At 30.6% G+C, this 72,089-nt stretch overlaps 6 protein-coding genes across 10 annotated transcripts; all 6 read right to left on the bottom strand.

Moving 5' to 3' along the window:
• Positions 1 to 327: 327 nt before the first annotated feature.
• On the bottom strand, positions 328 to 2,808 carry LOC123195663 (zinc finger BED domain-containing protein RICESLEEPER 1-like). Its single transcript, XM_044609481.1, has 2 exons — positions 2,725 to 2,808; positions 328 to 2,106 (listed from the first exon to the last, which is right to left on the bottom strand). Exons 1-2 carry the CDS (start codon positions 2,806 to 2,808, stop codon positions 328 to 330), a joined length of 1,863 nt encoding a protein of 620 aa, XP_044465416.1.
• Positions 2,809 to 25,341: 22,533 nt separating this feature from the next.
• On the bottom strand, positions 25,342 to 29,098 carry LOC123195457 (protein TRIGALACTOSYLDIACYLGLYCEROL 2, chloroplastic-like). 3 transcript variants are annotated; one of them, XM_044609153.1, is made up of 8 exons: positions 28,981 to 29,098; positions 27,973 to 28,515; positions 27,503 to 27,832; positions 27,332 to 27,392; positions 27,134 to 27,260; positions 26,660 to 26,750; positions 26,305 to 26,537; positions 25,342 to 25,675 (listed from the first exon to the last, which is right to left on the bottom strand). In XM_044609153.1, exons 2-7 carry the CDS (start codon positions 28,483 to 28,485, stop codon positions 26,445 to 26,447), a joined length of 1,215 nt encoding a protein of 404 aa, XP_044465088.1. In that variant the 5' UTR covers positions 28,486 to 28,515; positions 28,981 to 29,098; the 3' UTR covers positions 25,342 to 25,675; positions 26,305 to 26,444. The 3 variants fall into 3 exon arrangements, with proteins under 3 accessions (XP_044465088.1, XP_044465090.1, XP_044465089.1); XM_044609155.1 differs by lacking the exon at positions 27,332 to 27,392 and having other exon boundaries at positions 27,134 to 27,249; XM_044609154.1 differs by lacking the exon at positions 25,342 to 25,675 and having other exon boundaries at positions 26,212 to 26,537.
• A 593-nt stretch (positions 29,099 to 29,691) lies between these two features.
• Positions 29,692 to 31,642, bottom strand: LOC123195705 (60S ribosomal protein L38). Its single transcript, XM_044609512.1, has 3 exons — positions 31,542 to 31,642; positions 30,127 to 30,310; positions 29,692 to 30,003 (listed from the first exon to the last, which is right to left on the bottom strand). Exons 1-3 carry the CDS (start codon positions 31,542 to 31,544, stop codon positions 29,981 to 29,983), a joined length of 210 nt encoding a protein of 69 aa, XP_044465447.1. The 5' UTR covers positions 31,545 to 31,642; the 3' UTR covers positions 29,692 to 29,980.
• Positions 31,643 to 36,309: 4,667 nt separating this feature from the next.
• Positions 36,310 to 38,140, bottom strand: LOC123196045 (protein SHORT-ROOT-like). The gene has a single exon (XM_044609929.1). The coding sequence runs from the start codon at positions 37,997 to 37,999 to the stop codon at positions 36,587 to 36,589; it is 1,413 nt and encodes a 470-aa protein (XP_044465864.1). The 5' UTR covers positions 38,000 to 38,140; the 3' UTR covers positions 36,310 to 36,586.
• Positions 38,141 to 45,181: 7,041 nt separating this feature from the next.
• LOC123195594 lies at positions 45,182 to 50,158 on the bottom strand. Of its 2 annotated transcripts, XR_006497497.1 has the most exons (9): positions 49,950 to 50,158; positions 49,454 to 49,605; positions 49,289 to 49,349; positions 48,914 to 48,962; positions 48,683 to 48,737; positions 48,521 to 48,608; positions 46,599 to 46,815; positions 46,160 to 46,278; positions 45,182 to 45,583 (listed from the first exon to the last, which is right to left on the bottom strand). XR_006497497.1 is itself a non-coding variant. In XM_044609392.1 (8 exons), the coding sequence occupies exons 1-8, from the start codon at positions 50,116 to 50,118 to the stop codon at positions 45,530 to 45,532; spliced, it is 747 nt and encodes a 248-aa protein (XP_044465327.1). In that variant the 5' UTR covers positions 50,119 to 50,156; the 3' UTR covers positions 45,182 to 45,529. The 2 variants fall into 2 exon arrangements, 1 of the variants encoding a protein (XP_044465327.1); XM_044609392.1 differs by lacking the exon at positions 46,599 to 46,815 and having other exon boundaries at positions 49,950 to 50,156.
• Positions 50,159 to 52,641: 2,483 nt separating this feature from the next.
• Positions 52,642 to 59,158, bottom strand: LOC123195884. Of its 2 annotated transcripts, none has more exons than XM_044609747.1 (11): positions 58,874 to 59,158; positions 58,179 to 58,305; positions 57,304 to 57,446; positions 56,367 to 56,572; positions 55,762 to 56,046; positions 54,496 to 54,554; positions 54,361 to 54,397; positions 54,197 to 54,268; positions 53,969 to 54,119; positions 53,537 to 53,668; positions 52,642 to 53,406 (listed from the first exon to the last, which is right to left on the bottom strand). In XM_044609747.1, exons 2-11 carry the CDS (start codon positions 58,294 to 58,296, stop codon positions 52,990 to 52,992), a joined length of 1,620 nt encoding a protein of 539 aa, XP_044465682.1. In that variant the 5' UTR covers positions 58,297 to 58,305; positions 58,874 to 59,158; the 3' UTR covers positions 52,642 to 52,989. The 2 variants fall into 2 exon arrangements, with proteins under 2 accessions (XP_044465682.1, XP_044465683.1); XM_044609748.1 differs by lacking the exon at positions 58,874 to 59,158 and adding an exon at positions 58,529 to 58,837.
• Between the last annotated feature and the right edge of the window lie 12,931 nt (positions 59,159 to 72,089).

Here is a 72,089-nt window from a genome sequence, read left to right on the forward strand (position 1 = left end):
GACAGCATATAAATGGTACTATATAACATAGATCATTGTATTATAAATGGCACTTTTAACCATAGAAAGGATAGACCTTTCAAAACTTATTTATTAAAGTTAGAAGTTTGATATTCAACAAGAGAAATGGAAGATAAGTTTTTAGGGTTAATGTTGCTTGCTGACATAATGAGGATCATAATAGACGTTGGGGCTTGCGCTGGTTTTTCTATCAAGCTTTTAAGATATAGTTCAAGGTAATACTATATTAATACCTCGTAATAAAAACAAAAATGTTAACAGCCCAGTATTACTTAAAATGTTACCAAACTTATTTATGTCAACAACTTAGTCATGTTGAGGGCTTTTCAGCCAGCTTTTTGTACATACCAGGGCCTTTTTCAAGGCAACATCTAGGCCATCGCAGTGAAAAATATTATAAAGTTCGGAACCTAAATGACAAGAATCTGAAGTAAAACCAGGAGTAGAAATAGGCATCGCCAAATAATCTCGTGCCATTCTAGCAAGTGTTGGATACTTTTGAGACTTTGTGCGCCACCAAGCTAGTATGTCAAACTCTTCAACAGAAGGAATTTTAGGGTCCATTAAATATAAATCAAGTTCTGAATTTGAAGATCTACAAGGCCTCCCCAAGGTGTCCAGCATTCTCGGAACTTTTGCATATTCATTATAAACATTATTAACTTCATTGATGATTTCCCGGAGACGTGTGTTTGCATCCTCACCATATATTTCCTTGTACCAACCTACTACCATTTCCATCTTGAATCGTGGATCAAGAACCACTGCAATTACTAGAGCCAAGTTACATTGACTCCAATACTTGTCAAAATATTTCTCTCTAATAGATGAAGCTATTTCACGAACATAAGAATTGTCACTTTCTTCCCATTGAAGTAATTTCATATATACGTCACAAACCTTGGGGAAATATACATTTGCAGTAGTATATTTGCTTCTAGACAAATTATCAGCAGCATCTTTTAACACATGCGCGCACTCATATGCCACAGTTGTTTTATACCATCTCTCATCTGTCAAATTTATTACCCTGAAATTATGATCTATCGTCTCAAGCTCACAAAATGCTTCTTTATACCCCAATGCACTCCCGAGCACCTCTAATTCATCAAAAATCCATTTTTTAGGAAGGCCATGAGAACTCACCTTCCTGCCCATGGACTTTGCTTTGATTAACGCAATTCGGAACCTATTTTCATTTGATGGCGACTCACGAACATAGCTGAAAGACTTCTTTATTTCACTAAACAATTCCGCCATCCAACTCGGTCCATTTTTAACAGTCCGCTTAAGATTATCCACCAGCCAATGAATGGGTAATAAATTCTCGTTGAAAGGAAGTAAAGCTCGTTTACTGATCCAGGAGTTTGTAGAAAAAAGATGCAAATCTTCTCCACTAATACCTGTGACTATAGAGCATATATTCTTGTCAACGTTCAGATCTAAAAGTAGACCTTTAACAATGTCTGAAAAATCCCATTCATACCTTTCGAATGCGAAGTCAATAATCCTGTTCTTCAATACCCAATTATCATCAATGAAGTAGAGCACCACCAAAATGTACTCCATATCATACCACTCAAATTTCAAATGGAAATGACAAGACAGTTTATTGAAATATCCCCGAAGCTTTTCTTTCTCCTCTCTGTAAACATGGAGTATGTCAGCCTTTATGGACTTCAATGATGAAAACCCATATTTAACGATGATTCGTGCAGCATCCGAATTATTCAATTCTTCATCAATCACAGATTTTTCTTTGACGACAGTTGGAGCAATCAAATCATGTGTTTCAACAGATGCACCTTCACCTGGATTTCTATTACGACGATGGCATCTTTCTAAATGATTTTTCAAATGTGTAGTTCCTTTCTTGCTTGAACCATGAAACTTCCTCTCACAATGTTTGCATGTAGCCCATTCTATTCCATCTTCTTTATATTTTGTGAATTCCTTCCAAACCTTTGAATTCAACTTTCTTCGTCTAATAGATGGCAAGTTCTCCACGTCTGCATTCACTGTCTCATTTTCATGATTTGAAATAGGTTCAGAACCAACATTTTCTTCTCTAATTTGGGTGGATTCCTGTCAGGACCATAAATAACAGGTTATTATATTCTAACTCTAGTTGAGTTTTTAGTACCGACCTTCCACATAAAAAGATTGGTTTGAGAATAATGAAAGAGATTGCTTCTTCTTTAAGGAATCAATACATCAACAAAAATCTCACTGTGCAAATAAACTATCTTCTCTCTGTTTTGTATTTTGGAGATCGAATCTGATCTGAATCTGTTCTACCATTCATCCTACTGCTCAGATATCTGAAACAAGTTAATCTGTGAGACTTTGAATGCTTAATGTGCCTCTTTTTGAGATCTCCTCAATCTCAAGATTAAATCCCAGCGAGAAAATTGACTTGGGATTCATTAAGTATCACAGCACATAGAGTTTTATTTTAGAAAATAATACAAAACATTAAGAACTTATGCATTTACATCTTTTTTATGTAGCAAAGAAATAAATCCCAGCAAGAAAATTGTCTTAGGATTAATTACTAATTACAGCACATAGAATTTTGTTTCAGAAAATAACACAAAAACATAAAGAACTTATGAATTTACATTACTTTCTATGGAGCAAAGGAGTAAATATTCATTTGATTAAATTCAAGACTCAGAAAACAGTAGATAGATAGAGACTCACCTGTTCAGGATTTGGAAGTGTTTCAATTTCATCACCATTGCTTGTTTGGAAATAAATTGTTGATGTTCCACCAGGCCAAGACATAATCAAATTAAGTAAAAGTAAACTTACTTGATTATGCAATTAGATTGACATGAATCCTGAAAACGAGTTTCAGTATAATGAAATTTGGCTTCTTGATCCTCTACAAATGATGGTGAAGAAAGTCAAAAAGAAGAATTAGCCGATACAAATTTCTATTCTCAACTTGTCTTTTTAAATTTGAGCAGAAGCGGAATTTTAAATTTACAGCTCATTGTCAAGTCTCGGCTTCACGCGGTTGACCTAGGGATTTTCAATATTTTCACGGCCAGAGGATTTATTCCCACGTAAAGTAGGCTATATTTTCAAGTTTTCGTACTTTAATTTTGAAAGTTTGATTTGTTCATCTATAGATAGTTAAAGTTAATAAAACTTTAGCTTCTTAAAATTTTATTTTATCTCCCCTCAAATTTTAAAAATTAATAATTTCTTTTTCTAAACCAAATTTAAAAAAATCACATTTTTCTCCCTAAGATTCAGTTTCAATATCTGACCATTCTCTCTAGTTTTATCATCTTTCTAGACAAAGACGAGATCGATGTCAAATAACATTATAAGGCCTTGAAGGGGTTGGGATCTTATTAAGGCAAACCGTCAAAAGAAAGGGAACCGTTGAAAGAGAAAGACGACTGACGATAGCACCGAAAAGAGTGATTGGATCTTTAAACTAAACCCTAGGGGGAAATGTGATTTTTTTTTAACTTGATTTAGGAGAAAAAATATTAGTTTTTTAAATTTTAAAAGGGAAATAAGACAAAATTTTAGTTTATTTTTAATATTATATATAAAATGACGATTTTAGTCTTAAAATTAATAGACTTAATAACCTATGAGTAGGTAAATGAAATTTTTAAAGTTAAGAGATGGAAACTTGATAATACAATATACTTTGGGTGGGAATAAGTCCTTTGGCGTATTTTCACAATCGAGTCACCTTATTTTTTTACTGTAACTTACCTTACTTATTCAATTCTTAAGACAAAAATGTCATTGTGTTTTAATTAAAATAACCACTCACACCACAATTTGTCAACACCATCACCACCGCCCTCCATCACTCACATGACCACTACCTTTCCACCGCCTGTCATCATCCAACATTACCTGCCTAGTTTCATCCTTCGTTGCAAGTGGTTGTCATGTGAGTTGCGGTGTCACCCTCTTTGAGTGTCGTGAGTAGTCATTAAGATGATGATAATATTATGAAGGCCTAAATATCTAATTTTTTTTTTTTAATTATTAGAGGCAAATACCCCTATATATTTTGGAAAATATTTATAGCCTCAATAATTGGACAATGATTTTACACCACTAATTTCTTGTATAATGCTAAGTTCTTTGGTGGTGCAAATGTCACTTCAAAAACTATTAAAGAACATATTGAAATTTCAAAAATTTTAAAAATGCCCCCTAATTTTTTTGAATTTCTAAATCACTAAAAAATTTCACAAATACCTTTAACATTTTCAAAACTAATAATTAACCCCACAACGCATGCAATTTTACTTAATTGACACTCTTACATGGCCATTGACAGTATCGATCCTTATGTTGTGCATATGTGGAAAAGAGTAGGTCAATTCATCATATTATATATTTTTAAATTTTTTTTTTTCATGGGCTAGACCTTAAGGCCTCTAGCATGGCCCACTAGGACATAGGTCAAGGCTTTTTAGAGAAGGTCAAATCCAGTCGAGCAACAGGCCAAACCCTAAGGCCCTAGGCATAACTTGTAAAAATGTAAGTTGTGTCTTTTTGGCAACACTCACAGGTATAGCCTTTTTACTTTGTTTGCATCCATTTATGCTTATTTGATTAAGAGTATGTAAAAATTGCAATGCATGGTCATATAGGGTTGCCACGCGCCTATGTGTATGATGGCAAGGGGTAAAATAGTCTTTTCTTGAATGATTCGTGAATTTTGGCTAAGTTTGGAGGTATGCACACCCCGTGCATAGTGGTGTTGATGTCCGAGTATAGTTAGTACATTGAAATTTTTGGATAAGGAGCATTTTTGCTGTGATTTTAAAAACTGCTACTATGGTGTAACTATATACACAACTGTGTATGAATAGTGCACATTGTGTATTGCTAATTTTAGTGAAAATAAGAATAAATCAAACGCATTTGGACTCACATTCTCACTATATCTCTAGAAAATTGAGACCTGTGAGAGTGAGTCAAGAGAAGATTTAGCCAAGAGAAGCCATTGGAGGTCCATTGGGAGAAGTACTTGCCAATGAAGACCTTAATAACGCCAAAAGAGAGGTAAGTAGCATGGCATTGCCCTATTTGTCTAATCAGTTCAATTATCAAGTACGAATTGATTCAGTGTATCGTGCTTATAGTTGTAATGAATTTTAAATTGGGTGTGTGATATTGATATCGATTTGCTATTATGAAGATTGCAGATGAAATTTGATTGAGTTGATATTTGTTGGGATTTTGAATTATTAGTGATTTAGAGTGTTGAATATTGTATGCCATGAGACCTGCAGAATAAGAAGAATATATTGATAATGATGATCAGATTGACTTGCATATGAGTGGAAGAATATATTTGTCTTGAATGATTAGGAAACTTGGTGCATATACTTATTGTAATGTTTTTAGTTGTTAATGTAACTTTTGTTCAAATAGTAGATAGGATGTTGACGAAAATTGATGGTTGATTGAATAGAATTGTTTGAGATGCTTGAAAATATATTTTTGTTAGCTAGATTATGCAACTTCAAGTAAATCAGAAAACTAGAAATTCTGTGACACAATCGCTCTACACATGGCTGTGTGGAATTAGGAAAGAAATTCCTTGCGTGCGCTAAGTGCATGGACATGTGTTAGGGGCAAGCGCACCTCCGTGGATGAAGGACACACTCCATGTATAATTGGGAAAAAATGAAATCTTAGTAGGAATAGGGAGTAGTCGTATTTGATTAGTGTAATAACTATTTTAACCCTAGGAGAGATAATTATGAGAAAAAATAAAAAGAAAGACCTTTCCAAAAGCTATTAGTAACAGATATCATTATAGGTATGTCTGATTATATAGACAATGACATAGACCCCGAATGAATCCTAATTTTTTACCCCTAATATATATAATTTTGTTAACGTTAGATAGGAGTAATCAAAAATGATGCTAATTGTGAAATTAGGCACAAAGTAAAAAAATATTGAAATTATATACATCAGAGGTAACAAATTAAGGTAAAGTATTATTTAACTTGGTGGTTTTCTTTTTGGGATATTGAAATTTTTACTACTATTTTAATCTACGTATACAAAAATGTCACATATCCTAAAGTTTAAATAAATATAGCACAACAGTAATTTATTTAATATGATATATTATAATATGATTATAATATAATTATAATTATATTATATTTTTAATTATAATTTTATAATATATTATAATATTATAATATTATAACATATTATATTATTATATTATTATATTATTATTATAATATTATTATTATATTATATTATTAAAATAATATTATAATATTATATTATTATTATGGGATATTAATTAAAATAGGTAAAAAATTTTCCGCTTATATCTTTTTAGGCAAACGCACATTAGTTTTATTTTTATAAGCAAATTTTTTTGTAACTCCAAAAATACCCTCCCAACCCTGTATACGCAGGCGCTGGAAGGAAAACTTGAGTGCGTGAGTGCGTGCGGTGCATGAGCAGTGCACGCACCCTGATTAATATATATAAACAAAGTGTGAGGGTGCGCGCACCCTTTCTTTTAAATATATATATATATATATATATATATATATATATATATATATATATATATATATATATATTAAATAATATAAAAAAATATAATAAATAAATATATATTAAATATTATAATATTTAATATAATATATATAATAATAATAATAATAATTTTTTAATATATATTATATTATTATATATTATATATAATATTATAATATAATAAATATATATAATAATATTATATTATATATATATATATATATATATATAATATGTATAGTGCACTGTGCATGCACTGTGCACTGTGTATTGTGCGTGCACTGTGCGCACCGCACGCACCCACGCACTCACGTACTCTGCGCGCACTCCGCACGCACCCACGCACTCCGCACGCATCGACGTACTCAAACCTTCCTTCCAGTGCCTACGTATACAGGGCTAAAGGGTATTTTTGGAGTTACAAAAAAATTTGCTTATAAAAGTAAAACTACTGTGTGTTTGCCTAAAAAGGTATAAGCGAAAATTTTTTTGTCTATTTTAATTAATATCCCATTAAACATTGTAAGGGCATTTTGATATTTCTTTATTTCATAACTTTCTCTAAAATACCAAAATTACCCTTTCCATCGTCTATATAAACCCTCCTCACTCATTTTTATTACACACACTTCTCATATCACTCTCACTCTCATTTTTATTCAAGATCAATTAATAGGGTTTCGTTCGGAAGGAAGAAGTTCGTATTTTTGAATTCGATTCGAAAAAAGACTATTCATCAAAAAAAGGTATTTATACCAATCTTAGCCTAAAAACTTAATTTTATTTGTTAATTCTAGTTTATCTATCATAATATAGGGGTTAAATGCAATGTTAGACAAATATGGGGGGTTAAATGTAATTTTAGATAAATATGAGGTTTTTTTTTATATTATACATTATATAAAGGATTTATATAACATGTTAAGAATAGATAAGTATTGTTTTGATACAAGACAACATACAAGGGTGTTAAATAAAGAAAGAGATAATTGAGGGGTCAAATGAGATATTATTAAAATTGGGAGGCATTTTGATACTAAACATTGTAGGAGCATTATAAATGAAATTTTAGGTTTTTTCGAATTTTACTATTTTAGGATATATCGACTCGTATTTTCTAGATTTCTGAAGAATTTTTCAACTGTTGTCATTCTAGGGTATTTCAACTTTTAGAATTCGAATTTCAGTTCCATTTTTTCGAATTTCACAGTTTTATGATATATCGACTCGTGTTTTCCAGATTTTCGAAGAAGTTTTCGATTGTTGCCATTTTAGGGTATTTCAACTTTTAGAATTCGAATTTTAGTTCCGTTTTTTTGAATTTCACCGTTTTATGATATATCAACTCGTGTTTTCCAGATTTTCGAAGAATTTTTCGATTGTTACCATTCTAGGGTATTTCAATTTTTAGAATTCGAATTTCAGTTCCGTTTTTTCGAATTTCACCGTTTTATGATATATCGACTTGTATTTTCCAGATTTCTAAAGAATTTTTTTATTGTTGTCATTCTAGGGTATTTCAACTTTTAGAATTTGAATTTCAGTTTCGTTTTTTCGAATTTTACCGTTTTATGATATATCGACTCGTGTTTTCCAGATTTTCAAAGAATTTTCAGTTGTTGCCATTCTAGGGTATTTCAACTTTTAGAATTCGAATTTTAATTTTGTTTTATTAATTTCACCGTTTTAGGATATATCGATTCGTATTTTCTAGATTTTCGATGAATTTTTCAATTGTTACCATTCTAGGGTATTTCAACTTTTAGAATTAGAATTTCAGTTCTATTTTTTCAAAAATCACCGTTTTATGATATATCGACTCATATTTTCCATATTTCTGAAGAAATTTTTTATTATTGACATTTTAAAGTAGGCCATACAACTATTTCCCACCCAAGGTATGTTGCAATCTCAAGTTTTCACCTTTTAACTATAGAAACACCAAACACCCACCTATGGTCGGTTAAATTTAGTGAAACCATAACCCCTGAAAATTTAATCTCATTTCCCCCCCTAAAAGTTTAAAAACTAACATTTTTTCACTAAGCTAAGTTTGAAAAGATCACATTTCCCCCACTAGGGTTTATTAACAAACCCTTTCACTTTCTCCGACGCCATCGCCGACCGTCTTCCCCTCCCAATGGTTTCTCTTCCACCGACGACCCCCCTCAACTCCACCCCAACCCGTCCGACGTAGAGAGACATCGTCTGGGAGGAGAAATCATCTTCCCAGATGACGAATACGGGATAGATCGATCTCATTTTCATCATCTGGGAAGACGATCGTCTTCCCAGATGAAGACGACTCGTCTTCCCAAAGGATGACTAGTCGTCTCGTCTTCGTCTGGGAAGACAATCGTCTTCCCAGACAACGACGATGACTGGGAAAAAGAAGAACTTCATCTTTTCTGACGAAGTTCTTCGTCTTCCACGACTTCTCCGACATCGATCAGGTGTCCAAATGGGAGGAAAAAGATCACCAAAAGGAGAGGATACTTCAGGAGGGAGAGGTCGTTGGCAATGGAGCCAGAGATGTCACCGGAGATTTCAAAATGAAACCCTAGGGTGAACTGCGATTTTTTAAAACTTAGGTTGGGGAAAAATTTTAGTTTTTAAAGTTTAGGGGGGCAAAATTAGATTCTATTTTAGTTTATTTTTAATATTATAGAGAAAATGATGATTTTACCCTTACCACCATTAGGGTTTCTTTAAATTTAACCGGTCATGGATGGGTGTTTGGTGTTTCCATTATTAAAGGGTGGAAACTTAAGATTGCAGCATACCTTGGGTGGAAAATAGTCGTTTGGCCTTTTAAAATATTTCAAAATATAGAATTTGAATATCTATTTAAAAGTATAGATATTATAAAAATGTTTTAAATGGAATGTTAAGAACAGATAGATGCATTTTGATATAAGATAACATACGAGAGTGTTATTGCAATTGTTAAATAATTATAGGGGGTTAAAAAAATATTAGAAAAATATTATGAGTTTTTTTTATATTAATAATTGTACGACTGTTTTACATAGTTATTACAGATTTTTTTATTATAAATGAATAATTATTTTCAAAAATTTGTCATTGCAGGATTGATAATTAAAATGGATGGTTATGCATCGGTTCGTTTTCAAGGAGAATAGATTCAAGGTGGCAACAACATAATAAAATATGTTGGAGGAGCCAAACAATTGATTAAAATCCCTTATGGAACAACATTCGAGGGATTTATTGAGCTTTTGAAGGAGTCTTGCGATATTGATTCAATGAAAAACTACCTTCAACTATCAATAAAACCAAGAAAAATTGAGTTTGACTACCCCGTACAGATCCAAAATGATGAAGATGTCCAAGGTCTTATTGATATGTCCTAGTACTTATAGGAATGTATTTCTGTTTTTGTTACATGTACCCCAATTGAAGGGCAAAAGGAAGAAGATGAAGATGAAGATGAAGATGAAAATGAAGAAGAAAGTAGTGGGATCAAAAAAGAATACGATTTGGAAAATTTGATTGATTTGAATAATGACCCGTTGTACATTGCAAACTCATAGGCTCATGGAGAAAAAGATAGAGTTCCCGACTAAGGTGACTTTGATGGAAATGATATGCCCGATATTTCTTCGGAAGATATAGAGCCTGAGTATATGGCATCAGTTATCGAGGGTATGGATAGTTTACAGCTTGAAAATCCTATTTCAAGTGATGGAAATTATTCTGGGCCATTTTTTGACAATGCCCCCACTGATCCATTTAGGTGGCTTCCTGATTTTCCTCCACACCCATCAACATCATCAGGTGATTCTAGATCGATCTGAGAGGAGAATGATGTAAAGGTTGGTGATATTTTCCATAATAAAGTTCAATTGAAAGACGTTGTGAAACAATTTGCCTTACTTAAAGGATTTCAATTCGGTGTAAAAAAGTCTGACAAGAAACGGTGGGAAATTAAGTGCAAGGGTGAAAATTGTGAGTGGTATATACATGCAACCAAGTCCACAGTCGATGAAGTGTGGGGGATCAACTTTATGAATCCTACCCACACATGTTCAGTTAATGAAATCATGTCATATCACAGACAAGTTGGGGCCCGAGCTTTAGGTCAATTAATGAGATTAAAGTTTATGATAATTGATCGCACTTATCGGCCTAAAGAAATAATTGTAGACATCGCCGACCGATATAAAATTGATATTTCATACTCACAGGCTTGGCAAGCAAGAAACTGGGCTATAAATTCATTGAGGGGCTCACCGGAGTTATCATTTATGTTTTTACCAGATTATTGCTACAATCTATAACGTACTACTCTGGGCACCGTTACTACTATTGAAACGGATGATGACCATCGATTTAAAAATTTTTTCATGGTATTAGGATGTTTTGTTCGTGCATTCAGAGAATATCTCCGTCCAGTTATTTGCATTGACGTTGTATTCCTTAAAGATCGATATATGGGGCATTTATTCATTATTGTGGCTCTTAATGGTAATAACCAGATATATCCCATTGGTTTTGGTGTCGGTAAAAAAGAAGATCATAACACGTGGTGTTGGTTTCTCTGGAGGATTAAAGAATGTATCCATGACCTATCTGAGTTGGCAATAATCTCATATCGATATCATGTTATATACTCCGCAATGGTTGAAGTCTTTCCAGATGTCCACCATGGATGTTGTTGTCATCATCTTCTGTGTAACATACGGGAAAAGTATAAATGAGACTCAAATGTATAGTGTTTAAACAAGTAATTAAAATTTTAACAGTTTATCCTTTTCATACATTTTAATTATAATCAGTTCTCATAATTTTTTCCATCTTACAGGTTACGGGGGCATATTGGAAAGCTGCAAAATCATACACAGAATCAAAATTTGGGGCGATGATGTAATCTCTTAACTCAATGAACCCTCAAGCTGGAGTTTATCTATGTGATATCAGATTTGAGTGTTTGAGTAGAGCGTACTTTCTAGGGCATCGTTACAACATCATGACCACTAACATTGTTGAGTCATTTAATGCCCTTGTCAAACACGCACGAGGCCTACCCATCACAATGCTCCTGGAGTTCATTCGTGGTATCATGCAACGATGGTTTTATGAGAGAAGAAACCATACAAGTAAGTATCAAATCGTTATTAATTAAATGTTTTTTCTCGTGTACTTTTTCCCCTTAGTTTTGGATATTACCAAATGTGTTGTTAATATTTTTTCAAATTACAGATGAATGTCCTAACTTCGTCACCCCTTGGGTAAAAAAGAAGATCAACAGTTGTCTATCAAAGTCTACACGTTTGGAGGTTCGGTTGATTACACAGACTCGGTATCAGGTTGTCAGTTTTGATGGATTCATGGGTATTGTAGACTTCGGTGAAATGTCTTGTACATGTAGAAAAGTTTTAGCGTTCACGTATTCCGTGCAAGTATGTCATCGTCATTACACGACATATGAGGCTCACGAATGTCAATGCATGGGTTCATCCATTCTTTTGGACCGATATCTACCGTGCAACATATCAGGAACCTGTCAATCCTCTTAGAAATCAATCTAATTGGTTGTACTCACTAGAAGGAATGGTTATTCTGCCCCCTCTCCTTGATAGTCGTCATTCGAGTCATCCCTCCAACAGAAATTGACGTCCTTCACAGGGAGAAAATGTGACACCGAAGATTTGTAGTCGTTGCCATGAACCAGGATACGTACGAACCCAATGTAAAAGCCCAGCACCCGTGTCGACCTCTGCCCCATAGCATTCATCTAAAAAAGGCAAAAGGAAAAGATCTTGACATTCAGTAGAATCAGTTTTGTTAGTTATATGATTCATCATTGTTGTACTTCAGTTGCATGTAACCGATATATTTTTATTATTGTTTCAAATGTGTAATTGTATTGATATGTGATATAATAACTTTAGTACAAATTATTTCTTCATTTTATATTTGTTAGAATGAGTTGTTTGAGTATTTCTTTATTTCATCTAACGTTTGATAGTAAAGAAATAAAAAACAATAAAAAGGAAAATCAAATAAAGTACATTATACACATTCGCACATAAAGTACATCACCCCTTCACCCTCACTCTCACTCACATTACATACATTTTTTATATCACTTAAATACTTACTTTCACTCTCATTTTTATTTAATATTAATTACTACAAGTTCATTTGGAAAGAAGAAATTCGTATTTCTAAATTCGAATCAAAAAAATCAATTCGTGAAAACTATATTGAAAATAACATGTTATGAATAAATACATATATTGAAATACCTTAGAATGTCAATAATCAAAAAATTACTCGAAAATCTAAAAAACATATCTAAATTTATAAAACTACACGTTTAAATAGCTTATGAACGAGAAAACCAAAAAATCGATCAAAAATTTCGTAATTACTTTGTAAAACATGTCTAAAAAAGCACATCATAATTACAAATATTAAATTTGAAAATGTCATATGAAAAAAGTTTAGTCCGGTCACAAACAAACTTAAAATCATAAAAACCGAAAATCCTAAATTTGATAAAATAATAAAACTGTATAGTACACATTGAAACAGTTTTATTTTGGCCTCCAAATTCGGTGCAACCAGCAAAGCTAGTTGTCGTTATAGAGCTCAAAACGAGCTTCGCGTTGATATATTACAGGCCCTACAACTCTTCCCGGGTCAAAAGTTATAGTCATTCAAAGTCTGTCTCATATAAACCCTATAGTTTTAAAAATTCAAGGTTGCCCATTGTTCAGTGTAAAATTTCACATGGACCCCCGTTGATCTCCCCCTGTTCCCCCTCCCCTTAAAATTTTGAAAAGGTTAAATTTTCCCCCCATCCCACGGCAAATTTCAAAACATCCACAGTGGAATGAGGACTCTCACACAACTCCCTAATATTTTGAAAACACTAATTAAGCCCCCTACCCCACTGTCAATAGTGGGAGAAATCGTCTGACAGTGGGAAACACTGTTCCCACTGTCAAACTACCGAACATTTCAGAAGGGATTTCCGACCAAACTTCGTCATTTCGGCCTCCAATTTTAACACAAATCAAATCTACATACACTATAACACAAAACCCCTCAACCAATTCAACTAAATCAACCAAAAATCAAAACATTTTAAGCATTGTTCAAAATCGAAACTCTAAAGTTTTAAACCACAAAATCTCACTCAAATCTCAATAATATAAACAATAACTTAATTCAAACAAGATAACGGAAAATATGCGAACGTTCTGTGCCATTTGTGGTCGTCAAAAATAACAAAAATCGTCAAAAATCAGATCGACAGTGGGACAGGGAAAAATTTCGAATTTCCCCTGTTTATGAATAGTAAACTTACATTGGGGACAGAGGGAATTTGTTGTGTTTATATATAGGCAGTTTTAACATTTCATAAAAGTTGGGCATTTTTGCTTTAATCTGAATTTTTTGGGCAATTTTACTTAAACCCCCTAACTTTTGTCTATTTTTTATAATTTCCCTATATATAATTAACAAGGGGGCGTCAACACCAACCCCTGGTTCCAGCACATGCCTTTTTTACTTTTTTTTTCAGTTAAATACAAATTTTTTTTAGTTTAAATCCTTAAATGTTAATTTTTTATTTTTTTCAGTTAAATCCTACTAAATAATTTTCTTCAATCGTCATTTCTTACAGCCTATAAAGTGGATGTGGTTAAGTTTTTGTGGATTGCTCTTTTTTTTTATTATCCTTACTTTGAAGAATTTTTAATCTGAAGAATTCAGTATTTTCCTTCCTTCTTTTGTTTTTGAAGATGAGAAAGAAGAGAGAGTAATTCCTTTATCAATTTGAAAAAAGAGGAAGAAGAGAGATAAAAATTGTAGAGAAGAAGAGAGAGAATGTTTGCATGAAAGATTAAAGAGGGGTATTTTAGAAAAGTTAATTACTGTTGTAGTATATTTGTTTAAGTTTTAGGATATATGACATTTTGTAGACGCGGATTAAAATAGTGGTAAAAATTTCAATTTTTCATTCTTTTTTCATTTCAATAATTTTATAAAAAATTAATAAGTTTTTTAACAAATTTAACAGAGGAGTAAAAGATAACTTTTTCCATCTGAAAGTGTAAAAATTTATTATTTCATCGAACATTGTGCGGGATGCAGCCATCTGCCATTTGAATTTCATTAATTTTTGGATTTCATCATTGAGCGTAAGTAAGTTGACTAAACTATTGCCAAAGAATATCAATTATGACCGTTATATTTAATTGTATAATTAGAGGACAATATACATTATTTGACCGTTATATTTAATTGTATAATTATAAAATGATATACATATCTATAATATTTAATAGAAATTTTTTTTAAATTCTATCAAATTTTTACTTAGTTTTATTAAAGATCTTTTTGTTTTTTTATACCTATTTTTTTAAAACAAATAATTTGCTTTTAGTTTTAAGGGGTCATAGTTTTAAAAACCAGATTGAAATGATCGATCTAATTAGTTGAACCATCAATTACTAGTTAAACCAGTTTTGATTTGCAATTAAACTGGATTAAACTATTTGAACTATTTGATTCGACCAAATATAAAACTAGGTTTGACATAATCAATATAAAAAATTAATTTTTTTAAATTCATTAAACTAAGAGTATTTAATATTAAATATTAAAGTATTTGTTTTGTATGTTTTTCTAAAATATTTTACATGTTGATAATCTATTAGAATATTTTCATATTGTCAAGTTATGAAATTAATTAGTTAATTAAAATATTTTTATAAAATATTATACCTCTTATTTGTTATTTTAATTAAAATTGATAGTATTTTTATCTTAAAATTTTAATACATAAAAAAAAAATGTAACAAAATTAAAATTGGCTGATAATCTCTTTATCCTTAAAATAGATATAATAATTAAATTATCTATTATATTATCATACATACATATATATATATATATAAACCTTGGTAAAATAAAATTATTAGAATTATTTAAAACAAATGTACCTTGAATTTATTATGAGTTGTATCATAAATATCAATTTGTTAGATTTTTACCAAACTGGGCCTTATAGATGGCCCAATTCTCCCAATTCTTGCTATGCAAATGTCTTCATTATCCAAATCAGAGTTATTTCTGAACCGGATTCAACTCAAAACAATGAAATAGTTCACGTGATGGAAGGAAAAAGACAAGAAGGGGCAGCCACAGCGATAATGAAATATTTAACATTTCCCAATATAAAAATTATGTGATAAATAAAATTTGTCGGTGCATGTTTGAGCTATCAAATCTGCTAATGAATTTCACGTGTTTTAAAGGCCAAAGAGCTATTTCGCACCCAAATTTTAATGAAATGACTATATAAATATTTATAAATTTTTAAAAAATTAAATGCTTATTTATGATTAAATTTTTATTAAAAATTTTAGTTAAAATTAAAAATAAAATTATTATTTATTAAAAAATTAAAATTTTATCTTATTTTACTCCTCAAATTTAACAATCTCATAATTCTCTTCCATCCAAAATTTTCAAATTTTGCAAAATGTCTATTTCAATCTCCAAATTCTTAGGTTTTCTTTCTTCCTTTATCGGTGACGATTTTCTCCCTTTATTGCTGACGATGACTTTCGAAAATGAGACAAGAGAGTAGACCCATCTTCGTCTTTGTCGACAAAGAAATGACATCTCTTCATCAACAGAGACAAAAAAACTCTATCAGAGATGACACTAGCTCTTTTGTCTCATTTCAGAGGTTGTCATCATCGGAGATAGTCATTGGTGAGGAAAGAAGGAAAACCTAGGGATTTTGGAGGTAAAATAGTCATATTTCAAAGCTTGAAAACTTTGGGTGGGGAAAATTATAAATTTTTAAATATAGAGACTAAAAATGATAAAACTTTAATTTTTTAATATTTTTTAATAAATAATGGTTTTACTCTCAATCTTAACTAAGATTTTAATAAAAATTTAGTCGTAAATAAATATTTAGGGTTTTAAAATTTTACAAATAAGTATTTGTAACTTAAACCCAAAACTTTATTTATCACATTTGAATATATACACCATTAAACTAAGAGTACTTATTATTAAATAAGTCAAATTTTATATTTAATAATAAATTATATAAAAATTTCTTAAATATTTAAACAATTAAATAGTCTGATTATCAATCAATTGATTCGACCACCAATTAGAGTAGAGCATCCCCCTATCAGATCAATATCCAATCCAGTTTCCAAAACATTAGTAAAAGATATTTTTAATGAATATACAATTAAATATATCAGTCAAATACCATTAAATATTCTCTTGTTGATATTTTGGGAACTTGTTTTCTATTATTGATTATTCAATAAACGTGCGTACCCCCCAGGGTAATGTCTTCCAACCACTTTATAGTATCTTTTTGTTTTTGGTTGGGGATTGAATATTTTATTTTGCACAACTTAATACGAATATTTTCAGTGAATTGAGATCATGTAATAGCTTTAGGTGGCAATTAGAGTTGGCAATTTTTAACTTAATCTGTTAATTTAATATAACACGATACAAAAAAAAATTGGGCTAGGATGAGTGTTTTTTTACATAAATTTATTTTGAATCAACTCAATATGAATCGAAACTAAATTAAGTAGTATTAGAATTGACACAAAAGTAATATAAACTTATTCAAATGTTTAGATAAATGTTATTTTAATAAAATTTATTAAGGATAAATTATATAAAAGTTGAAAGAATATATTAACAACAACTGAAATCCTTATAAATTGTATATAGTTATATTTTTATATAATTATAGTTACTCATATTATTTTTTATTTTATTTAAATATTTTATTTTATTACTTGGTAGTAAAATTTGACTTTGTTAGTAAGATTATTAACGTGTTTTAAAGGTTTTAGTATATAATTCTCTTCACAAATTCTATATAAACTCTCACCCTCATTCCTTCCTCACACCATTCAAATTTTCATTTTTCACTTAATATCTAACACTGTAGATTTGTTCAAAAGGAAGAAAATTCATACTTCTGAGTTCGAATCAAAAAATAATTATTCTCGATAATAAGCGATTTATATAAATTTTAACCCAAAACTTAATTTATTCATTAAATCAAGTTCATATATTTTAAATACTAACATAGAATTGTGGGGGCATTTGAATATTTGACAATATATGAGGGGGTTAAAAAATGTTAGAAAAATATAGGCAATATTTTATATTAGACAATGTATGAAGGTGTTAAATGAAAAATATTAGAAAAATATAGGGGCATTCCAATATCAAACAATGTATGAAAATGTTAAATGAAATGTTAAATAAATATAAGGGGTATTTTAAAATTAAATAAAATATGAGGGTGTTAAATGTAATACGCCAAAATTAAGGGAGTATTTTGATATTCAATAATATATAAGAGGGTTAAATAAAATAATATAAAAATATAGAGAGATGCAGTGGCTCAATTTACATTGGAGAAAGGAGTTTAGTACAAAGTGGTCAATTCAAACATAGAGAGATAAAAACTTAAGTACATTGATGAGAAATGTGAATGGTATCTTTAGGAAGAAGAATAAAACCCAATGACTTATTCTAAATCTGTTCTATACATCCTTTTCACACATGTTTAAAAGATCAGATAAAGTCACATCACAAGCAAGTTAAAGCTTGAACTTTAGGCCAATTAATGACATTGAAATTCGTGTTAATTGATCATATTCATTAGCCTAAGGAAATGATTATCAACATCATTAACAGGTATAAAAGTGATATATCATATTCATAGATTTTTTCAGGTAAGAAATTAGGCATTATAGTCATTGAGGGACTCATCGAAAGAGTTATTTATGCTCTTACTAGATTATTGTTATAATTTAGAGTATGATAATTCGAGTACCATGATGCATATACAAACAAATGAAGAACATCACTTTTAGTACTTTTTCATGGCATTGAGTTGTTCTATTTATGTATTTCAATGATATTTTCAACCGGTTATTTGCATTGACACTGTTTTCTTAAAAGTCAATATCTAGGATATTTATTTCTCATCATAGCCTTGGATAGTAATAACCAAATCTACTCAATAGCTTTTGGCGTGGAAAAAAAAATATCATCTAACGTGATGTTGGTTTTTAACGAAGTTTAAAGATTATATCAGTAAAGTACCAGAGTTAGTAATAGTCTCATATTGGCATCATGTTATATAATTTGTAATAGCTGAGGTATTTTTGCTTGTACACCATGGATGTTGTTGTCATGACCTTCTTTGTAGACATGCGATCAAAGTACAAGCATAACTCACAAGTCTCGTGTTTATACTAGAAAACAGTAACGGCTTATACATGGGTAGATTTTGATATCATGATGAGATCTATTAATGAGGTGCATCTTGAAGAAAAGGATTACCTACATGAGGTAGGGTATCACCGATGGAGCAGGACACATTTTTTAGGCCTCAAGTATAACATAATGAGAACTAATATCGCAGAGTCATTTAATGCACTTGTAAGACACAAACAAAGTTTACGTATCACAATGATGGTCGAGTTCATTCGAGGCACCTTACAACAATAGTGTTACGAAATGAGAAACCATGTAAGTATGTAAAGTGTTAATACTAATTATCTAATTAATCATTGTTTTTTACACTTAATGCTTATTTACTAAAAGATATGTTAACGTTTTTTAAAATTGTAGATGAATGCCTCGACCAGGTTACACCATGAACAGAAGAGAAGTTCGCCCGTCATGTTTTGAAGTTTGCAAACTTAGAAGTTCATTCAATTACAAATGTTTGGTACCAGGTTATAAGTAATAACGGATGCATGGGTATTATGGACTTTCATGAGTAGACAATGCACGTGCATAAAATTTTAGCTTTCACATATTCCATGTAAGCATGTCATTGTTGTTGCAAAACATATGAGGTTCACCAATTTCTAATATGGGTTCATCCTTTCTACACCACTGAATTCTACCATAAAATGTATGTAAAAGTTGTCAATCCACTAAGGGATTAATCAAAATGGTTACATGCTGAGGAGGAAAGAGTTATCCTATCACCATTTCTCGATCTTCATCAACTGAGCATCCTTCGAATAGAAATCAATGATGTTTATAGGATGAGGTCGTTATACTAAAGGTTTATAGTCAATATAATCAACCTAGGCATGTATGATCAAATTGCAAGAGCCTAGCACTGATTTCAAGCTTCGTGCCACTGAGTTCATCAAGAAAAGATAAAGAAAAGAAATCTACATAGTCTCAACCTTCTATTTAGTTTGATTTATGTACTTATTGAAATAAGATGTAATACATAGAATCTTATATCAATATTATTTATGTTTTAGACATACTGTTGAAAAATTGGATAGATTCTTATTCTTTATAATTTTACACTTCTTAGAGTTATATCTAAGACCAAGATTTCGTTGCTTTTGGGAATTTTAACCTATTACTACTAGTACATTTTTTTTAATTGTATTAAAATTACTTATGAACTTTTGGTATACATGTTTCAGACATCTCATAAAACAGATAAATTATGAAATCATATGCATAAGTAATAAAATATCGTAAATAAAATATATACATAGCAAATATGAAATCATATGAATAACCAATCATAAATAAACATATGTATTCATGATCTAATCGATATAACGAAAATACAACTCTAAAATCAAATGTCTAAGTATCAACGTGGGGGATTCAAAGGGGAAATCCAAACACTACTCAAGCGCCATACACTTTATGAAGTGCATCATAAGAACGTCGTAATTATCGAAACCTTTGGCGTACTAGGGGACAACTTCTACTCAACACAATGTTAAGTGATCATGTTATGGTGTATAGCCTATGTGGACCAAAAACTCGTGGACGCCAATACTACCAGGATGAAGGTGGTGTACGGTTGTATCTGATGTGCTAACCCTTCATGGCTGCTTGTAAAAGTCACTTAGGAGTCATATATAGTGTTCATCCACTCATGTAGATCTATGACCCCAACAACCCAGTAAGCACAATTGAAGTTTATAAGTATAAAAACATACAAAAATTAAGAAATTATATTAGAGACACGTGTTGTATATAAATAAATTATAATGAAACACACATATACAACACCCAATTGACTACCTCCCATGGTCAGTAAAATAAATCAAGTGTATAATCCGCCTCAACCATTTTTGTGAAAAGTTCTGGCCACTCGTACTCACTTAGAAAGGTGGTACTCCAACTATCGTATGTCATGTCGACATGCCCTACGAAGAATGTGTAGGTTATCATCAAACTCTATGGGACGACGACCTAGTACTCGTGTTGATGTCAACATAGTAATGCCAGTAAGGAATTTACATGTTAGTGATCAACAAGAAAACACAAATTAATATGTTTTCATGAATATATAAAACATTTAAACAAAGTCAATGGATATAGATCATTTACATCGTCAATCAACCACTAAGGCAACTTGACAACAGTGTGTCAAAATGTCGCTTTAGACTTGGCTCTTATATAGTAGACCTTATGGTTCTTTGATGTTTGAGCTTCCTCGTACCATTTCTAGAAAGCTTCCTCACGCTTTGCAACCGAGAAAGGAATTGTCTAAATCACTCGTTTCTCCCTCAATTTGAGCAAGTTTGTGTACAGAGTGCAAACAAACGAACCCTTCTAAATAACCCTACCATGAGTTGTCCCTACCAACTTAACAAAATATACAAATTTGTTAATTCAATGATTCATTTTAATTAACACAATGAAATGGGCTAACGTTATATTTTAGATGTACAAAGGAGAAGATTTAGCAAGGAAATCCTCTTGTGTTGTCAAGTTTCCCATTTGTACCCCCGAGATAGATTAGGGAAGGAATATAATATTTTCAGTTATCAATATATTAAAGAAAAAATACATTTAATTATGGATATATCTCATCACCATGTCCCTATGAAAGGACATTGATCAGCTTATCCCCTTGTAAGTTAATATCAATCACCTTTTTACTCACAATATCAAAGAGGTCAGTTATGAAATACAATCGTTTATCATAAAAATACAAAGAATAAAAATTCTATCACCCTGTTAGATTTAACTACATTCAACTAAATTCAAAACAATAATGTACATACTTCTATGATAGGGGACAATGTACGTGGAGAACTTTAAATCAATAGTCTCTCACAGTTAGTACCTGTATGAAATTTAATAATAAATTGTTTAACAATATTTCATATAAAATGTCATAACAAATAATTACTAACATTGGCTAGAGGAGGAGATGGAATCACAACACATATGGGTGAGAGCCTACTACCACCATCACTAGAACCCTACACAAATATGTAAATGTCACACTAACAAGTAAATAAATAAATAAATAATGAATAAATAAACTTAATATATACATGTGCCATTTTCACTTGAGTGATTGTATCTGATTGAATATGTGTCACGATGTCCTTCAAATGACTCATTCAAGCCTCCAGACGAGACATCTGACCAGACATCTTTTCTTGCAAAAGAAACATCTCATATCGCATCCCGTCCAATATAAGATTGCCTTATCTTGTCAATGCAACATCAAATATGGACATCGTGGGGGCCATGCTGGCAAGCGTAGGCAATAGAGGCTCCATCATGAGGAGCATACCCAAGTCACTGATAGTAATCGACTCAACAACAAAAGTTCAATGAATAAAGAAATAAAAGTGAGCTCAATGACAAGTGACATAAAAGGAGTAGGATCAACGATAGGTGACACGAGAGGAGTGGGATCAATGTGTGATGATAAGGACGTTGTTTGTAGAAGTCGATGATGATGATAATAATGTCGATACTGGTGGAGGAGAGAAAGAAAGTGGACTCATTGATACAAAGTAACCAACAACATTGATTTACCATTTCAACTGCTTCTCATTTGGGATAGTTATCAACGAGAAATTTATATTATTCTACTCATTAAAATATAACAATTAGCATTTTGTTAATTAATTAATCAATTTAAAGTTACTAACCTTATTTTCATTAAATATATATCATGTATCACCCTACCCTGAGAGGTCTTTTGACATCCACTGGAACATACATAAAAATGCAAAACAATCTACTAGATCCACCCATTCATTCATAGAGTCAAGAATCTTGTATATCCAAAAATTGTAATATAAAATAAAAGTTTAGATTCCATCAATTTACCGATAATAAAAAAAATTATTTACACTGATCAATTTATCTGCAAAGCCTATGAAAATCCCACGATACTATACTTTCTCTTACTAGTGCTAGGCAAGTCCGACGATAACCTCATAATGGCTTTGCATATAGATCGATACATTGTGTTCCACTTCAATTTGCCTCATCAGTGATCAACCAACTGAAGAAACCACTTATCAACCTTTTTTCACTCATTGTTCCCCAATAACACCATATGGAGACAATGCAACTAAGTTAATTTAACACCGCCCATAGCCTCGCATTAAATACTCTCTCAATATCAACGTGGTTCAACAATTCAACACCCTAAAATATGGATCCTTGGTCTTATTTCTGGCATCCCATGTCATAAACATTACAATGTTAGTAAACTTGAAATGAAAGTCAGTAACAAGAGCAAACTCATATAGGTTGAACCTCACATCAACCCCATTGATTCAAAACCACAACTAGTCTCTTATGTCATTTCTTCTAACCTTTCTTAATATAAATAAGTGAATCAAAACTGCGCTAAATCTCATGTCTCTAAACCGTGAAAAATATCCAAAATAAACTCTCAAATATTTCCAATTGTCTTGTGGTTAAGATGGACTTGATCAGGCCCATTAGTTTTCATTTTACCTAGATTGTTATCTCCTTCAAGAAATATAGACTCTCAAAGGAAATCTTGATTCCCACCTTTGCTCCTCACGTTTTCTTTTTCTTTTTAAATCTTTTTGTTCTTTTTGTCAAAAAATAATAAAATTATTATCACAACAATTTTCATAATAATTTGAAAAAAAAAAGATTGAAAATTAGAAATCTCCACATTAAAAAATCTTTATATGAAATGCATATATCCACTAAATATGTAAAATTTATCAATTCTTGAAATAATTTAAAAAAATCGACTAGAATTTCAAAAACTATATATTCAAAAACCTTCATATGAATTGTACATATCTCCTAAATAAATAAAATTTATCAATTATCGTAATAATTCTAAAATAGGACTGAAAATTTTAAAACTACACATCTAAAAACCTTAAGATAGAAACAATTTTAATTTGTCCCCATAATCATGTCAAATTTCAATTTGCCCCCTCTAATCCATAACAATTTCATTTCTTCCCCCACCAATAAAACTCATAATTCAACTTGCTACCTAGCCCTAAAAATTTCAATTTACCCCCTAAACCCATAAAATTACAATATGTCTACCTAAACCTAAAAAATTGCAATTTCCCCTTATCGCAAAATGTCACAAAGAGTCATTATTTAAAAACTTGCTCCCCCCCTCCCCCCCAATTGCATGTTGTCACAAATAGTTACTATTTAAAAACTTGCTTTTCTCCCTCTATCGCATGTTATCACAAAGTTACATATTGTTTCAAAACTCGCTTTAATCTACCCAACTGGCGAGATGCGAGTTGTATAACTTAATCGCAAACAACATCGCCACCACATTTTTTGACCCCAAATGCATTTTTTGACTTCCATTTCAATACCAAACAAATCCATATCTACTATAACACAAAAGTCCTCAAGAAAATAATCCTAAACATGTAAAAATAGACCAAAAAAATAGATTGTTCATATCGAAAACCTTAACTCTAAAATGTATAAAATCTTTAATCAGTGAAATATTGTTACGATCCTAAATGCAAGGTATGAGACTTGGATCCCACATTGGAAAGTATGGACAACTAATGTGGGGTTTATATGGCCTTGGACTCTCCCATCTCAATAGCTAGTTTTTGAGGTGTGGTTCTCCTAAGGTTCGTATCATTTAAAGCTGAATAATATTAATCCATGATGTTTTGGCGAGTGTACAAAAGCAAATGCCCATCTCTCACAAAACCAAACTGATTTCCCACAGCTAATACAGTCCAGCTACGCTAAGAACAAGAACACAAAAGACTCAACTCACGTAATCTAAAACAAAATAACATAAAGGACTCAACACATAAACTTGATATAAATGATACGAACCTTAGGAGAACCACACCTCAAAAACTAGCTATTGAGATGGGAGAGCCCAAGACCATATAAACCTCACATTAGTTGTCCATACTTTCTAATGTAGGATCCAAGTCTCATACCTTGCATTTAGGATCGTAACATACCACCACGCTTCGCAGCCCCGGCGCCCACGCGGGTTGGCTGTGCGCTAGCTCCCTGCTAGCCCCGGGCGAACACTGCAATGCCGGCGTCACCACCCACGCCGCACGATTGCAACTGAGAGACATGGTGATAGCTCTGATACCAAATGATATGAACCTTAGGAGAACCACACCTCAAAAGCTAACTATTGAGATGGGAGAGCCCAAGGCCATATAAACCCCACATTAGTTGTCCATACTTTCCAATGTGGGATCCAAGTCTCATACCTTGCATTTAGGATCGTAACAAATATCAACACCAAAATGATTGAAAATTGATAAGAAATTATTTACTAACCTCGTTGGTCATTTTTGTCATCAAAAAATTACAAAAATTCACCATAAATGGCCAGTCTTGTGATGCCTCGTGATAATATATAGTGAATTCATGAATCACAAATTTCAGTTTTAAAATACACAGTGATTTCGTGATAAAATTGATGGGTTTTATTGGAATATATAAAAGGTATTTTGGTTATTTCACATTTTGAGACATTTTTGCTTAATGAGCAAAACTATGCACATTTTTGCTTAGTTTTGTATATAATAGGGAATTTAATTTAATTTCCCTCATTAAACAAAACCAGATATTGTGTCTTTACCAACTTTGGAATCATATTTCTAACCACTTCGCATATCTGAAAGCTGACTCTGCCTTCTGTAAGCCACAAACAACCCATCTCATCAAAACTCAAACCCTTCAAAGCACTCGCTCTCCAATCACTTCATCAAAACAGATATCCAGCAAAACTTTAACCCTATAAACAAAAATAATAATTTGATTAAAAATAACAAACCCAGATGCTAAGACAGACCTAAGAAATCCAGAACAACACTTGCTCTAAAATCAATCCATCAACACTATATATGCACGTGCATACATAATTATCCTGGAAAAAAATCACAAAAAATATGGAAAACTAACATGATAGAAAAAACCCACATAAATGCATCTACAAAAAAAATATAATAAAAAACCCTACCCACTCATGAAAAATAAACAACAATAAAATCATCTTCAGGCAAAAGATATAAACAAAGCCCTGCAAGTGAAAAACCAGTCACAGAAGCATAAAAAGAAAGAAGCAAAATTAGAGAAAGTAGCCTAAGAAGCACATAGACAATCCCTGAAATTGTATAGTTCAAGTTAATTGAAGATTGATATGGGCTCTTGATGAAGCTACAGAATGGATGGCTATGAATCAAAACATACTAAACATATAAGTTGAATTCCAAGCGAAGAAATGGAGAATGCTAAGAATTTGGCAACAAAGATTTTCTATATGAACAAAGCTTCTGAAAACCATAGACAACTTCTATTATTGTAATATATATTCAAAACAATTTTCTTTGACATTAACATCCAAAAAAATAGTGCACCACCTACCTATCACATCAAAGGTGTATCCACCCAGAAGACTTGACACATCAGCTTCTCTCCTCTTTGATAAATGAGGGTAAAAAATGATTTCTTATCATCTAATTGACTGTTATGTGCTAATATCTTATTTCAACCTTTGCTTGTCTTCACAACAACCGGCTGAGGGACTTAATAAGTAGTTTCAGATTCCGTCTAGTAGCCTCATCTCCAGTGAATCCCAGAATATCAGAAGTTATATTCTGCAATGGTGGAAGAATTAAAAAGGGTAACAGAAAGATTAAACAATTTAGATTTAAGCAAAGACAATTGATTCATACGGTAATTAGATGTGGGTAAAGAATGTAGCAGAGTAGAACCTCACCTCTATGTTCTTCAAAGTGAAAATCAGGGTGTATATGGACTTTTGAATCAATTCAGTGTTCTCAGGGGTCATAATCGACGAATGCACCCTTCTGTAGAGAACGAAAGTGAGAATCATGAATGGTACTTTGTCTAATTTTCAAGGTCAAAAAACCTCTTTCATTACCTCTATAAGAGACAGTTTACATTTGAGTTTTGATCACATATCGTGTCAATAAAAACTTGCTGATGGTAAATTATCGAAAAGCCAAGTTCAAAAGCAATGAGAATATATTGAGTCAACTTGTTGAGCACATGCATTTCATGATGGCTGAAAAAGACCTATTAGAATTTCGATCTAAATTTTAATAAAATACTAATTTACCCAGCAAGCAACTAGTTTCTGTGTTAAAACATACAATTACATTTAACTACTTATAATGATAGGCTTACAGCTAGACACAGTTAATGGAGGAATAGAATAGGAAGGATGTACCTCAAATCATCTGATGCTTGAGTCAAGCTTTTGGTTAAATACTCAACTTCCTTAAGCAGACCACTATCATGAACCTCAGCTAGCAAAGGTTGAACATCTTCAGCCATGGCTTGAATCTGAGACATCACTAAATCAAAGCCAACAGTTTATGCATGATAATAGATCAAATGTTCAGTGCAGTTAAAGATAGAGCTCAACTGTGCATGGACATAGTAAAATCTGATTCAGGCAATGTCCTAGTCCCACAAGAACAGCTTCTCTAAATTGAAAAAGTGAAATTTATTGAGACTTAATATATACTGAGATATATCAGTCAAACAAATAAATTGAACAGGTTAAACATGGATACATGGAAAGGGCACATCAAACCTTTCTAAGTAGTGGTTTTGCCTCTTCAATGACAGAAGAAACTCGTTCAACCAGAGAATAGGTATTGGCAACACCAATTTCCTCCATTTCGCGTCCAAGACGAGTGAATATCCCTATCAATACATCCAAACTAACTCCTTGATATCCTTTCATCTTTTGTCTATCACAGAGAATTAGACCTTCCTTAGCACATTCTGGGTCTAGGGGCCCTGTCAAAGGTGTTGGAATTGGATCCCTAGGTGTTATATCAATTAGAGTTTCCATTAGAAGACCCGACTGGTTTACCTCCACTAGTGAGTTTCGAGGTATTATAACTTTATCATCTTCAATCTACAGAGAAAAAAAGTTCACTCTTTAAGTGAAAATTTAAACCAAATATTTTCAATTAGTTCTTTACTTCACTCCACATATTTCACTGTCAAAATGGAATTAGGGTCAAATTAAAAATGCATAACACTAAGGCAGCAAACCTCAACAACTGCTTCAATGCTTTTCAGAGAAGGGTTAACACGGATAACATTGCCAACAGTCACCCCTCTAATCCTCACAGGTGTTCCCGTACAAATGCCCGAGGCTTGAGAAAACTCAAATACAGCCAAATATTTTCTAAATCTAGACCGCAGTTGAAAACCTCTCAACCAAGCTAAACTGAGAGCAAGAAGCACTGTGCCAGACACAAGAAACAGCCCCACCCCACCTTCCCAAATGCTCCTCCGACCAAACCCAAAATCACTCAGTGGACGTAACGTTTGCCTCCAAATATTCCGAGGAACATCCAAAACAACAGACAGTGGATTCTTTGCCTCTGAGGAATAGTGGTTATGTCCTGTATCAGCAGACAAAGCTCTTACCGGAGTAAATTTTGCTTTCGGTTTTGGTGGAAGACAAGGCCACAATTTTAAGGAAACGCATGGAACAGTACTCCTTGATGAAGATAACATAGCAGGGTTTGTTGAAGCTGAGACCAATAAATTCCCAACCATCTTTTAGAGAATCCCAGTTCAACTAAGTTGCTGCAATGACCAACAGCAACCACACAAGTTTTATATACTGTCAGCAGTAGCAACTCCCTCCAGCCAAATTCAACAAAACTAGAATTGCATTTTACATAAGTCTTCAGCAGCCGAGACTTTCACTTATCTAACTATGCGAAGTCATACTTGTTATCAATACAAAATACTACAATATGCCTAATCCACTTTCTCTTCAACCAAAATCAACCCAGAAAAATCCCAAATAAAACTAACATAAAATCCGATTCAGCAACTACTAATTCACCCAAAAAAAAATTCCCAGAAATCTAAAATGATTATAAAGCAACTAAAGAATTCAATGGGGTTTACGAAACTTGGTTTTCCAACCATTTCTTAACATTTTCTCACTAGCCAAACGGTTCAGAGTCAAACTAAAAAAACATAAGAACAATACAAACCAATAAAATGAATAGATTTAAGAAGAAAAACAATAACTGGGTTTACCTTGAATTCCACTCACGAATTCGAAGATCTTTTGACTGAGTTAAAGGCGACAAAAACTATTGCTTGGGTTTTGTTCTTTTGGTTTCTCCACCAAATCCCCCGGGTTATACCCGATCAGGATTAATCTACTTGGACTTGGAGCCGTTAAATCTTTTCCGTTAGGCGTAACGGAATGAGACTGAATGACCTTAATACCCTCTACCAATCCCTCTGAATGACTTTAATACCCTCGACCCACCTCCACATTCACCCCAACACCCATCGCAACAGTCCCACCCACCACCGACACTAAAATCTAGAAAAAATACAGTGACTTGCTTATCCAACCATGAATTAAAAACCTAATTTTTTTATATTATATATTTTATTAAAAGATATGCATTTTTTAAAATAATAATAATAAATTAATAAAAATTATAGTAATCATGTAATTTTTTTTTAAAAATATCATAAAATACTTCATAAAATTAATAATTTCACACATATCTCTATCCAATTCTCATTACTTTAAAAAAATATATTAATTTATGCCGATAATATAATTTTATCACTGAATATAATGTATCTACCATATCATATCACCATTTGATACACCTTACCTATGTATAGTTTTTCACGGAGATTGTTTTGTATTAATACAATAAACACAATTCTAATTTAGATACAACCCACATTGAGATAACAAAAACACCATCTGTACAAGCTTTCAAATGAAACAAATGCCAGCGCATCACCATTTCAGTTAATCGGCAAGGCCATTTTGTCAAAACTTCTTAATGCATTTGGCCAAACAAATGTTAATTGGACAAAAGCTGCAAACAGTAAATCAAGTTTAAATTCCCATAATATCAACTGGCGGTCACTCACATTCACCTAAAAATAACGATGAAGAAAACACCAAGCATATTGCAGTTACACAGTACTTCAGCAAAACATAAATGTAAAATCTAGTGCTCATCTCCTAGTAAACAATGAACAAGCTTCTTGCTCTGGCCTGCATTCACAGGTCTTGAACGCTCAAACCTGCATACATTTACCGCAAACACAAATTAAGAAGGAAAACGCTACTACAATCATGTTTGGTTGTCGCTGCATTAAAAAAAAAGGAAAAAAAACAGATAAGATGAAACGTAAATGAAAAAGTACCTGGGGGAAGAGACTGCTTCAACTTGTCGGCCTTCTCTGAATCAAACACACAAAGGGTGTAGAGGTACTTAGAGCAGCGGACCTTGAACTTGACAACATCTTTGCTCCTCTTGATTTTCACAGATCGAGCATCCTTCCTTCTGGCAGTGAGAAGGAAATCCTTGATCTCGTGGATTTGCTTAGGCTATGTAACAATCATAAAACAAAAGCTTTTAACACAATCGCAGAAAGTACAACACAACTAAATATAGCCATATTAGCTGCAACAGCTGAATAAGCACAAACACGTATCACATTAATAATATAAAAATTAGTAATCAAGACGTGAACAGTCATTAAACTGAAATTCTACAAAGCTTAAAACATTGTGAGCATTTCAATTGCAATCTCAACATGCCCTCTGAAGTGAGAGTAAGATTTAGAGAACTCTCAACATTATTAGTTCAGAAAAACCAAAATGTTCTTCAGATCTAATCTAAACACACTCTTAAGAATTTAAAAAAAGAAGCAGACCCGAAATGTCTAAAAGATCTTAGATACAACAAAAATTGTACCAAACTTATAGCAACCTTTAAATAGCATTCAGTCCAAACCTAAATGCTTTAAGCAAAGCCTTCAAGTAAAAAACTATTACTTCAGCCTTTAATTGCCCATGCCACATCTCACTCAAGTAAAAAACTGCAGCTTATCTATTCATATCTGCTTATCTTTAGATTCAATTCAATTCCATATTCTTTGGTATCATAACTCTAGAAGAAACTTTCCACGGCCTAAGCTGGGCTAGAAATGAGAAAATCTAGCATTAAAAAATCCATCAATTTAACCAACAAATGCTCTCTTCCCAACTTACTAAGCTTCAGTTCATTCTAATCATAAAGAGTGCAAATCTTCTTAACCTGTCCTCTGCAACTTCAGAATATTTTCAAATTTAAAATTTATATTTTCCATATAATCCCCTCTCTAATCAAAACTAACTCATCACGTTAAAACTCATACGCTTCAAAACAATCACTCTCCAATCACTTCAGCAACCCCAAATATCCACCAAAACTTCAACCCAAAAATAAATTATTACACAAAAACAAAAAAAAACCCAGAGATAAAAGAAACCCAAATGATATAAAACAACACTTACCGACACATCACTCCATCAACACTACAAATACATACGCAGAAACTATCTTATCAAAAATAAAATATATATCTAATGAAAAACTAAACCTCACACAGATGACAAAACAGCCAAACTAGATCTAACAATTCATCACCACTCATATAAATGCATCTAAAATTCTACTTATCAAAAATAAGCAACTTTAAATCCATCTTATCTCTGAAGGATCAAAATAAAGTTTTTGAATTAACAACATGATCAACGGAGTACATGAAGAACGAAGTCAAATGACAGAAGGTACCATTTTTAGCTGAGGAATTTGCTTCTCAACTGATGAAAAACTAAGCAAGCCCAACGAACCCTAAACCTCCATTCAACTTTAACTATATATATGTCCTGATTATAAACCCTAGAAATTTTATTGGCTTAAATTTCCTATTTTAACCCTATTAATGTTTTGATATTACTTTTTTGCTCTTCTGGGCCTTTTAGCCCAAATAGAGTTGAATTCAGCCCAATAGGAATTGAATATGACTTCAAAAAGTGGCAAAGTTCGAATATAAAAATAATTTATGATTGATTTTATTTTTAGTAAATAAATTAACAAAAGGGAAAATATAATTAAAAGCATTTTTTAATCTTAATTAACTTTTGAAATTATCTATTTGTAGTTGTGTGAATTTTGTGTATGCAATAATGCATATGAATGTAGAGTAAAGTTGTATAGTTAAAATGAATTTATTAATTTTTTACTTATGTAGAGTAAATAAAAATAATAACGTAAAATTTGTTTTTAGTTTTCACTCACATAAGTAAGCGGAAATAATTTACCTAGTCCAAGTTAATGGTATAAATTGTGTTGAGTCACGAGGAGCTAGTTGGGTTTAAACTTAAGTTATTCGAGTTTAAATCTTGAGCCAAATTTGAGTTTCAAATTGGTCAATTTGTTAAAGTCACGAGTTTACAGCTTAAATGAAATATCAATAAATTTATAAAAGTTTTAAATCTTACATTTATACTTTTAAAATTTTATTTCTTAACTTTGATTTTGAGAAGTAATTGTAACTATATAAATTATGAGGTTTAAATATGATTTATTAAAAGTTAAGACATTTAAATATAATTTTTCAATCAAACTCAAGTCAATAATTGTTGTCTTAAACTTAAACCCAAACTAAGAGTTTATAAGCTCTATGTGTTCAAGCTCAAATTTGAGTTCAATTTTAATTCTATCATATCAAGTTCAATTGAAACACTACTTAGTTTAGTTTGATTTCATCGGTGTTCATTTCTTTTAAACTTAAGTAAGTCAAATTAGTATCATCTTATATAATCGGAATATATTTGGCTAGAAGCATTAAAAGGTGAAAAAAATAAAAAATAAGTAAACACAAATAATTGTGTGAATTTTGTGTATGCGTATGAACGGGAATCAAATTAATATAATCCAAAAATTAAATGATTTTCCTTCTTTTCTTGACCAAGTAAACCAAATTACTTAGTATTGTGAAAATCTTCCTTCATTCTTCTTTTTATTAATTAAGTAAACATTAGGCGTTTGGTTTAGATAGTGTTTTATAATCAAAATAGAAAGATTATCTTGAAAGTAGATTACTTAAAAAATTATTAGATATAAATAATTATTATGTTTAATAAAATTTGGTAGATATAAATAATTATTGTGTTTGGTTAAAGATAATAAAAAATACTAGTAAATTATTTTATTTAAATGCACTTGAATATAATTATTTTAAATATTTTTTATATTATTTGTTATATTAAATAAAAATAAATTTATTTTTGTTTCAAAAAAATTAATAAATAATAATATAATTATAATAAAATCAAGATTACCTTGGTAATCTTTTAATACATCGGATGAAAGTGGTAATCAAATTCTCACATATATTACCTATCGTAATATTTTATTATTGACAAACCAAATAAGGTAATATAAGTAATAAAAGATAGATTACCAAAATAATCTTTAAATCCTTAGAACCAAATGGTTTCTAAAAGAAAAGAAAAGACAATCATAAACAAGTTATTACTAGTAAAATAAAGTGTTTAATACCATAATAAAGTTATGTGAATTTATAATGAGTATCAATTTGAATACTAATGATGATATACGTCTTCATATGATTAAATAATTCTACATAAAAAAATATAACAAGACCCATTGAATAAATATATACAATAAAAAGTGTGTGAATTTCATGTATACATATAAACACAAATCAAAATGGTGTTGTCAAAGTCGATTTTCAATCCTGTATAATTCTAGCTAGTAAAATAAAGCATTTGCAAGTATATATACAGTAGTTGCCTGAATTTCATGTATATATATATGAATGTAAAATTGAAATAGTATCATCAAAGTCGAATTTTTATCCCTTTTCCATTGACTCGTGGATTTGACCTTCATTCATTTCTTAAGTTATAAAGTAAATTTGAAACAATATCTAACTAGATATATTCAAAATTATAATAGAAGAAAACATCAATCATCAAAGATAGATTCGAGTCAAGTTAAGTCGAGCTTAACTTGAATACAAAATAGTGAGCCCAAATTGATTTGAATAGTGAATAATAACACCAAAAAGAATGACAAGTCATCAAAAAAAGAGAAAAAGAAGAAGAATTGTTGAACAATAATAAGAGTTTTGATGAATAACTGCTGTCAAACCCTCAAACTTGAATAATCAAATTGTCAAATTAGAGTTTTAATTTAAGTTTGATTCATTCAAACTAAACATAGATTCAAATTTCTTGCTTGCTTGAATGAAATCCACTACACCAATCATACACAAATTATTGCTGTCAAGGGAAACCTTTTGCAAGTATCTATTTGTAGTTGAGTGAAATTCATGCATGCATATGAACGTATACATATAAATATAAAGTGCTGAAATAATTTAAAAATTATTATAAAATGCAGACGCACATGATGATGCAAACAAAAGCCAGAAACAGCATAATTGTAAAGACTTCATTATAACTTGTAAAAAGAATAATTAACACAAACAACAAGAAGTAGAAGTCTTATCTAAATCAATTAGAAAAAGCAGTGTTCTCCACTATAAAATGTTGGAGAAAAGTGAGAGCAGTTTTTATGAAAATGCTGTTCAAATCAGTCGACATAAAGGCAAACTTGGGATCTAGTTGGTACTCTTCTGTTTGCCACCAAGGTCTCTTCTTGGCCCCCATTTTCTTCTTCTTCTTTCTTCTTTCTTTCTTTTTTTCATTTTCTTCTTTATGTCAATTTAATTCATTTATACACTTTCCACCTATATCTGCAAGTGAAAAATTATTATGTTTATGATTGAGAACTGGGTGGATCCGTTCAGAGGTCAAAGCCAAACAAAGGTCTAGGGACTTAGAAAATGAAGTGAAATATAGAAATTATTAATAAAGAGCAATATGTTTGAAACTTAAAATGGTTTCTATGGATGTTGTTAAGATGTTTGTCAAATCGTTCTATAAATTAATAATGTTATATCCCCTCAGTTTTAAGTATTCAATTAAATACTTAAATAATATATTATCATATGACGATATATTATTTTATTTTTAATTCAAAATTATTCAATCATATGATGATAAATCACTTGAATACCTAATGGGTGTATATAATTTTATTGCATATAATTGTTGATTATTTGTAGCCTTCATTTTTTCTTAAATCTATTTAAATCAAGGTTGATTTTAATTTTCTATATATAAAAGGCTCAATTAAGCTATACTAGTTCTTATTACTTGAGAGCCATTGTGATATCTTCGTGTATTATTGCTTGCTTGAATTTGCTAACTTAATTACAAGAATTTGATAATAATTTTATAGGTCTCAGTGATTAATATTGCATATTAGAGTGAGAAAAAAAAATCTCATATTGATTATTTTCTTCATTCATTTTTAATTGCAATTCATAGACTTAATTAACAAATTAATAAATTGCTGGCTTGCTCAAATTTAAATAGTTTTTATAAGATAATCTAGATGACTGGAATAATCACAATATATATGTATATTTCCAAAGTGTTATGTATGTACATTAGTTTAAAATCCAATTTTAACCAATTAATTAAGGCCACATGATTATTTCCCATCCAAGGTGTGATGAACTAACAAATTACCCCTCTCTAGGTTTCAAAAAGTCAAATTCCCACCCCGTCATCTATTTCTATTAATGAATCAATTGATATTTTAAAAATGGTTATTTTATCCTTTTATTGAAATTACAAAACTTTCAATAATATTTAATATAAATATCAAATTGCTAGTATATTATTACCGATTTCAAATTTTATCACTTAAATTCTTAAAAAAAATTAAAACACTAACTTTAAATCAATGTATTTTAGTCTTCTTTTTTTTTTTTTTGAAAATATAACTGTCATTTTGAAATTATTGATAAACTTATTAAAATTTTAAAAATTTCAAAAAATACCTCATACTTTTTTCAAATTTTGCAAAACCCTCTAAAAATTTCATTAGAACTCCAACATTTTTAAAATTATAGTTTGCCTCTAAACTTTTTAAGAAGAAAGTAGAAAAAAAAAGGGAAAAAATACAAATAAAAAGAATAAGGAGAAAAATGAAAATAAAAAGAATAAGAGAAAAAAGAGAAAATAACAAAAGTTATACAAAATTATCTTTTTACTAATATAAATGAATGACAATTGAGAATCTAACTTTTTAAAATTAAAAAGGTGAGAGTTTGTTATTTGGGCAAACCTTGGTTGGAAAATAGTCTTTTGGCCATTAATTAGCTATTAATTAATTAAACCTCTCATGGGCTAATCATTTATCATCATTAATAAAATATAAATCGTATTGACTGGTATGCAGTATAATTGAAAAAAATCAATCAAAGCCAACCAAGACACATACCTCAAACTAACATTTAATACTGATGCATATTTTAATAACACAATTATACATTAATTTGTAGAAAATTTTCATCTTGAATTCATATATATATATATATATGAAATAATTTGTTAAAACAAATCCCACAAAGGGATGAGAAGAACCAATCCAAATATATATAGGAAAGTGGATTGGATGAATAGAAATAAATCACTAATAATTGAAAAGATAGAGAGAGAGAGGCATAAATTTCAAACACCTTCAAACAACAGCAATCATCTAAAAACAAAACAAAACCCACACAAACTCCCAAACATAAACCCTTAATACTAATCAAAATGAAAAATGCCTGGATCGATCAATCCGAGGCTTAAGTAATTAACAACTACTACAAATATGCATGAAAATTTTATAATAACATCTCCAGAAATATTCACCATCATCCATAGAAAAATATGTTCATGAAATTCTGATTAGGGTTTCCATGCTGATGCCCACACCACTGGTTCCTCCTTCCATGTCAAATAAATCCCTGCATTTTCATGGTGATTATTATTATTATTATTATTGATATTATCTCCACCTTGTTGTTGTTCTTGTGGTAACGTTTCCAATGCCCATCCCGCTTTGTATCTCTTCAATAATGCCTTCACATCATCCACAACATCGTCACTGAACCCAGATGGGGAAAAATTATTCGCCTTGAATTTATCACTCCATTGCCTTCCTCTTTCTCTTCTTTCACATTCTTCTCCGTAATTATTTGCAGAGATTTCGTCTTCTTCGCACGCCAAAACCCTTACTATGCTCCTTGAACATTCCCTCTCTAGCATCAGTCTTTCGTTGCTCGTCGCCGTGAAGCTCTCTTCCAGCATCTCAAAGTACAATGTGTAGAATCTGAGGCATTCTTCAAAACACTTGACGAAATCATATCTTGTGCTTGTGAAATCAGCTTCTTCTTCGACAATTGTTACAATTTTGGCTCCAAGTGAATAAAACATTTGGATTACGCGTTCTCTTTCCTCTATGGTGACTCTCCTCATCGCGCCGATGCAATTCACAGCAATGGATTCATCGTCTTTGACGCCTAATGTTTCCTTTGTTAACTCTCCTATATGATTTATCCCACTTATGACATTAAACTCGAAGGGGACGCCCATTAGACGAGCGAACTTCTCCATTCTTTGTCCAATCTCTTTCATCACTGATCGCACGAGGCTTGCAGTCACCACAACGGTGAGTTTCAGGTGAGGAGTCTCGTCGTTTCTCGTGGCTAAAGCTTCCAGCAACGTCGGCCATTGAGTGCACAACGTGTTACTGATATCGATTATGTGAAGTTTCGTTTCTCCTTCCAAGGCCTCTAAAATTGCACCGTTGGAGGCAACGTGGCCGAACGTTGTCCATGGACTTACCTCCTGAAACTTGAGGATCAATTTGCGGGCAGAGTCAAAGGAGTGACTCTTTTCGGCAACGGACGTTAGGGTTTTGTAGCAACGTTGACCTGATTCCGTCGCCTTGCAAAAGAGGGCTTGGAGGAAGTAAGAAGCTAATTTCTGATCACAATCTCCATAGGGTGAAGCAAGCTCGTTTAACATCCATAGAAGGTGATGAATTTTGCTAGAGTCTTTGTCGGAGATGGCTCTAGCACATTCTTTAAGAAGCTTTGACGCCCATTTGTTACCTGTGGTGTCGCCATAGGGCTCGCCGGCACATCCAGCGACACCGCCTGCTGAGTCAACAGATGAACGACTGGTGGAAGTATGGCTATGTTGTTGATTAGCGTTGCTGTGCATGTCTAAGGCTATGTGATCACCATTATTATTGGGAGAGAAGAAGGTATGGGAGAATTGAGGTCCTTTAGAAGAAGTGAAGAGGGTTATGTCCATGAGATATTGAAGAAGAAAGAATTAGAAGATGAAGAAGAAGGGAGGCAGGCCCCCCAATTGAGAACTAGAGGCAATAACAAGACTTAGCAATCAAAACTCAATTTCATTTCAGTATCAGAAATGGCCAAGCACAACAAATAAATTTTGGGGTCATTTTCTTGTTATTTTATTTATAATTTTTATAAAATAAGCATGTAGTATCATCTAATATTTATATAAAAGGATTTTATAATATAAAGTTTGTAAGGGTTTTGAATGATTTGCTATTTTCATGTGCAGTTGTATGGACCTACCATTCTTCCAATAGTTTTTGCTTTTCCATTAATTTGGACAAATTATATATTGAATGAGAAAACATGCATAATGCTAAAGACCCAGAAGGTAGTAAAGTTAAAAAAAAGTTTGAAGACCCACAATGAAGGCAAAACCTGAAAAGACGACACTGATTTATAAGTCAGATCTGATAAAATTTTATTGCAAAAAAGATGATGTTAATTATAGGGAAAATTATAAAACATAAATTAGATTTAATATGGAAACTGTTAGAAGCTAGTTTTAGTATTATTAGTTTTATCGAAATTGCTATCAGTTATATCTCTATGTTTACTTTTAAATCTTTCTTATAAATAATCAAACATTTATTGAAAGTTTTTATTATATATACACCCTAACATTATCATGTACGAATTTCTTCAAGTTCTCTAATTTATGAATCTCTTGAAGTTTTTTATGTATGATCAAAGATCAGGGTTTGATTTTTATTTTTAGTGTAGTAATTAGTCATTAGGCTTTTGTTTGGTTTGTCTATTAAACTTTATAATATTTACACCTCTAACTTTAATTTTTTGTATTTTATGAAGTTGGTATTCCATCTTTAATTAATTCAAAATATTAATTGTAAGTTAATAAATTTGAGTTGAGCTAAACGAATTAATTTACAAAAAAAAAAGTGTAAATAAAGATAACTTGATTGAGTTTGATTTGAATCTATAATATCTAATTCAAACTCGTTTAAACTAGTGAAAATGTTGTTAGAGGATTGTCAATTGGATAAATAATATTGTTAGAAGGATAAATAGTATTGTCGATTAAGTAAACAATATCATTGGAAGGAAGAATGAGCCAAACTAGATCTTAGTTGTCAAGTTAGAGCTTTAGCTTGAATTTGACTTATTTGAATCGAATATGAATTCGAGCCTAAGCCGGCTTTGTCCGAATCCATCCCTCTATCTCTTTCTCTCTCCCTCTCAATATAAAGTAATTTTCATGAGTAAATGTAACTTGTTAAATAAAGATTAAGACAAATCAATAACTTAATAAAATAGAATATCAAAATCAGCCACAATAAGTAATATGGTAGCATCCATTTTCAATGCAGCAAATAATCAACAGGGAAGTAAACTAAACATTATAATTTTAATTGAAAAGGAATAAATGATAATTGAAGTTGATGTTATCACCATATTTATTGGTAGATTAGAAGGTTTGGAAAGGAATAAAACATTTATTCCCAAAAATTAATAAAAAAAGGTTAATGGAAGCCAAATGAGACCTAACAAACAACATATTTTCTTCGCATAATCAGGACAAAGGGATGATGATAAAGGCTATAATACTTGATATAGACAACTTTATTTTATATTATTTTTCAATTAATAACTATTATTATTATTATTAATTGTGACTTGGGAAAGATTTGATTTTACCCAAACTGACTGTCTTCAACTTTACAATGCTTAACTGTAGATAAATTGTGTACCTTGTCTTCCTATAAATATGAAACAATTAGACATTTCTATAGTTAGTGTAGTTTTATATACAAAATATATATGTGTGTATGTAAGTTTGATATCTTCTGCTATTTAAGTGAGGAAGTCGAAGATTAAAACCTTCTCTCTATGCGTGACAACATCCGGCTACAAAAAAATCAAAGGAGGTTGACGATCTCAATCAATACTAATCCTTACCGTACATAATTGCTTAGTAACAATCACAAATTCAATTATTAAGAACCATCAAACGCTTATTCTTCATAGAAAATGTTATGTACACTTAGTTTTAAATACTTAATTAAGTTTTTAAATAATATGTTATTATATGATTAAATGTTATATTATTTTTAGTTTAAAATTATTTAATTATATGATATATTATTTAGATATCCAATGAAGTACTCAAAACTAAATATGCATACTTTTATTGATTTTTTATTTAGTAGTAACAAAGAGTTTGAAATGAAACTCTATAAAATTCGATTCAATAGGTCGAGGCGGCACCCCTGAGCTCTACACACATTACTTCTCCATATCTTTCTTAAGCTCTACACGCATCACTTTTCTACACTACTTCTCAACATCTCCCCTTAAGCTCAACACCTCTCAACACTTTTTGTATTACTTTTCAACTTATATATATATATATATACTACTATCATTTATAATTTCACATTAACATTTAAGTTTTATGGATTCTTTCATGTGAAACTTAGATATAATTTTAATGTTTAATGAATCTGATGAGAGCGATGTGGAATTAGAGTGATTGTTGATTGGATCAATTGAAAATAATACGTGATAGGTGATCTTACCACTTTGCCCTATCTACCCAAGCAATATTTTGATGAAATATAATTGAAGGTAAAAATATAATTAAATACTTGAACCTCAAGTTAAGAACTTCCAAAGAGTACAGATCAGATGTACTTAGTAATTTATTCTATAACCATCAGCAACTAATTTTATTAATTATTTACTAATCACTTTCATCAATTCAAAAGGATTTTAAACTTGACAATGTCTCTTTTGCTTTAATTAGTGGATGTCAATTCAATCCTTCTCATCATAGTTCAAGGGATGTTGAACTGGACTACAACATGATGATGATAACAGTATTATTATTTATTTTCATAGTCAAGAAACAAGATTTGATTATCATTCTATGAATAAAAAAATTATTTGAACAAAATTTACCCCAAACACTTAAAAAATTACTAAATTTTATATACTACTAGAAACATTAAACTTGTAAAACAATATGTGATTCATAATTATGAAAATATTATGCGATTGTACCATAGAACTTCATGCTTATAATATGAAAGCTTAAAACTTAAAAAAAGAATATTCAAATTTGATGTTTGATATGAATACTCAGAAATATTGAAGCATAAACCCTTAAACTTCATTTATCATTAAGCTTTTTTAATTAGAAACCTAGTAATGTTAAGACTTGGGAGCTCTAATGTATCATTGTTGATGACATCATAAGATGGATTAAGCAAAACCTATCTTAATTATGCCCTAACGTTCAGGGTAAGAATTAATTTATAATCCTAATTTGAGTTGTGGTCAAAGGGGTAAAGAATAAAGAAAAACAATTAAATTATTATAAAAATTAACCGTATACACTAATAATAGCTATAAATATGAGTATAAATGATAATACATTAAAATTATTTAATTATACGATAATATTTCAATAATTATACCTATGTATATACTCATTATTAACATGTAATATTACTCAAATTTTTAACCCATTAATGAACTAAAAGAACCAGAGAAAGGGAGGGGTTAAAGTAACCAAAAGAAGTTAATTAATTAATTATCTTAAATGGGTATCTAATCGAGGCTTATTCCATTCTAATGATTGGACAAGAAGACAAGGTTGAACATCAAGCCACTGTTTCTTCCACCCAATCATCGGAGAATATGTCTTTGCTTGAGCTTTCCTTCTTTCTCTCTTTTTAACGTTCTTTTATATGAAATTTAAATGAATAAATAAATAACAAGAAAGATAGAAAAAGAGGTGGCATTTTACATTGATTCCATCAATGTGGCCCATAAATTTGTAGCTTGCTTTGTCTTCTTGTGTTTCCTCATTCATACAATTTTCTTTTTCCTCCTTCACAAGTTTGTAATTAAGTTAATCAAAATATTAATATAATCTAATTTAAAAGTGATCGATGAGTTGGTGACGTTACCCTTTTAACAAGGGTAGATAATTTATATAATATTATCAAAAAATTACATTAAGAGAAATTCTTTCTTTGGTTTTTGGTATGATTAAGATGAATACAACAAGTATTTGACTTTGTTTTTTCTAATATTTTTGCAATATGTATTGATATCGTACAAATATCTTAAAAGCACTTTTTGGAGTAACTTCGGTCTTATAATCTACATATTTCCTTGCTTTGTCAAATATATATGAAGGAATTTTTTGTTTTTTAGAATTAGACTCTTTTTCAGTATAAATCTTTAAGGATTTTATGATGTGGATATATTTTTTTATAGACTGATATCACATGTATTTATAATAAATACTAATTTAAATATTAATAATTATATATTATCTTATGATTAATTGATATTTTCTTTAATTTAAAATCACTAAATCACGTAATAACAAATATAATTGGTTTTCATATTAGTATTTATTATAACTTCATATAATTTTAGTGGATTTCTTATTTATGATAATATTCTTATTTGATAACAACTAATCACAAGCTTTCATTTTTAATTCATTTGATCATTTTTAATCAAATAATAGAAAATGGTCAATAATATGCTTTGACTAGTCAGTAGTCACATTTGAATATATCCCTATTACTAAACCTTTAAGAAAAAATGCAATAAATAATAAGAGAAAGGCACTTCATAGAAAAGTGCTTTTTCTCCTTCCTTTCTGACTTTTCTTTTCATCTCTTTACCCTTCTGGTAGGCCAGAACTAAGAGGTTGTGACTTTGGCACAAGAGACTGCTTTCGGTTGCATCACAAAAGCCAAAGGTGTGAAAATGGCACCTCTGACTTTTTAGTCTAGAAGTGTTGAGAAAAAGGTTATTTTTCTTTAACAAAACCTGAGGACCTGAAAAGCTGAAACCCACCTTCATCAACAAATGGCCACACCTTTTGTGAAATTTTGTAGATTATTGATAAAAGGAATTTCAAAATGTAAGTCAAGGCCATTCAATAGTTAGATGGATAGCCTATGGTTCTCATCAGAAGAGCAAACAGTTACATAATTTAATTCATGATTTGCGACCCACAACAGTAAGATAAATTATGTAGTTTTCATTGCTGTACATAATCAGCATGACCAACACAAACCCTGTGTTTCTCATAACTTGAGCTGCTTAACCACTTACAAATTAAGATTTCTGCAAAGACACCTGCTTAAACTGCCATCATCACCAACAAAAACCCTTTCAGTTAGAAATCTGCAAACACTGGCGAAAGGAATCATATCCTGGAACAGTAGAAGCATGCAAAGAAGGTGCACCAAGATGTCTGCATATACGTAAGGATTTAACCATTAAAAGCGTGCATGCATAATGCCAAATGAAGATACGGAATCTATATGGGCACCACATCGAGAAAATTTGAAAGGGAAAACGTTCGGCAAGAGATGAAAGCAGCAGCCCCACTTAACCATTGGTATGCGTGGAAGCTATTTGTCTTATGTTCAATGTTCAAGGCTGAACATTTACTTTTTCATCTCTTTTCTAAATTATTCTTCTTTCAAGTGATTTATTTTCCAATAATTTTAACCTAAAATCACTACGAATGACCGCTAATCGGATGCCCTTTTTTTCACCCAATGATACTTTCACATGGTCATCTAATCGATTATACAATGTGGAGTTAATTTTCTAAGCAAAATCTTGACTAAAGTGTGGTTTAATTGCTTAAGTATTAAAGCCTCATCCTTTATCATTATTTTCTATCAACCTCTAGCTCAATTCAACCAGCCTTCAATTAGATATTTTACCTTGCATATTTTTCTGTGTGGATTAATGAGAATAAAGTTTTGTGACTCGGGCATCCATGGCAAACTACTTATTTGTTGGTAGTTTTCTACACTAAATGCTCATATTCGTATTACATAAACTTTAGGTTCTGGGTTCTTTTGCTTTAATTAAAAAATTGTTGCACATTTAAGAGAGATGTTGATTTTTAGGTTTTCAGTGGTGGATTCAAGGGCTAATATTACCATGGAGATGCTTGTGTGAATACTGTTGGATGCTCTGGGAACTAATTGGCCGAATAGGTTTCAAACTGATCATGATCTCACAGGTTTCCATTTCCGATTCCTAAATCTTAAAAATCAATTGATTCGAGTTCCGGTTATTACTTTTACAGTAGTGCATATGGATCTCCTGCCCTTTCTGAGAAGTTTTTTTTTTTTTTTTAATCTTTTGATTTTATATAAGGACTTAAAAAACATAAATTGTTATTTTGAAAAATGTTTTTAAATTATTTTTGCAAAACTATCCATATGGATCCTATCTAAAGCAGTCGATAACCTTATAATAAGCCAAGTTATTAAATCAGGATGTTACCAACGTCTTGTAAAGAAATTTCTAATAAAGATACGTTTTAGTTTACAAAGTTCAAAAATAAAATCATGATAAATTATGTATCGAAAACAAATAATATCTTAATAGCAATCAAACTAGAGGTGTTAAGGGGATCGGGCCAACTCGAAGTCCAGCTCAAGCCCCTCTTTTTTGGCCTGGCATGCACTGTATCGGGTTGTGTCAGCCTGCGGGGCATGCAGGCCAAGAAGTTTGGCTTGTAGGTTGACCCGACCAAACATTATTCACAATTTTTTAAAAAATATTATTAATCATATTAAAAATATTAATTATTTATTATTATACAGAGGAATCCAAAGAATTAACATGGTGAATTCAAAAACATTTATTAATGTTATGAAAAGTTGAAGAGTAATCATAAATAATTACTAATGTTATGAAAAAACCAAAAGATTAATTCGGAGAATCTAAACTTATTAATTATTTATTATTAATGTTATGAGAAAAAACGATTAGTTTGAAAAATCTAAAAGACATAACAAAAACTAATAAAAAATTAAAAATATATATATAATTAATGGGTTGACCTACCAAAAGTTTGCAAGTCGCCTGTTAAAAGGTCTAGCACGACTAGCTTTAGTATGTGTGCAAGCCTTACTTGACACTTTCACTGTCATATCTAGGTCAAACTATTGAACAAAGATGTTACACAAACATTTCTTATTAATTCATCCATACAACTTATATGACAATATATGATGAAGTGATTTTAAAGTTAAAAAAAATAAACAATCATATCATCCAATGATATACTACCACGTGTATGTGTAATTTTATTTTTTGAGGAACACATGAAAGGAGATTGGAGGGTATTCAAATCATTTCATTCACATGTTAAATACAATACTATGTGCAAGTAATTTGGAACTGCCTTTAGCATAGAATTCAAAATAAGAGGTCTATAAAATAACAGTCATCTCAAGAATTTTAATTGTAAAACCTAAGTGCTTTTAGGGTGAACAAATTTATCTGTTTTTTATCAAGGAATGAATTCCATTCTTCTATTTTATATTTTGTGAGTTAAAATAGTTTATCTCAACATTTGTATATGAATGTGACAGATTTCTTAACAAAGGCTATGCATGCAAACACAAAAGGGAAACAAACTACTTATCACATCATAGGCTTGAAGCAATGACTCTGCAACCTTTTAATTGTGATCATTGAGACCCAGAAGACTTTGGAGACCCTCATAACTCAATTGCTGCGACAAAGTTTAAAAAATCGAGTTAGTAATGCTCTGCTTAACACTGCAAATTTAAACACCAAATAATGCAAGAAGTAAGATACAGATATTGCACGATACCAATCTCTATTTGAGCAGGTATATCATGTAATCTATGCATCAAATCAATTCATGTATGCTAGATGTATATATTATTTTCTCTTTCTTCAACCTTAACACAATTATCATTTACAATAGTACTTCATGCATTAACAATTGATACAAATAATAATACAAATATCGACATATCATTATGTGATTAAGTGATTTTCAATTAAAAATAAAGTAACATTTAATTACATAATAACATGTCTACGTTTGTACCTATATTCGTATTTATTGTTAGTGCACATAATATTGTTTAATCATTTATGGTGACTTGATGCTTAGATATAACAGTACTTCTGATGCCTTCTTTAGTCGCCAGATAAATGGTGTATGATATCAGTTGAAATAAAAATCACATATTCAGAAGTTATATCTCAATACTCAAATCATCTTGAAATTGCAATTGTAGAGACAAATGATAAAAGGGGAGACACTAAGTAGACTCACATTGAGAATTCTGGCAATATGAAAGAAGGGCTGGGCTGGCCATTTTGCAACACAAATTGCAAGGACACCATTGGACTGTTCCTTCTCTTCAGTGTAAAACTTCCTGTACACTTGAACACCTGAAGGAGAAATCATTATGAATTAAACGTGTTTAATAAGACATCTTGCAAGTAATTAAGCACATACATTTTTGGTCAACGATATTATCATTAAAAAGAATAAGTAATTAACTGTGCACACAATTGCATAGGTATGCACTTCATGACTCAACAACACCACTGTTATCACAAGATCAGGCTATGCTTAAACTTTCATCTAGCTTTTTAACTGATTGTTTACAATTTATAATTTACCCTTGGCCCAATAGATGGGGGGCTTAATTAATTGTTAAGAGACAGTTGAATTCTTTCACTCTCATTTTTTTTCCTATTTCACTCACCCTTTTTTATTCTGTTTTACCCACAGGGTACAAGGCTAACAATCTACCAAAAGCATGGACCATAACATCTCACTCTAGTAGCCTCCATGTGCCACCCAAGAATTGGTCTGCAGCACCCCTTTTTGGCTTCAGCATCAACCAATATATCTACCCCTTGAACCTCATGCTCCCTCCAAGTGCTAACAATTCTTAGTCTCCATTTACAAAGCTCAAAAACCTAAATTTGTAGTGGTAAACAACCAATATGCAAATTAGTTCAAATATTAGACAAGAATCTCATATCAGAAATGAAATTACCATGAAAGGAAATAAATCAAAATCTTAAAGAAGTAAATGATATCAAAAAAGGGAAATAAACTCTACATAAAAAGTATGTGACACCATCCACCATCAATCGCATATCTAATTTAAACCTAGTATTAAAACCTCTGAGTTACTCCTTGTTTTAACATGATTCACTTCTTTCGGATTTTTAATTATTTCCTTTTATTCACCTCAATGGCTGACCAAGAAGTGTGATCAAAGCTACTAAAGGGCTTACAGATCCTCTCTCCCCTTTCCTATTCACCTCAGTGTTTGATACCCTTACTAAACTGATGAACAGAGCTTGGACTGCAATTTAGAAGAGAGCTTTGTAATAAAACAAAAAAAAAAAAAAAATCAATTTCCCATTTTAAATGCTCCAATTCAGACTTCACCTCATAAATTGAGGTCTAATTTCATGGTTGATTATGAAATGAATTGAGGTATTCTGTCTCAATGTAATATAAAATAACGTGACTCAAAGAGAATAAAGCAAGACTAGAGGGTTTATACTGTTTTTTGATTTTCTCTTCATAATTACCCAATTCGGGTGTGAAAGTGTATACAAAAGAGAAGCATAGGGGTCTTTTTATAGTGACCGTGTAAGCTTAGTTATAGCACAAGTAAACTAAATCATGAAAAGTAGGGGACAAATGTCTAATGGTGGCATGATAAGTAGTGTGCCTCCACTTAGAAAATCTACCTAATGTGCAAACTCTCGCTTGGGTCTGCACCAATTATTGGGATACTTTATTTGGTGAAAATCAAGCGGACTGTTGCAATAGGTGGATCTCCTACCAAGGAGAAACATTACTTATCAGGCCACAATTGGACATGTCCCCTACTTGGGCATAATTTGGTTAACTGGAGCTATGACTATGCTTATATGGGCTTTTATAAATAGGCCCTTATACTTTTCATTTGTTTACACTTTCATGCCCAAATTAGGGGTAGTTATGAAGAGAAAAGAAATAACATTGTATCCCCTTTAGTCTTGTTTTACTTTTTCCTTCTATTTCTTCTAATTTATCTACCTACTTCTTTTCTCTCTAGTCCCCATCACAGGTATTTAATAATTTTAAGAACTAAAAACAACATGATACCCTGACCTAAAAGGAATTAAACAAGCAGCCATCGCAGGAGAATTCAAATTTAAAAGTAACAGGTATATTCAATCAAGAACAGACTGTGGTAAAAGATAATATCTAGAAGCCAGCAAAAACTAAGAACATAAAATATTACAAACTGAAGAGAACCACAGACATCAAGTTTTCCGCACCAACATTGATATCCTTTCATTGTTGTAAAATTTTTACAGAAAAAAATCAGGCCACCCTAAGAAGGGAAAATATTCTCTAGAAGGAATTATAAAGTTGATATTTTACAACTTTCAAATCCTTGGTTGAATTTCTAGAACCTTGCTGTTGATGTTACTTGCATAGAAAGGATAGGCATTAAACATAATGCTTGAGCTAAGAAAATTAAAGCATGCAAAACACATTCTTAGCAATTATCAAGTACAAGTGGCTTTTCATCTTTGTAACTTGGCTTTTCATCTATGTAACTTTCTTTCCTGAAATGAATTTATGTGTCTTTTGGTCAAAATATAAGGTTGTTACCTTCAACAATGCTTTTTATGCCAGGCAGGACTTTTGCAAGACTCTGTGCTTGCAACATCTCATAAAATGATCCATACCGTTCAACATCCTGCAATTTAAATTAATTACAACAGCAAAAGTTGCAAAGAAAGCATAATAAATTTTGAATGAAATTGGTGTTACCTGGACCTCAAGCACCAAACATTTATTAAAAAGAATTAAAGCTCCAGGGCCAATTCTGAGACCAGAACAAAGAGATGCAATTAAGAAGAGGGAATTCGAATAAATAACTCAAGGCAAAATATTATACTGAACCAGTCTCTGCAAATCAACTCATGAACTCAGAGGCCAAGATTCTGCAAATAAAAAAAATATGAATATGAAACATAGCCTGAGTACAATGTTGGAATATACCTACTGTAGTCACCAACAGCGCACCTTCCTTCAACAGTTTTCAAGCCATCTACAACCAAGTTTAAATCACGGTAATTAGTCTTCAATTGTATAGAACACGCACATCACAAAATTAGGAGAATATATACTAACATGTTCCTTACAATAAAACTATGTGCACAAAAAAATGGACACAAGCTTGTACATAAACAATAATATGTCATCGTGTGATTAAGTGATTTTGAATTAGAAATAAAGCAATACTCAATCACAAGGTGACATGTAATTGTTTCTACACAAGTTTGTGCTCTTTGTTCGTGCACATAGTGCTACTCTTTTCCTTATAGTGCACCCATTTGAAACTTCAAAATTATTGACAAAAAGGAAAATGAATACCTTTCAATTGGGTGAAATAAGGTTCTTGAACATGAAGTTCGAAGTTTACAGCCTTCAAAAGCTGATGAAAACATCATTATCAAACATATTATAGCAAATCTCCTCATCACAATACATCTATGTAACGGAAGTAGGAAATTATAAAATCTCCACTAATATACATACTTCTACTAATTCAGATCCTTCTTTGAGAACCAATTCATTATCTTGATTTTTACTAAATGTCCCATTTGATGCTGCCGCACAAGTGATCAATTCGTATAAAGCCGTTGCCAACCGTTTGTATAAAGGATACTGGGATTCTTTAACACAAGAATCTGCAACATTGAGTACCAAAAAAAAAAAAAAAAAGACGAGATCTTTCTTATAAATAATGAGATACATTATAGATGCTCAATTCAAATAACAGCATAAAATTTTTTTTTTTTTTTAAATTCATCCACTAAAGATAAACTTAAATAAACCAAAAACAACACTCACAAATCTTCTCATATTCTGTTTTGACAACAAATGATAAAAGTTCAAAACTTTATGACAAAAAACAGCTAAAAAAGAAAACCCACTTGGTTTCTCCAATTTCACACCCACTACTATAAAATAAAAGCGGAAAGAGACTAAAATATGAAGACTTAAAGATATAACTAGTTCCTTTTTCATTTACCAGAGGTGACAGGAACGTGTCGAAGGAGAAAGGAGCAGAAGTCTTTGGAGAGAGCAAGATCAAGCTGTAGATTTTGCTTCATGTGAGACTCCAAAGTGAACTTCACTATTTCTTCAATGCATCGACTAATCTCAACCGGGTTTGTTCCCGGAGATGATGGTTGCTCCATTTTCTCACACTTTCTCAACCCAATTTCTCTTCAAATAAATTATATCCGCAATAGTCAAAAGGGGGAGTTAGTAAAAATAACCTTTTTGTGGGGCTTCGAGAAACTAGTTTACCCTCGTACTAAATACCAAATACCCCCAAAACTTGTCGAATTCTAATCACCCGCGCTTCGACTTTATAGGATTTGACATAAAATTTGCTTGTGTGCTTTTTAAGTTTTGCATAATTAATTTTCAAAATTACAATTTGGCTCTAGACATACTTTGATTTGAAAAGAAAAATAAAATAAAATAATCTATGTAAAATGTTTTTCCTACTCTTTTATTTAACAAAATTCACTATTTAAAATAAATGAAAAATGAAAATCTGGTTTTTGAAATCGATAAATTTTTGTGCTTGCAAAAAGGGCATTACTCTTTTGGCCTTCCTAAATCACTAACGTTTTCATCTTTTTATAATATTTTTTTCTCATTGAAATTTTTTCTTAGTATTTTATCATTTCTTTTTCTATTAATTACATATTTTATGTTTTTGTAAAGTTGAGATAAGGATGAGTCTTAATCGATTTGGCTTGAACTCAAATACATATTTAACTTGAATGAGTATAACTAAAATTGAGTTGGCTCAAATGCATCGAGTTAACAGAAAAGTTTATGATAGATTCATCTTCTCTTATGAGTTTTTTTTTTTTAATTTCAAATAACCTTTCTTTTTTAATAGTAGTTTATATTAATGACATGAATTTAATTGGAAGTTTTTAAAAACTCTCAAAAACTACTAAATATTTGAAAAAATAATTTAAGATAAAAGATTTAAGAAAAATAAAATATTATCTCAGTCTGCGGATCGAGCATAATTCAAATAGAATAGTTAACCATCAATTAGCGTATATTAAAAAATTATTAAAACGTTTTAATATAGATATAACGTATCCTTTAAGCACCTCAATAATTGTTCGATCTCTCAATTTGAAAAAAGACCCGTTTTGTCTTAAAGAAGAAGATGAAAAAATACTCAGTTATGAAGTATCGTATCTTAATATTATTGGAGTTTTATTATATTTGGTCCAAAGTAGTAAACTAGATATATCCTTCGCAGTCAATTTATTGGCCTAATTTAGCTCTACACTAACTCATCACCACTAGAATGAAATCAAATATATACTTTGTTACCTATGAAGGACTAAAGATCTGAAATTATTTTATTTTTTCAAATCCCTTAAAAATCCTAATTTGATTGGATATATAGATATTAGTTATCTTTCTGACCCTCATAAGACCTGTTCACAGACAAAATATGTTTTCACTTATAATGACACAATGATATCTTGGTGCTCCACTAAACAGACTTTTGTTGCAACATCTTCAATCATTCAGAGATTCTAACTTTCCATAGAGTTAGTTGAAAATGCATATGGTTACGGTCTATTATTTATCATATTTAAAATACATGCAGTATTCCTTCTACAACAGATACTCTTTTTATATTATATGAAGATGATGCAATATATATTACCCGAATTAGAGGTGGGCACATTAAAAGAGAAAGAATCAAATATATCTCATTGAAATTCTTTTACACTTATGAGCTCCGACAAAGCAAAAAATTGATATCAAATAAATATGATCCAATGAGAATCTTATAAATTTGTTCACCAAAACATTACTGATATCAACATTTGAAAAGTTAATATATAACATCGGTATATGGTGATTCAATAGACAACCAAATTAATCATACTATAAAGAAGAAGAGTATTTATCAAGGAGTAAATTTTTGAAGTTTATTATATATTTAGACAAAATGCGTATTATATTATTTTTCCCTTCATTAAGTTTTGTCTCATTGAATTTTCTTAATAAGGGTTTTAATAAGGTAATTTAAGTATATCCAACTTTGTTTTTTCAAAAAATAAAATAATTATATATATTTTTTTAGTTTTTATCTTATTAAATTTTTTTCTTAATAATATGAATATAATTATTTATAAACAGTGAAAATATAAAAGAGTGCGTTATATATCCAAGAGCCTTCCCACCTAATCAAGCCAGTTAATGATGTAGGAATGCATTTATTGTTGCAGGTGCATGAAAGAAGAAAAAGGATAATGGCTGGCACAGGAAGAAGAAAAAGGGATTGAGTTTGTAATTTTTACGCCAACAATTAATATATAAAAAGACAAATTTTTTGCACCGTAAATACCGCTCCTCTCTTCTGCAAGAAAGCAGCCTTCAGCGTTTGTAATCCACCTTTATTTGTAATTCTTCATTTCCTCTCATTAGTGTGTTTTCTTCATTCTCTGCACTTTTCTTATTTTGTAACAATATCTTAGTTATACTTTGCTAAGGATTCTAATTTCACATTTTCTAACTTGCACTTTCATTTATAAGCATTCATAAATTTATCACAGATTATATGATGAAGAAATTATTCAAATGAACATGAGCAGTTTTTGCTCGAAAAAGTGGTTACCAATTCCAACACCAAATTCATGTTAAAACTATACAATCAATGAAAAAAAAAATCAAATAATTGGAGAAGATATTATTGCTTGAAAATTTTCTTTGGATTCCGTTTCTGGGTTGGTCCCCAGATTTGGCATTACAATGATTTTCATTAACTTTTTTCTGTACAATTGCACAAAAAATGACATCAAACTTATTGATCCTCTTTTTAGAGAACTTAATCTGTCCCTATGTATCTTCTTGATCTCTCTCTGTGTCACTTTCCTGTATAATTTCCTATTCCATTGGAAGCCGCTAGCTTGTTTGACCTCCAATCTCGTATACTCTTATGGATAAATCTTATTATGACACCGACTCAGCAACGTTATTAGGTCAATTATAATGTTGCCGGGGTGCTAGTTTCTGCACTACACTATGATTTGGTGATCTTCTGAACCTTCTTTGGTGGCTTCAGATTTGAAAACAGTTGGAGTTTCAGAATGGAGTTCTATAGAACCATCTGAAGTATGAAGCTCTTGGCGATGATGGGCTTGGTCGGTCCAAATCAGAACCAGAAACACCATAATAATGGAGAGAAAAACCAGCCCTGACCATACCAAATGGACATTTCTCTTCAATGGATTGCAGTGTTTGACAAGAATTTCAGAAAATGCATCCTTCACTGACTCACATTCTATCAGATTTTCCATGTCAGGATACACATTTAGCAGCTTCTGAATTGAATGTGTGTATGCCTCTACAGTTTTGTACTCATTGCTTGTTATGAACAACCCTTCACCACAGCTTCCATTGTTGGCATCAGAACAAGTAAATACCTTCAATACCTACAAATCAATAGAACACAAGAGCTTCAGTATAATTTTCGGGGAACACTGATCGATCTGATGCATAAACAAACCAATTGATACATGTTTCAACGTATTGAATGCAGTCAGATTCTGTCTCTTGTCATACCTTAGGGATGTCACCGATTCGAATAGTGTCATCAGGGCAGTAGCCTGTCAGATATTGATAATTTGGTGGTCCTGAGAAGGGATTGCAGACATGAGGGATACCTGGATATGATACTGATATGTTTTCATTCACCTGGAATTTTCGACCAAAACCAACATTATATTGAATTGTGGCTGTGGATTAGATTGTTTTTTTTATGTAATATTACACGTACAAAGTTTACAGCAATATTAACACTTTGAGGCACCAAAGCTTTATTTTTTCTATTAAAGAAAGTGAACTTTCATTTTTCCTATCTAAATAATAGAATTAAGTACTTTCAATGAAATAATAAAAATTTAGTCTTTTCACTAGAAAATTTTGAAAATTCAATCTTTTTATTAGAAAAAATTTGATAATTCGATGCCTCCAGTATTGTTACTGCAAGTTTACCTGGTTTACAACATTGTAGACTCCTGTGCTGAAGTCAAAAAGAATAGATTCGGCCGAGCGCAGTTCATCACAGGGAAGGATTGAACTCAGGCTGTTGTTATTGGGATTTTCTTGGAAGTTTTCTAGAGCTGTACAAGTATCACTTGAGAACCTGGAAAATTACTGGATTTAAATAAAATGCCCGGAAAATGTGAAAGATCTTTTAAGAAAAATGAAAGAGGCTATTACTTTTCCAGGAAAAAGTACACTCCAAAGAGCACCCAGCACAGAAATGTCAAGATCCAGCACAGTGTAATTAGCCTGTAATATATATATGTAAAAAAAAAAGTGAAATTCTGCATCTAAAGAATAATATCAATGTGTCTGCAATGAAAATTGTAAAATTTACTCACAGGTTAAGAGCCTTCTGTAACTTGAAAAATCCAGAAACTGCAGGAAAAAAGGGCTCATGTTAAACCAAATTCATGTTCAAAATGTTATGGTAGAGATCTTTAACAGTCATTTGCAATTAAAAAAAAAAAAATTACTTGATAGAGCAATCGATGCAACCAGATTCAGGGAAACAGTTACTGTGGTTACTGCATATCTGCAAAAACAAGTTCATATAATTATAATAACACAGGCTGAATCGATTCTAGTAGCTGTAAAATATTACACTTGCAACAAAAAAAGGCTTTCTACTTGTTTTTTTTTTTTTATGTGAGGGGCCAAATCCCAAAACCAAGAGGAGAAAAAGGACCAAGGGGAATTAAGACACCCCTAAAATCGCATTTGAGGATCTCCTGAAGTTCGGGAGAGATTTCAAAGAGTTCAAAGAAAGCATCAACAGAGAAAAGACTCTTTTTCATAATGCAATTCGTTGTATGATTCACTTTTCAGATAGAATGTAATATGCTTAATTTTCTGTTAAAAAAGAGCATGCTTCAAAAGCCAATAATAAGACTGGAAGCGTTTTCCACTTCTAATAAGATATTTAGTCTTAGATTTAATAAATATTGTGGATTTTGTGCTCATGTACACTGTATTCACTCGGTAGGAAGGGAAAAAAAAAAGAGCGGAAGTGGTGGGCAAATACAAAATAAAAGGACACTCCTGAATTTTTCATGGTCAGTGGGGCCATAAGCCCTGACCTCAGTAGCTGTGCCCGTTTAAGGTACGATAAAATGATAGTTTTTTATTTTTTAAATTTTAAAAATATTTTTCACTTATTTATTAAAGTTAAAATTTTCTATCTTATTTAAAAAATGGTTGTTTACTCCATATATTTTGAAAAATGTTCTCTAATAGTTTAGATTATAATATTTACATTTTTAATTTATTGTATGTTTAATTTATTAAGAGTGTAATTATCATTTTTAAACTGTCGAGAGATATAATGGAATTTAAAAATTTTCAAAAAATCCATAAACTTTTTTGGAATTTCTAAAACCTTTAAAACTTTCATAAATGCCTCTAATATTTTTAAAAATTATAATTTATCCTAAATATACAATCATACATTATTGGCATTGTCTATCTATACTTGTAATTATTTTTAATTGAAACTAATAAAAATTAAAGATATAAAATTATTTTATAAATTTTTAAGGGTAAAATATTATTTAGTTTTAAGGGTTTTTTGAATTTTACAATTTTTTTTTTAAAATTCAATAGATTTATAGCAAATTTAAAACAAGTGAGAAAATAGCATTTTCAAATTGAAAGTATGAAAATTTGTTATATTATCAAATCTTGGGTGGTAAATAGTCATTGGGCCTTAATAATTTTGTAAGAAGGAAAGAGAGGAAATTTACACAATCTTGAGGCCCTTCTGGATGAGGCGTCTGTTCTTGGCGGCCTGCCTTTGGATAACTGCGGCTTCATCTTCAAGTTTCTGAGAAGTTGAAGACAGAAAGAGAGAAATGTCGTTGGTTTCAGCTGATACTTGCAAGTTACTATTCTCCATTTCATTCATTGCTTCAGTTGTGTTATACAGAGTTTCTGATGCTTCATTTGCTGTGTTCATGACAATCTCCACGATTTTGCTTGCTCTTGAATTGAATTTTTCATTTCCTCCTAGAACTAGCCCTGTTGCAACTCTGCATATATTTTTACAATCATGAAACTGACTCTATATATAAAAATAATGCTGCAAATATAACTCTACTCATAAATTTTCTATGATTCTCGAGCAGCGCTAGATTTGATAATTGAACATATTGAGCTCCAATTAAGAATTAAACTTGTTTTCATAAAATGAATCGAGTTTGAATCAATTTGGACTGAATATAAAATAAAATTATTTTCGCACTAAGTTTGAGTTATAATTTATCAATCTCAAGCTAACTTTTTCGAATTTTACCTAATCTTGAGCTAAGACAACAAGAAAAATACTATCAAGAAAGGGAGAAAGAATTACATTACTAAAATTGTGAAGAGTGAAGCCAGGATGATGGGCCAAAAGTAACAGTTGTTATAGCAAACTGCCCTTTTCTTCTTCTTCTTCTTCAGCTTTCTTTTCTTGCGAAAGAAAATCTCTGCAAGCACAAATCCTGCATATATAATTCCACCCAATAGCCATAATGCCCCAATTGCATACCCATAAATCCCTGTAAATGCAGTTGACTGCACCCAAAGAAATTATATTCTGTAAGCCTAATACTGAAAGAAACTTAATGAAATACTATATACTAATAATATAAACAAACTAACGTATTATTATATGATTGTTTATTTTTTTCTAATTTAAAATTATTTAATCACATAAAGATATATAAGTTTGTTTGTCTCTATTAAGACCCAACAATTTATACCTAAAGTAAATATTAATATCATATATATGTCCAAATTAAACCTATTATTCCCACAAAAGGATAAAAACACCACAAGGTAAACGTTACATTTTTTTTTTGAAGAGATTAAACTTTATTTTTTCAATTAAAAGAATCAAACTCTCAATTTTTCTTATTAAAATAACAAAACTTTTAAATTTTTTTATTGAATAAATTAAACTTTTACGGTTTATTATTAAAGATACTAATAATCTTGTTTTTAAAACAAAAACAAAAATAATCTTTATTGTGTTTATTTGATACCGTCAAAAAAAAATACTAAAAGTTTATTACTTTCTATAAAAAAAAAAAACTGAAAAGAAAAAAGTTAATAATTCGTTATTTTCACATGTTATCACTTCTAACAATTATATTAAAAATGAGATATATACATATAACATATAAATTATTTTTCATAAACAGAAAAATGTTCTCTTTGTTTTTATGTTTTGAGGACTTTCCAAATCTATTTTTTTAAGTTTGGGGAAAAAAATGTTTTGAAGATAAAATGAGAGAGAGGATTACACTCCAATAATGCTTGTTGGTGATGTTAAAACCTCCTCTGTATTTCTTTAAATCGTCAAAAGGATCCACTCTTTCTGTATCATCTTTTTGTCTCATGGGTTGTGACAAATTGTTTGTTTCAACAAAATTTCTACTTGAGAAATCTGAAAAAAAGAAAGAAAGAAAGAAGTCATAAAAATAAAAAATATTAGTATCTGAATTTTGGTAAATTATGCAATAATAAAAAGGTTTACGCTAGTAAAATTCATTAGAAACTAAGTAGTGAATGCACATGATTTTGGTTTTCTAAATATATATACAGTTGAGTTCGATTTGAATTGTTTGAGCTCAAATTGAATTAATTGAGTTTAAGCTTCAGCTTATCAATTCTAAACTGAATTTTTTAAATTTAAATCGACCTTAAGCTATATTTTATTCGGACTTGTATAGAAGCCAGGCCTAATTAGATGGAAAAAAGAAAGGTTGAAGTCTTAGACATCTGGGCTTGTTACCTGCGATATTTGGAATTGGGTAATAGTTTAAGCCCAATTTTATTTGTCTACCCAACCCAACTAATTGAAATGAATCCAGATTAATTACCTAAACCAAAAAAAAAAAAAAAAAGAGTAATCCAACCCACCAAAATAACACTGCCCCAAATAAGAAATTTTTTTAATTTTTGAAAATTTTAAATCAAAAAATTAATCTCATCCTCATCTCTTACATAAAAAAGAAAATTACCCAGTTAAACAAAAAACAATCCCATTTTTTTATATAATCTATATATCCATTAAATTTTGAACCCCAAGAAAAAAGGGACAAAAAAAGAAATATTTCACACTGAAAATATTAGTATATACCATAGATAATAATAAAAACTATAAAGTAATTGTTACCTGGAAGAAAAGTAATAGATGAATTTTGAATTTCTGCTGCAATAATTTCTGGGAAATTTAATGCAGAAATCACCATCAAGAAAATTGAGGGCACAAGAAGAAGCCGTGAAGAGTCCATGTTTTTGACCTGTGAAACAAGCAAAGAATGAATGAAACTTTTCACAATTTACATACAATATGAGTCTTCCTTCTGATTCTCAATGGAATTTGACCAACCTCAAACCATTTTTTTTTCTAACTAACCCATTAATGCTCACTTGAAATAGACATAACATAACCTATCAAACAAGTTTGATTAAAATTAGTTGTTAGTTAATTAAATAAGATTAAAGAAGTTATGAATGAATTACCTTTTAGAGAGAGGAAGAGAGAAAGAAGAGAGAGAGGTCTTCTTCTTCTTCTCATTCTTCATGGTTTGGTTTTGGAATTGGTGAAGGGTTTATTGGCAGAAACTCCATGGCTAATTAATTATGTGTGTGAAAAGGAATTGATTAAAGATTACATTTTGGTGCTTTTTTCTAGAAGAGACAGAGTGCTTTTGGAAAAGTTAAAACTTACTTTGTTTAGAATCACTTCTTTGCAAGCAAAGAATTACATTATAGTTTAATAGTCAAAGAAAAATCTTATACATGAAGTAGTTTGATGGTTTTGAGAGAGAGTTAAAGAGAATTTGAAGAAGAAGAAGAAGAACTTACTTGAGCTTGGAGATGAATAAATTCAAAAGCACTTATGAAAAAGTGCTTCTTCTAGCTTCCTCTCTTAATGTATGAACATCAATATGCTATATATAGAGAGAAATCAACATGCAAATGTGTAATATATAAATGAATAAATAAATCTATAAGGTGAGACTCTTCAATTCAAATGCTTATTAATCTAGAAGAGTTGTGGTTTTATATATATATATATAAAGCTGAAAGGGGAAATCCAAAGTCAGGAAGCTCAACCGAAACACCCCTTTAGAATTTGAAATTAATCAATTAAAAGAGACAAAACCCAAATAAAAAACAAAAAAGTTTCCAATAAAAAAGTTAAATATATATATCTTTCAAAGAGACAAAACGACTATTCAAGAAAATTAAAATATTGCTTTAGACTTGAATGGCTCCAATCGTTTTCGAGGGTGGAAAGACTAACAAAACCGTGTCAAATGCACCATGCAATATGTGTTTAAGTGAGAGGGAAAAGAAACAAGAAAAATAATGGAAAAGGAGCGTTTGTATTTTTCAACTTAATCCACTAGTTATCAAATTGGAACAACTGCTCAATTAAGCCTTTTTTTTTTTTTAATTTTAAAATTCATTTGTTATTTTAAATAATATCATAATGAGGATATTGATTTTTTTTTTTAAATATGGGTCAACATTCTGGCTATAAAAAATTACAAAAATAAAAAATTTTAATCAAATTTATTATTTCATCACAACAAAAAAAGTTAATGTACATCTTGGTGTGGTGATGTCATTTATATTATTTTATTATTAATTTAAAATTATACAATCATATAATAACATATTATTTAAATATTCAAAACTATGCACATTAAAACAAATATATATGTTTATATTAAATATTGACTATATATTCTAATATTTTTTAATATTTAATGGAATCTCTTGTTTTATTCTTTTCTAATTTAACAAGTCAAAAAACTGACAAAATTCTTGCATTGATCTTGATGGTCAAGACACCTACCCTTTCGGTCAAGTATAAAGTCGTCATATTATTTAATATTTTTGTATAGCTATGTGTACACACTTCTTTTTTTCTTTTCTTTTTTTTAAATAATCTTTTTATCGTCCTTTTGCCAAATTAAAAAATATATGGGAAGTGAAAAAAGAATCTAAATATGGTTATGTGTATCGGACAGATTAAATAAAAATGGCGATAAAGTGCGGCTTTAAGTTGCTTCAAGTTTCAGATTTGGTGTAGCCATGTCGATTATTTATAAATTAAAGTTAAAAATCCATAAAGAATCTAGTTTCTTGATAATAGCCGCCTAACTTTTAAAGATACCAATATTTGTGTATTTATATGTATTTTAATTATTTATTCAACCACAAATTACTTTTCTTTATTCAATGTATTGTAAAGGTTTAATTACTATTTTCACCTTAACTCTGGTAAAACAAATTTCTTACTCTCTAGGTTTGAAAAATCAATTTGTCTATAAAGAAAGGATAGGAAGTTTATTTTGCCCTACTATCTTTAAGTTCTTTCAAGAATCATTGTCTTAAGCGTTTGTATCCCTATATCTTTCCAACCATCACTATCGTCAAAGAATTGTCATAAGAGCCTCACTGTTGCAAAGTGAGATACAATTTGTGTAGATCGACATGCAACCCTTAAAGCCAATTTTTAGTAAAGAGTACTTTGAGTCAAGGCTAAAAATAGAGAATGAAATGAATTAAAGTTGGAGTTGGGTGTATTCCGATAAATGAAGCAAATATGGACCTCCATTTCGGAGATGTCAAATCGTGATTTCATTTAAGGTAATTGAGGAAATGATAGATAGGGGTGCCGACTATTATTTTGAATGCATTGGATTAGCATATGCAACATAAGATGCCTTCAGTAGTAGTAATCAACACAATTTTGATTCAATTAAAATCTGATTTTGATTGATTTAATTATGATTCAATACGATTATATTTTGATTTGATATAATTTGTTGTATATTTTTTTTCTCATTTAATAGGATTATGACTCTATTTCAAACTACATGTAATATTATATATTGTAAAATATTTTGTTAATAATATTTATTCAATTCACAAATTCTTCACGGTATCACAGTCCACCACTCAAAAGAGTATTTTATCCTTCTTCAATGGTTGATACATCAGCAACACTCAAAACCTTTTCAACATGCTCTATTTCTTCATTAATTATCACTTCTCTTGAAAACACCTCATTTCTTTACTCTATCAATACCTTACCATTAAACTTACTTCATCCAACTACACCTCTTGGCAATTTCAATTTCATGCAATTCTCACATGTTATGATTTAATGAGATTCATTGATGGTTCATGATGCAGTCAATCATTCCTTGTGGATTTGTCAAGATTAGTTAAATCTTAGTGTCATTGCTAGTTCTATCTCTCCTAATCTTATTATGTTCATCACATCAGCAAAGACATCATAGGATGCTTGTCAATACCTATATTAAACTATCTCATAGGAGACTTAACCAATTAAAGGAAGAACTTTCCTATGTCAACAAAGGCACTAGATTAGTCACCGAATATATGCAGCAAATCAAGATCAATGTTGATGAGCTTGCAATGATGAATGCACCAATAGACAATGAGGATCTTGTGTTAAAAATCCTAGATAGTCTTGATGATGATTATAAGGGTCTATGTTCTACTATGCGTGTTTCAGAAACTCTAATAATTTTTTATGAGTTGCATGAGAAACTCATTAACCATGAAGCACACATCAAGATTGAAGAGCAAAGGAAATAAAACTCCATCAACATGCCAACCTCTACTAACCTTGTCCAACAACCTCAATCCAAAAATTCATATCAAAACCACCAAAATCAATCTCTTCACCATAACCAAACTCATCCCTCATCTAAAGACGCAAACAACTTCTCTTTTACAAATCTACTAAACCACTAAAACAAAAGTCCACATCCCTGCCTTGGAAAATGTCAACTTTTTGGTGCTCAAGGACACTCTCACAAAAGCTTTGTCATGCCAATGACTACAATCTCTTTGTTTCAAAATCAATGTTCTCTTACCGAACACCATCTTGAGGGGATATAATAAAGAAGTATTATAATAAGCATATGAAGACTATAGTCAACACTATTTGATTTAATGTGATCCTGATTTTGATCGATTTGATTCAGATTCAATATGACTGTAATTTGATTTGATTCTGATTTGATATGATTTATTGTATATTATTTTTTCTATTTCATAGGATTAAGATTTCATTTTAAATTATATTGTAATATTATATATTGTATAATATTTTGTCAATAATATTCATTTCATTCATAAATTCTTCACAAAGAGGCATGACAACCAATATGTACATTTTAAAGAATAAGAGGATCTATTTCATTAATTATGATGTGGTTCAATGGGCAAGATCAGGCCAAAACTGATCTCCCATTTTTGAACCTGTATTTTATGTTACATAACTATATTGTGAATTTGTATGGCAAAAAACAACAAAAGTGAAACAACATCTGAGCAAAAATTACTTTACACTTGAGGATTGTATTCTTCAATTGAAAAAGGGCACAAAACAAAAACCAACTAAGAAATAAATGGATTGCTGAGGAATTGGAATTAGTTACTAAAACTTTAACAAGGAAAAAAGATAAATCTAAATCTACAACGAAAAGGAGAGTGAGAAGTTCCCATAGTATAGCAGAAAAAGGTAGATTCGATTTTGATTCGAATTAGGCGAAACAACTTAGAAAGATGTTACCATATAACATATATATTAAAAAAACAGATGAAGAGGCTTTTAAAGCATTTTAAAAGTTTTTTTTTTTTTTTTTTATAGATTACAATTTGATAATGTTATAAATTTTCAAATGAATTATTTTAGAAGGTGAAATCGAAATCGGAATCAACCAAATCCATAAAATTGGCATCAAAACCTATTTGAGATAAGTTAGTTTTGGGAAATAACTAAAACTAAAAGTCAGGTACTCAATTGTTCCCATTTCAGTTTGGTTTTCTTTCTCATCCCTAGTTTATAAATGGTTCTATTAAGGTATGTGCCCTAGTGCTAATCGAATTTGACATTTGTGAATGTAATTTTATATTAATTATTAATAAAGAATTTATTGTTATTCAATTCATATGTTGTTTATTTATATAATCATGTGAATAACATATCTTTAGAATGGTAAAACTGTGACGAGAGGATTAGACGAGTAATCGTGGGAACCCTATACACACTTTTAGTGGTCATTCTAAAAACATATATAATCCTATATTACAATGAATAAGGGCACCTATAATGATGATAAGATTATTATAGTGTTGAGTAACCCTACTAAAAATGGTGACAATTCTCACGTGTCGAATCTCTTGTAGACAACTAGGTGCAATACATGAGTGTACATTGTAGATGTGTTCATCGAACTAACCCAATCAGAGGATATCCATATGAATGGTTGTTCAGGTGTCTATAAAATAAATCTTTTAAATATCACAAGTGCGTATGATTATTTGACTTGAGGTTGTCAAACTATCTCATGTAAAAGGCTATCCAATGTGTCGTCATAATTGGGATAATTATAAAGGTAATAATTGGTCATATCATGAAATGCATTGTGGTTATACTTGATCGATAAAGTATTCATCACTCCTAAGCATAGGAAAAAATATTTCACATGAGAATACTAAATGGCATATATGATTGGTTGAATCTGTGGCCATAGTGGGATGAGGTAGTAACCTAATCCATATTAGTCATTGATGTGTATCAATTCATACCGAGAAATTACTGATATAGACACTTTTCTATGTTTTAATCTCGAAAGGTATTAGTTGACGAAAAGATTAAATTGCATGTAACTGTGATGTTATAAAAGCTTAAGAGATATCCACTGACACTCTATCATTCAAGTGGTCATGATATTTTGCTAGAGACCAATCTTGGTTTGTGTCTAAATTCAGTTTGAATTTTGACACTATCGATTCGTTAGAGAGCTTATGAGTCACACGCATATAGGGGTTGATTCAAACCCAGAGGCTATAATTATTTGATGATAATTTCAGTGTTTAGGGAATGAGAGAATCCAATTGACCACACTTTGACCAAGTGAAACTTGGTGTGCATGGTCTTGGAAGCACCATGCAAAATTATTAAGGCATGACACAACTAGACAAAATATTGTCTAATCATGCAAGGCCTAAAATCATGTCGGTTGACACATTTTTGGTGCCACCTGTGCATCGTTTGAAACATGTTTGTTGTTCATGTTTATGTGCTAGCTGTGCATGTGTGTTAAGGGTGTTAAGTTTAGATGAAATTCTTTATGCACTCGAACACCTGCACATATAAAAGCATATGTTAGAATGACAACTAAAACACAACACATACTTAAAAGAAACCCTAACCGCAAGTTTATGTTTTCTCTCCTTCTTTTGTGAACATGATTAATCCAGTAAAAAAGTTCTAGCAACCTTCTCCTTAGATTGCCTTTTACGTGTTTATTCTTTGAATGGATACCAAAGTGTTGCCTCTGAAGGGTTGAATAATATTTAGTTTTAAGCCACGTAAAGATTTGGAGAAGTCACCAACGCAGATATAAACTTAAAATTCCCAATGAGTGGTTTGCATGTTCATGAATATATATCTAAAACAAGTATCTTGGGTAGGGTTTTTGGGATTTTTTATTTTTAATATTTTTAATTTAGTTGTGTTGTGAGTTATCGACGCCCTGAAAACTCTACAAGTTCACGTTAGATGATGGTTGTAATTAAGAGTCTGGATACCTTGTGAAATTTTGAACAATTAGAACCAATTGGTTCTTAAAAATAGAAACTGGAACCTAGAACCTACAAAGTCGGTTCCTACCCTTTAGGTTTTAGGCAAGTTCTGGTTCTTACCTGAAACCTGTACTATATTAAATGGTGTAAAATACTTTGATTCCTTTTGGTAGTTTAACAGAATAAAATGCTCAGGGAACTTAACCTCATGTTGAATAAATACAACAGTATCCATGGAAAGCTATGATTTTACAAATTAATAGCAGTAAAAGATTTAAGGTTTTTATATAATATGGTATCTTAGTATTAATAAATCATAATTAATTGTTGGATAGCGAACAAATATAAGTTTATTAATTTAAAGACCTTTATAAGGATGATGTTCACTAAAATTAAAAACAAACTATATAAAATAATTTAATACTTGGAAGGTTTCTTTTACGTAATATTTATTTATAGGTTTGGTTTCGATTTCAGTTTTTAACAAAGTGGAATCAAAACCGCCCAATTCCAAAAAATTTAAACTGAAACGTACACAAGATAGACCAGTTCTAGATAGAAAATGAAACCAAAATCAAAAACTAAATACTCATCATTTTAGTTCCTTTTTTTGCTCACCCCTAATTGTAATGATAGAGATGTTTGTGGTAATAATAGGATAAAATTGGAAAAGATTAAACCTAAAAGTTTGTATCATTAGATTGTGCATGTTTGTATTATGTCAGTTCAAATTTTAAGTTAAAGACTTTCAACTTTAATTGAACTTAAATTAGAATTGTATCAAAATTTTTTAACTCTAATTTGATTTAATTTAATTTTAAACCTAAAATAAATTTATGCAAAAAATAATCAACCTTAAACTGCTTTTTTGTACCATATCAGATTAATAAATTATATTAAAAATTATCCGCTATAGAAAAGATTTAGGCAATGGTTTTGGGAAAAAAGAAAAATTAAAGGGTTTTAAGGTAAAATAATCTTCCTGCCATTCTGCATCACAGTTTTAATAGAAGTGAATAACAAATAATAATTAAATCTTTCAGATTTAAAAAGCAAAAAATCTTCGTGTCATCAAAATTTGGGTGAGAAATACTCATTCGTCCTATTTATATTGTAATTTTGTATCGTGTTGACTAAAGAGAGGGTTAGACTGATCGAGCATGAGAGAGATGGTAAAGAAATGTCAGAATCAAATAAGACTTTTGAGAGGCGGCGTCGAGCAGATGATAAAGGGAATTGGCTGGCTCTGATGAAGAAAAGGGAGCAGAGAAAGAAACAAGTGGTAATCGTGGAAGAAAGAAAAAAAAAAAAAAAAAAAGGAAGGAAGAAGAAGGAAATAAATGAAATTCTTTTTTATTTTTATCTTTTTAATTTAGCGTTTTGCAGTTAAAGATAAAAAAATATTACTTTTAAAGTTGAAGAAACCACTACCTCTCAGGCCCCCACTGATTCTACCACAAATACCAACGATGGCCAATTAAACAAAAATTGAATAAAAAATTTTATAATGTATCTTTGCAATCAAAGTCTGTGTTCTTCTGGATGAGGGCATGCAACAAATAACTCTCATGTTTTCTTGAAATTACATAACTAAATAAGATCAAAGGACAATTTCCCACCCAAGGTTTAATGAAAGAACAAATTCTTATTATTAACTTTCAAAAATTTAAATACCCGCCCATTTACTATTATAAATAGGGGTAAATTGTCATATCATAAAAAATAAAAAATAATTTATTTCCTTCTAAGTTTATAAATCTAATTTCCTCTCATGAAGATTTGAAAAATCATTTTTTCCTCCTAGGGTTTTGAAACTATCATCAAAGACGGCGGAGTTCGCTGTCTCCGATCACATTCTCTCTCCCTTCCAACTTCTCTCTTTCTCTTGGTCTAAAACCCTAAATCTCAGTCGGAGATCGTTGGCGTCAAATGTTACTTTCAAACGATCCATTACGTGACGAATCTTCGATGATGTCACTTCCAATTGTCATCTTCGTGGCCTTTTTGTCATGACCGCGTCTTTGTCATAGAGATTAGAGGGAGCGTTGATAGATGGAAGGTCGGTCGGAGAATGTCATCGGAGAAGGAAAGAAACCCTAGGGGGGAAATGGAAATTTTTCAAACCTTGAGTGGGGGAAAAAAGTTATAGTATTTTATTTTTTTAATATTTTAGTTAAATGACAATTTTACCCCTATTCATAACAGTAAATGGGTGAATATTTGGGTTTTTAAAAGTTAACGGATGGGAATGTTCCTTCGTTAAACCTTGGGTGGGAAATTGTCCTTTGGCCAATTAAACAATTTTAAATTTCATGAAATTTAAAAAGAAATATATAAATTAGATATAAATAGAATTGAGTCAAATTTTGTAAAATAATTCATTCTAATTATTTTATATTTTCATTAAACGGTAAATAATGGACGCTAACATTGATTTTTTGATTTTTCTACTTGTCCTTTCTCCCGTCAAAGAGGAAAATAAAAATAAGATAGAATTAGGGTAACAACATTGTCAAGTCGGTTTTAACGTAAAATTAATAATTATAATAATTTGAAGCTTACTTATTTTAAAATATGAAAAAAAATATATTTTCTAAAATGTGTCTTTTCCATCAATAAAAAATGTTGGTTTAGCGGTTGAAAAGTCTGAGTTGATTGATAAAGGGATTCGTTTATTAATAAAATAAATCTCACATATATTTTTTAATAATTTTTTACAAAAATTATTATAAAAAATATATTTATTTAGAATTTTCATTTGTATTGGGTTAGCAAGTATTTTTTTTATGTTGCTAATTAATTTTAAAAATGCATGAAATTAATTTTAAAAATAATTTAAAAAATGCATGAAATTATTTTTTCACATTTTAAAAATGCATGAAATTAATTTCATGAAGGGATAGAGAGGAAAATTCCGACGTCGGCTTGTAGAAGTTGAAGTCTTCAAATTGAAGTGAAATTCTTATTCAAGCGACTCCAAATTCCAAATTCTAACTTCCAACCAAACAGGAGGAAAATATGGGCATGAGATGAAATTAAATTAATGTGTTAATTGCGCTTCATAATTTATAATTTTAAAAAAAATGAAAATAAATGTAAATATAAAAAAGTCAATGGAAACTTTATTTAATGAAATTATGGACTGGGTCAGAGACCTTGGGGTACAGCCGAGGATTCGACCCAATTATTGGGTTTTCGTGATTAAAATTTTGATATGATGTTGCAGCAAAATAAGGTGAACGATAAAAATGTTGGACCGCCAGTTTATCCACAAAATCTAAGGGTTGTTACACATATAAAAAGAGAGGTTCGGATTACAAACTTACGTTTGACGATTCCTTCAACCGGAATCCACCCCAAATTTGTTCCAAAGACTTACACTATTCTTTACGACATAGTAAAACCCAATGATTTGAAAATTGAACCGAATTAATCGGTTCAATCGATTGAACCAAGAATTAACTTCAAATGCGATTCAGTTAATATAAAAAACTAGTTTTGTTATTGAATTGATCAAACTCAATCAAAAACCAAGTTTTATCATATGAACGGATGAAAACTATGTTAGACTTTTAAATTTTTTAATTTTTAATTATTTTTTAGTAATTTGATTATTTTTTATTAATTTGGATAAATTTTTAAAGGTTTGTAAAGAAAAATAAATTCAAAAATAAAATAAAAAAGAAAAAAAGTATCTTATATCCATTAAAATATCTTTTATAGACAATAATTTATAAAATTATATTTTTTTTTGTATCATAAGATTGTGACTTTTTTATTTTAATTGTTTCATTGAAATCAAATGAACAATTGTCACTTCTTAGAAAAGATATGTTCTAATCTCTATAGGTGTTAGTATCTTAATTGATTTTATTTTTTACAAATTTTTAAACAAAATTTATTCATTATAATTTGATAATAAATTGAACTAATCAATTTTCGGTTAAACCAATCGAACCATAAACCAGTGGACAACCAATTCGATCATTGGTCTAGTTTTAAAAACATTAGTAAAACCTTTACTTGTAAACACAAAGACAAATACAAATGTATGATAATATAAAGACTTGTTGGAGACATAGATAATTGCTAAATCACCAAGGATTGATGAATGACAAGTAGAAGTTCTAAGAGAATTTCCTTTCTATAGTAGGTGGCCAAGTTTTCAAAAACCTCAGCAGGAGAAATGTCTCTATTTATAAGACCTATCATAATCCTAATTCAACCTTTTATATGATTCAATCCATTGAATATCCTAACTGCATCTATAGTAAAATCCTTTAATAAATATTAAATCTTAAATGTCTGTAATATTTATTTTTAAATATTAAGACACATTTTTATAAATGTAAATTTATTATATTGGGTATATCTTATATAACGTGACTCACTCTATTTGCAATTAGGCCTAAATCTAACTTCTACAAATTGTCTTTTAGCTCCTAAACAAGTGAATTATTATGTTTGACCCCTAATGTATTAATCTTATATACTTAGATTCAACAATAAGTAAGACATTCATCATGACATAATTGAATATATATTTACTCATTAATAGAGCTCCAAATCACGATGTGATTTACTCTATGCATAATAAAATCTTAGCATTTCAATCATGGTTATTTACCCCTCTTGTGTGCGACCCATACATTTTCTATCGTGTTAGTAATAAATAAATTCATGATTAATTCACAATTAATTATTCATTTATTCACAAACCATGAGCAAACTCTAACAAGATATCATGACTATTTAGCTGATAAAAAATCAATGGAAGACTAATATATAACCTTTTCAACGGTACGATTATCGTGTATTTATATATTTTCATCTTGTTAAAGATCAGACACAAAAGTATTATCTACTCTAGTTCATCTTTGACATAAATGGTTGGTTAGTTAAATAAAGACCCTATAATCATTGGATCAGACACCAATCCGTTTTCAATATAGTCATAGATTTTAGTTTATTGTTATAACCAAATGACACATTTAGATATATGCCCTCGTACCTGAGAGTAATGAATTATTTGTTGATTCACTATAATTTTATTGCACTACTCAACATAGTCAATAACTATCATTCTAATAGCCTTCCAAAAAAGATTATATTGGGTTAGTCTTTAACTAAGCCGTTTGGTGTACAAGACGTTCAAATGATTTTAAGTATAAAGATTACATATACCATCGTCCATTATGAAGACATGTTGCACTAGACTTAACAAAACAGGCGGGTTACATGCATGACATATGGGTAACCCACTTAAAAACGGGTACAAGTTTTAAATTTTTAAATATACACCCATTTAGGACCCCCACCTGTGAGTAATAAATTTTTACGGATGCGTTGAATATGCTTGCAAGTTACTTTTGATTTTTAATCTTATTCTTCCTATTCAACATCAAACTTTTTTTTTCAAAAGTAAATATATACATTGCACAAAGAACAAACCAACCCAAAGACATAACAACTTAAGCTCATCCTCATAAAGGAGGATGGCCAAAAAACTCTAGATTACATTGAGAATTTCAATGAACAACATCAAACTTATAATGCACTCAATACAAATTTAACATATTTTTCATTCTTTTGATATGAAATGAACTCAAATCTATCTTAAAATTAAAGAATTCATTATGTTGAAAACAAATTTAAAGAATATAAACACTAAACACTTTGTTATAGATATTTATTTCGTGTTCAATACTAAAATGATTCAAATTTATAAAAATCATTTTTATAATTTGAGGCAAATTTTCGTTCCTCTATAGAATATTTATGTACTTTAAGAGAAAATTATTAAAAATTATAAAAGATTGACACTCAAAATCTCGTCATGTGGATATATCGCTACATTTCGGTAGAAATATTCAATATTATGATAGTTTTGTCGTATTATATATAGCTTGGTTAGGATATTACTGAGACTATAGATGATTTTAGATTGACCAACATATCTACTCAAAGGTTCTTCACAATCAAACAACCTATTGATTCATTGTCATGATTCTACTAACCAAAGACATTTATCTAGACATACATGTAAATATATACACTATAAATAAAGATTGTTACTTAAATGTTCAAATATGACTCTTTATGGATTTATATCGTTGATAATATTGACTCTAAAACACTTACTCAAACACCAACATGCACCAATATAAAATAAAAAACAAAATGGGCGACCAACTTGCAAAAACATGCGAGCCAACCTGATTAAATCCTACGAAAGCAAGGCCCAGAGGGCCTTCGGCTGTGGCACAGGCTTTGCCATACTTGCAAGTCAACCGCATCCATAAAATCTGCCGGTTGATGAATCTAAGCAAGACACGGCCTATGGGTATAATGAGTCTCACCAAATTTAACTTAACATGACACACTATCATGTCTGTTAAAAATAATTTTAAAAAAAGTCACCAAATCAAATGTGTAATACCCTCAGGTATATTCTAGGGGTAATTATGTCTTTTGACACTGTTTTGAGATTTTCTTATTTTAAATATATATATGTATGGGTGTGTTATATATATATATATATATATATATAGTTATTATATATATATATATATATAAATACAAAAAACAAAAAGTCAAAAAAAGCAAAAGAAAAAAATGAATAAATAAATAAAACACAAAGATATATATGTAGATATATATATGTATATAATTACCTAAAGAAAGAAAAAGTCAACAAAGGCAACTCCTACCTTTGTTTATCACCTTCTCCGTCCATTCCAAAGAAAGGCAGCCTTCTTCATGTTTTTTCTGTGTTTCTTGAAGAAAAAGGAAAGATTTGAAGAAAAGTTAGTGATTTGGAAGGCTTTTGGAAGATAAATAAGGAAAGAAAAGAAAAGGAAGCACTTGAAAGCTTTGGTAACCAAAGATCTCCTTCCTTCTCCTTTCATCTATGTTTATATGCATGTTATATGAATATGTTAGTGTGTTTTGGTATTGATTTAAAGTGATCTTGATGATAAAGGAAGCAAAACAAAGAGGAGGAAGCCAACTTGCAAAGATTTGGCTTGAAATAAGGTAAGGAGTTTCCTCCTTGATATGTCACATGTTTTAGGCTTTTGGTTCCTTAAATCTATGTTATAAATGTTGATTTTGATGTTGAGGAATATTGTTTTGCCATTTGGGATGTCTATGTATATGATTTTGTTCATGGCAGAAAGTTGATAATATTTACAGTTTTTGCCACTGCGTTCGTCCCATGTTTTGGCTGCCTTATTTGATGAATTATGAGTGCTATTATATCTTTTTGGAAAGCTCTTTGAATGATCTTTCCAATGATATATAGCTTGTATGAATTAGAGATCATTTGGACTGTTAAAGATTGTATAAACCGAAAGGACTGCTTTATCAAATAAACAGGGGAGGCAGTTTTTGCCACTGACTTTATCTGCTGTTTTGACTGCATGATTGAATGAATTATGAG

This window comes from Mangifera indica, chromosome 14, assembly GCF_011075055.1.
Source record: "Mangifera indica cultivar Alphonso chromosome 14, CATAS_Mindica_2.1, whole genome shotgun sequence".
Classification (NCBI taxonomy): domain Eukaryota; kingdom Viridiplantae; phylum Streptophyta; class Magnoliopsida; order Sapindales; family Anacardiaceae; genus Mangifera; species Mangifera indica.

Coding starts and splice junctions, on each gene's coding strand:
- LOC123195663 (XM_044609481.1), bottom strand. CDS start 2,808: ATGTCTTGGCCTGGTGGAACATCAACAATTTATTTCCAAACAAGCAAT. Junction 2,107..2,724: donor CACTTCCAAATCCTGAACAG/GTGAGTCTCTAT, acceptor TGGTCCTGACAG/GAATCCACCCAAATTAGAGA.
- LOC123195457 (XM_044609153.1), bottom strand. CDS start 28,485: ATGGTTGGGAATTTATTGGTCTCAGCTTCAACAAACCCTGCTATGTTA. Junction 27,393..27,502: donor CAAAACCACTACTTAGAAAG/GTTTGATGTGCC, acceptor TTTTCAATTTAG/AGAAGCTGTTCTTGTGGGAC. Junction 27,261..27,331: donor TTTTACTATGTCCATGCACA/GTTGAGCTCTAT, acceptor GCTTTGATTTAG/TGATGTCTCAGATTCAAGCC.
- LOC123195705 (XM_044609512.1), bottom strand. Junction 30,004..30,126: donor GAAGCAGTCTCTTCCCCCAG/GTACTTTTTCAT, acceptor AAATGTATGCAG/GTTTGAGCGTTCAAGACCTG.
- LOC123196045 (XM_044609929.1), bottom strand. CDS start 37,999: ATGGACATAACCCTCTTCACTTCTTCTAAAGGACCTCAATTCTCCCAT.
- LOC123195594 (XM_044609392.1), bottom strand. CDS start 50,118: ATGGAGCAACCATCATCTCCGGGAACAAACCCGGTTGAGATTAGTCGA. Junction 49,606..49,949: donor ACACGTTCCTGTCACCTCTG/GTAAATGAAAAA, acceptor TCAATGTTGCAG/ATTCTTGTGTTAAAGAATCC. Junction 48,738..48,913: donor GCTGTTGGTGACTACAGTAG/GTATATTCCAAC, acceptor TTCTGGTCTCAG/AATTGGCCCTGGAGCTTTAA.
- LOC123195884 (XM_044609747.1), bottom strand. CDS start 58,296: ATGGACTCTTCACGGCTTCTTCTTGTGCCCTCAATTTTCTTGATGGTG. Junction 54,269..54,360: donor TTACAGAAGGCTCTTAACCT/GTGAGTAAATTT, acceptor TATATATTACAG/GCTAATTACACTGTGCTGGA. Junction 53,669..53,968: donor TCTACAATGTTGTAAACCAG/GTAAACTTGCAG, acceptor CGAAAATTCCAG/GTGAATGAAAACATATCAGT.